At 36.9% G+C, this 72,089-nt stretch overlaps 1 pseudogene; it reads right to left on the bottom strand.

The window, feature by feature from the left end:
• Positions 1-48,847: 48,847 nt before the first annotated feature.
• LOC114699871 lies at positions 48,848-50,520 on the bottom strand (annotated as a pseudogene).
• Between the last annotated feature and the right edge of the window lie 21,569 nt (positions 50,521-72,089).

The following is a 72,089-nucleotide window of genomic DNA, read 5'->3' as shown; positions in this document are numbered from 1 at the left end:
AGAAATTACTTTGGCATAAAAGCAAGATACCAACAAGTGCAACTGTTGTAAATATGTTTCAAAGATTCCTAATTAATAACCTATGGTTACTAGCAATAAATTAACTATCAATGGAGAAAGAAACAGAACAGATAGTAAAATAATAATAATTTGGAAATTTGGTTTCTTTAGAAGGTCAATAATTTTTGACAAACTACCTAAGTCGACAAAGAAAACACAAGAAAAGATTTAAGTGATGAAAAGCAGGACTGTAGAATATGATATCACTATTGTCCTTATAGGAATAAAATGAATAATAAGATAATATTATGGATAAAAACAATAAAACTTTACATAGATTCCATTTTGTGTCCACTTAAGAAAAACTCAGAGAAAAAAAATTAGATTGTAACAGGTATATTCCTCTACTTATTTCGGCAAAAATATAAAGTACTATAATTTATTTGGATAATTTTGGAATTTTCTCCTATTTAAGCATAGAGTTAACCATACAAGTCATTAATTCCTGTCCTCTAAATACTAAACTAATATAAACCCTCATCCATGCAAAGTTTTGCTTAACATTAGTTATAGCACCATTCATCATAGAAAAATTAAGTAAAGGACTCAGGCATCTATTGGCTGATTTATCAGATAAGCTGTCCTGGATCCATCAGAAAATTCCATCGACCATTAAAGAATAAATACTGGCACATGATACAGTTGGATTAAGCTGAAAACATTACAAAGGGAGAGAAAACAGTTGTGAAAGAAAACCTAGTGTATGGTTCCACTGATGTTCAAATTCAGCAACTGTATTTAGAGGAAGTAGAGAGTGGTATCTAGGACTGGCATATGTCTGGAAAATGACTGTAATGGATGAAGTAATTATTTAAGAGTTGTTATCCTTCAGTATTGATGTAACCAACCGTCTTATTAAATAAGAAACACAGAAACAATGTAAAAGAGAAAGCCGAGAGGTCAGAGCTCAGAGCTAAAACCTCACCCTTCCTCCTGCTGTCCCAGCTTCGCGAAAAAGACCTACTTCCTGTCTGTTCTTTTTTTTATAGTATGTTGTTCTGCCTTCTCATTGGTTGTAAACCCAAACACATGACTGCCTCGTCACTGTCTGAATGTACAGCCCCCTAGGTCTTAAAGGCATATGTCTCCAATGCTGGCTATATCCCTGAACACACAGATATCTATGGGATTAAAGGCGTGTGCCACCACCGCCACACTCTTGCTATGGCTCTAATAGCTCTGACCCCCGGACAACTTTATTTATTAGCATACAATCAAAATAATATTTCAGTACAATTAGATTACCACCACATTTCCCCTTTTCTATTTTAATAAAAAGAAAAAAAGCAAAAGGTTATAACTAACAAAGGAAAAACTATATACAAAAGTACAATAACTATATACAATATATACAAGTAATAAATACCTAAACAGGTATTTGACAAATCAGAGAAAATAATTCCATTATCTATCCTATTTTGGTAATTCCAAGATGTATCTAATGTACTTTCTATCCTAATTAATTTTCAACTATAACTAACTAATCTTCAACCATAACTAACTAATCTTCAACTCCCTCAGAGACCCAAGAAGGGAATAATATTAGCTAACAAAAATAAAAACAGGAAGTGCATGTAAGCAACTTCTAAAAAATTTGTGAGTTGACAGAAACAGCCAGCTGCCTGGGCAGTCACCTGAGGTTTCTCCGCAGTGTTGGGGCATCATCTTCAGCCTATAGACTTAGCGTATCTGACAGACTCATTTGTGAAGTAGGATGTACACAAGGTCAACAGTTCAACCTCACATTGGGTGAGAGCAGTCCACGTACCAGAAACACCTGAATTCCACTAGTGTCCTGTCATGATTCAGGATTTTAAATTCTGGAAATTGTTGACAGTTTTTAAATTCAGCTGTCCATTCTTCTTGGCTGTGTATATATGGCTTCATCTCAGCATCCCCTTCTTCTCCACATCCCTCTATTAAATGCCAGTCTACTTTCGAAAGGCATGAGCTTTCAGCTGCTGTTCCATTGTACAGCAGAATCCATCGGCCCTCTGCCTGTTAAGCTGCCTTCGAAGAAAAGGGCACCGTACCTTTTCCGGATGCGAAGGCCACTTCAGGGATGGGACCATATTGTCCTGGCCTCAGAAGATGCCTTTTGATAAAGCCATAACCACACTTGTTTTGGCAAGAATCAGTAGTCACTTGTTTCTTGTTCTGTCTGTCCATTTTGTCCTGTTGATTCGAGGATACTTTGTTGTCAAGTGGCTAACTTTTGCCACAATGAAAGTTGACCCCGTATACAGTTTCTTCAATGCCCATATTTTCTCTGAAGTAGATTGGTACTGCCAGGAGCCGACATGTCTCAAAAAAGAAAATTTTTCTAAGTTATTAAAACATTTTAAATGCCATATTCTATAGATCTCTGAAGGGTTTGAAGATGACCTGTCTAAAACATCTCTGCTCAATTTTTAAAACATATCTAATATGACTACAAGTTCTATTGTAATGTCTAACTACTAACTTTCATTTCTTTATATCCTAGTAGTTGGTAATAATAACATTCAAGGATCAGAAATTTGTATTACATTGTTAAATGAATGGTATAAATACAATTAGAAATATACATATAGCATTTTCTAACAATATCAGTTTCAAATTTTTATACAATATAAAACAATTCAATCCAATGTAAAGTATTAGTAATTGTCTTTTTCTTTTCTTTCTTTCTTTTTTTCTTAAACAAGAACCTTAAATCTAATGTCCTTTGCTTAGCCTTTTTCCTAACCCTTGACAATAACTTGTAACCAACCCCCTAAACACTGAAAATTATCCCAGACCCAAAACCCATTAAAAAGACCAAAAAAACCACCAGCCCCACACCACCTCTTTGGGAATGTGGGCGTCGTATTCTTAAAATTGCTTCCTGCTGGGTATGGGCGAAGTTTTCTTTATCCTGAAAGAAAAATTTTAGGTTAATTGTCAAATTCTAGGAGAGGTAACTATATCCTTCATTATCCAGTCTGTGTATAATGCCAAAGTTCAGGGTTTATCTCAAGTCCTTATTCAAGTAGTCTTTGAGACTGGATCATCTCAGCTAGTCATCTCAAAATTGCTCTGAGCACCTTGTAGTTCAAAGCTGATCTGTGGATGATGTTTGTCAGCTTAATGATATTATTATTGTCCACGTGGAATTGTTGTTGTTGTGGGGCCCCATCTTCTTTCTGGAGACTTCAGTTGATGTTAGGCCTGGCCGTGATTTCCTGCAGAAAACTGATAAGAGACTCAAACACAAAAACATATATATGCAGCTAATTGAAGCCTTTTTTCTAGAATTAGTTAGTACTCTACATGACCATTCATATCTTAACAAAGTTTAAAATGTATATATATATATATTAATCTTGTAAATTTTGATATAAAATTTATAATTTGAGAAAAGTTTAAAGAATCAGAATAGAATCAAAGAGTTGAGATTAGTAATAGAATAGTCCCTTAATTAATTTTGCTTTTGTCCTGTACCATAGCAGAAGATGGCTCTTATTCTGGCATGATACAGGGAGTTTGCATTTTCCTTTTAACAACATGCTTGATTTTAAAGAAGGAGAGAGCCATTCTCCAATTCCAAAGTCAGCTTTAAATTTTAATTGAACGGGGACTATTAGAAAACCAATAGTGTTAAATCTTTAGAGAAAAGCAGAAACAAACATTTAGGAAGACATAAAAAATCTTTTAGATAATATGTACCCATACACCGTTTCACTTGGTTTCTTGGGATAGATGATTTGTCCCTTTTCTTCAGTTGTCTCATTTGTCCAGTGTTCTTCAGATTCCTTAACCTTCATTCTCCTAAAAGACAAAAACAAAAACATTTCCCCAAGACTAATTTTGGGGATGTTCCTTTTTGGCAAGTTATTATCTGATTAAATGAAAAGGCATGTGTTACTGGTACAAGTTAGTTTAAATTGGATGTTCATGCTGGTTGATGAACTATCACCTCCTCAATTAAGAGGTCTCTCTCTTGTTCAAATCGAACCTTTATCAATTTTGATGGTACCCACAGCTTATCTTCTCCTGTAGAAACAAAAGCAAAACCTCGTCCCCAATGTAATACATACCCTGGTTTCCATTCTGAGATCAGCACATCCTTAAAGTATATAGGCTGATTTAATTCTGTAGTTTTTTCTATTATCTAATGTCTCTCTGCAGCTGTTGTTCCTTTCTCATTGGCATTCAGAAAATTCAAAGTTAGAAGAGCATTATCCAGTCTATTTCTGGGGGTTTTTGTTACCCATTTCTGTTTATTTAGCATATCCTTTAGAGTTCTGTTTGATCTTTCTATAACTGCTTGACCTGTAGGATTATGTGGTATGCCTGTAATATGCTTTATATTGTAATAAGCAAAAAACTGTTTCATTTTAACAGAGACATATGATGGAGCATTGTCAGTTTTGATTTGTGCAGGTATAGCCATGATGGCCATAACTTCTAGCAAATGAGTGATTACAGAATCAGCCTTTTCAGAACTCAAAGCAGTTGCCCATTGAAATCCTGAATAAGTATCGATAGTGTGGTGTACATATTTCAATTTTCCAAATTCTGCAAAGTGAAACACGTCCATCTGCCAGATTTCATTTCTCTGAGTACCCTTTGGGTTACATCCTGCTGGTAATGGCGTTTGATTTTAGAAGGAACAAGTAGGACATTTCTTTACTATTTCTTTGGCTTGTTGCCAGGTTATGGAAAAATCCTTTTTTAAACCTTTACTATTAACGTGATGTTTTTTATGAAATTCTGAGGCCTCCAGCACATTTCCTATCAATAATTTATCAATCTCATCATTGCCTTGTGCTAAAGGGCCTGGCAGACCAGTATGGGATCGAATGTGAGTTATATATAAAGGATGACTCCTTTTCCTGATTGTATCTTGTAAGTGAATAAATAGTGAAGTTAATTCTGAAGCATCAGGGATAAATTCTGCAGTCTCAATATGTAACACCACTCTTTCAGCATACTGAGAGTCAGTTACTATGTTGAGAGGTTCTGAAAAATCCATTAATACCAACAGAATAGCATACAATTCTGATTTTTGAACTGAATTATACGAACTTTGAACCACTTTACTTAAATTTTCTGATTTGTAACCTGCCTTTCCTTCTTTGTTGGCATCTGTATAAAATGTACGAACTCCAGATATGGGTTTTTGCCGTACAATTCGAGGCAAGATCCAATCAGCTGTCTTTATAAGATCAATTCTATTGCTTTTGGGATATTTGCTGTTAATTTCTCCCAAAAAATTACTGCAAGCTCTTTGCCAAGGTTCACTTTCTGTCCATAATTTTTCAATGTCCTCCTTAGTTAATGGTACGACAATTTCTGCTGGGTCTATGCCTGCTAATTGACGAAGTCTCAATTTTCCTTTGTAAATCAAGTCAGAGATTTTTTCCACATAAGTTTTTAATTTTTTATTTGGTTTATTTGGTAAAAATATCCATTCCAATATAATATCTTCCCTCTGCATTAATATTCCAGTAGGAGAACGCCTAGAAGGTAAAATAACCAAAATGCAATCCAGCTTTGGATCAATATGATCCACGTGTCCTTCATGCACTTTCTTTTCTACCAAGGCTAATTCTTTCTCAGCTTCAGGTGATAATTCTCTTGGACTATTTAAGTCCTTGTCACCTTCTAAGCTTTTGAACAAATTAGTCAGTTCATCATTTTTTACCCCAACAAAAGTTCATGGATGAGAAATATCTCCAAATAATCTTTGAAAGTCATTAAGAGTCTGTAGTCTATCTCTCCGAATTTGCACCTTTTGGGGCCTAATTTTTTGTAGCTCTATTTTATATCCTAAATAATTAATAGAATCTCCTCTTTGTATCTTTTCAGGAGCAATTTGTAATCCCCAGCAAGGCAAAATTTTCTTTACTTCTTCAAATATTATTTCTAAAGTATCTGCATTTGAGTCAGCTAGTAAAATATCGTCCATATAATGATAAATTATAGATTTAGGAAATTTTTTACGTATCACTTCCAATGGCTGTTGTACAAAGTATTGGCACAGAGTTGGGCTATTCAACATTCCCTGTGGGAGGACCCTCCATTGAAATCTTTTAACCGGTTGAGAATTATTATAAGTAGGTACTGTAAAAGCAAATCTTTCTTTGTCTTTTTCTTGTAAGGGTATTGAAAAGAAACAGTCTTTTAAATCAATAACTATGAAAGGCCATCCTTTTGGTAATAGAGTAGGCAAAGGCATCCCAGATTGTAGAGAGCCCATTGGCTGAATTACTTTGTTAATTGCTCTAAGGTCTGTTACCATTCTCCATTTACCAGAATTCTTTTTAATAACAAATACAGGAGAATTCCAAGGGCTGGTTGATTCTTCAATATGCTGAGCATTTAACTGTTCTTCTACCAGCTCTTCTAAAGCCTGGAGTTTCTCTGTTGTTAAAGGCCATTGTTGGACCCATACAGGCTTGTCTGTTAACCATTTTAAAGGTAGAGCTGTTGGTGTCTTTGGAAGATCATCAGTTATTGTGCCCTGTTCTTGTATAATATGGATGGCTGGTGACCACTCATTAGAACAATATCTTCTAATATTTCTCTCAGTAACTGTGCTAGTTTATGATTTGTTTCTGAGATTGGAGGGATGTTAATCTGAGTATTCCATTGTTGCAACAAGTCTCGACCCCACAGGTTCATAGTTATGTTAGCCACATATGGTTTTAATTTTCCTCTCTGTCCTTCTGGACCTATACATTCGAGCCATCTTGCACTCTGTTTCACCTGAGATAATGTCCCAATTCCTAACAGTTGAACGTTTACCTCCTGAAGAGGCCAAGTTGGATGCCAAAATTCTGGTGCAATTATGGTAACGTCCGCACCTGTGTCTACCAGACCAGACAACAAAACACCATTTATTTTTATCGTTAATTTTGGTCTTTGTTCATTAATAGAAGTTTGCCAAAAAATTTTCTTTATGTTTTCTCCTGAATTTTCTATTCTCTCTGTTTCATCAACCTGACCAGAATGATTTATTCCAATAGGCATTTGATTATTTAATCGCTCTCCAGAGCAGGCATTTCCTCTATGACTGCAGGAAAGGTTTGAACTGGATTTGCACTGGGGCCTGTGCGAGGCCCCTCTGGGAGTTTCCCGAAGACTGAGGCAAAGGATTACCCTGTCTGTCCTTTGTTGATCTACATTCGTTGGTCCAGTGTTTTCCCTTACCACACCTTCTGCATACTCCAGAAGGAAGGGGCATTCTGTTGCCATTGTTCCTTGAAGAAACATTGTTTCTCGGAATGACCTGTCTACAGTCCCTTTTCAAATGTCCTTGTTTTCCACATCCAAAACATCTAACACTCCTCAAACCTTTTGAAATTACTTCTCCTACCCACGTATCATCATGCTCATCAGCTTCAACATTAATTGTTTCTCTAATCCAATCTTCCATAGGTGCAGATCTTGCCCTTAATGGCCTGATTATTCTTTTGCATGCTGCATTTGCATTCTCAAAGGCCAAAGATTCAATTATTGCCTTACCAGCTTCTGAATCCGAGACCATTCTCTTTACTGCTGAAGCCAGTCTTTGTAAAAAATCTGTAAAAGACTCTTTTGGGCCTTGCATCACCTTTGTAAATGACTCAGATTTTTTTCCTGGTTCCTCAACTCTGTCCCATGCATTCAAGGCTGCCGTTCGACATAAAATTAGGGTTTGGACATCATATAAACATTGTATTTGTGCTGAAGCATATTGGCCTTCGCCAATAAGCTGATCCTGGCAAACTTGTATTCCTTTATCCCTCCATTGTTTTTCTATGTTTTTAGCCTCCTCCTTAAACCAAGTCAGAAATTGAAGTCTCTGGCTGGGTTCCAGAACACCTTGTGCAAGGTCCCGCCAGTCCTGTGGTACTATCCTATTATATGTTGACCAAGAGTTTAACATTTGCTTTACATATGGGGAATGCATGCCACAAGAAACTATTGCCTCCTTAAACCTTTTTAAATCCAACATTTCAATTGGAGCCCAATTATTTTGTGTAGCAATTTGATCAGGCATCTGCTGTACGGTTACAGGATAAATTAAGGGTGACTGTGTGAAAACAGGCTTTCTTTCTGCAACCCTATGATCCCGACTTGAAACAACTTCACTGTTCATTTCTTCTGTCTGAGTTTTTACAGGTTTAACAAGTTCTTCTAAAGCTGTTATCCTGGCACTCAAATTGACTATCTTTTTAAATATTAAAATGTGGATTACTATAGTGATAAGCTGCATAATTCCACCAATACTAATATTATATAGTTGTTCCATAATCAGACTGCCTAAAATTTCGAACAAAAACCAACTTTCTTCCAATGTACACATAAAACCCATTTGTTTTTTAATGTGGAAAAAATTCTCTTTTAGATAGTTTCCTTTAAAATATCTGATATGTTATGACTTACCAAATCTGCGTAGAACAGTAGAAATCCGAGGGGATTTTCAAAGCAGCCACCTAGTGTCCCAGGTGTAAATCCAGAGAGAGAGAGAGAGAGAGAGAGAGAGAGAGAGAGAGAGAGAGAGAGAGGAAAGAGAGAATGCACAAGAAAGCGTAGCCGGCTAAAGCTTAAATCCAGCCACGTGTTCCCTCTTGTGCCGAGTCAAGGCTTGGGTCTGGCTTCCTTAAGCTCCGACCACGTGCGTTGGCTTTACAGGCAGGGCCCTGTTCGGCAGGGCAGGTCTGAGTTGTTTGTAGCACTGGCTTTAAGCAAGCTGCTCACAGACCTAGGCCCAGGCTAGAAGCTGCCACCCGGACTAGGAAGCCGGCAGCTCAGACTAGGAAGCCGGCTGCTCGGACTAGGACACTGGCAGCTCGGACTAGGACGCCGGCAGCTCGGACTAGGACGCCGGCCGCTTCTTGCCGCATCCTCCGCCGCCTGCCTCCGCCGCCTGCCACCGCCTGCCGCCCTTTCGGGAAAGCGGACCTGCCGTCAAGCCAAGCGGTTTTTAATGGATTCTTGTCACGTTGGGCGCCAGATATAGATGTAACCAACCGTCTTATTAAATAAGAAACACAGAAGCAATGTAAAAGAGAAAGCCGAGAGGTCAGAGCTCAGAGCTAAAATCTCACCCTTCCTCCTGCTGTCCCAGCTTCGCGAAAAAGACCTACTTCCTGTCTGTTCGTTTTTTTTATAGTATGTTGTTCTGCCTTCTCATTGGTTGTAAACCCAAACACATGACTGCCTCGTCACTGTCTGAATGTACAGCCCCCTAGGTCTTAAAGGCATATGTCTCCAATGCTGGCTATATCCCTGAACACACAGAGATCTATGGGATTAAAGGCGTGTGCCACCACTGCCACACTCTTGCTATGGCTCTAATAGCTCTGACCCCTGGACAACTTTATTTATTAACATACAATCAAAATAATATTTCAGTACAATTAGATTACCACCACACTTCAGATTATTTTTTATTTTTTAATCTCTGAGGTTTTAATATAGTCATCATTTCCCCCTTCTCTTTTCTCCCTCCAAACCCTCCTATTTACCTGTCCTTGCTGTCTTTCAAATTCATGGCCTTTTTTGTTATTACATGCATCTATGTATAGTCCTAAATACATCCTGCTTAGGTCTGTACAATGTTACTTGTATGTATGCTTTCAGGGCTGGCCATTTGATATTGTATAAGCTTGTCCCTGGGGAAGACTATTTCTCCTGCCTACAGTATTTCTTAATTGTCTGTAGTTCTTTGTGTAAAGATTTATTGTTTTAAGCTGGGTTTGCAGTGGGCTGTTCCTGGAAAGTGGTAGAACTTTGAAGAGTTGTGGGAATGCTTTAGGTCGTCAGTGGAAGAATACAAAGATGACTCTACTTTCCTCCCTGGCTTGTGATATCAGCAGTTCTGTTGCATTATGTACTTTTGACAGGATACACAGCCTTGCCATGAGCCCAAAAGCAAGGTGGCCAATTGACCATGGGAAGTGAGAGAAATACATTTTTCTATATGGACTATTTAATGTGTTTGTCATAGTGACAGAAAGCTGAGAAATCTAGGCATGACAAAAGTGTTCTACACTTAAATTGTCCTGCTGGTTGCAAAACTTTGTTACTATATTAAGTTCACTGAATTATTTGATCACTTTGAATGAGTGCAATATTATCATTTGTGGATTCTAGCGTACAAGAAATGTTCTTATATTACAAATTGCTTGACATGCAAATTTTCACTCCTCTTAATCTGAAGAAAATGTTATTGGGGGAAAAATAAATGACTTTACTATGAGAAATTTAAAGGTAGCTACACTTATCTTGCAAAATCTAACTTATTTAGATTGTACATTTTTCTCCAAGCATCTTTATGCCTGATGAATTTTTCAGTTTTGCTAGTTCAGTAGGAGGGATTTGGCAAGGCAAATATATCATGGGTAGGAGTTATGGAAATGACTATTTTGAAATACTGCAAAAAATATTTTTGGGGATGCTATTCAGAACCAAATTCACTTTCCTGTATAAATATCTTCTTGTAGTTCTCACATACAGCTTCGTTTTTGTTGTTCATGCTAGGATATTTGCAGCACACATGCCTGTGTTTTAACAGTATAAGATCACTTAAGGAAAGAGGATTCTTTGACTTGGAATAAAGCTCTCTTTATATGCTGTGATTAATACAGTTATATCAGTGTTGTGGTTTCATTAAAGCATTGAGATAAGAGATTTCCTCCATTCATAAGTGGTACTAATTTGAATACATGGGTTTATTTAAAATGTGGAGATAGAACAAAAAGGTAGGGAGGTCTTATGATAAAATATCAAGTTAAAAGTTTAATATCCCCCATAGAAGTCACAAGTGAAGATACCATGAAAATTAATTTCTACATCTTGGCAAAGAGCACAAAATGACATGGCAAAACATAATAGAAAATTGAGTATTGGAAAATCTATATGACAAGAGAGGGATCAATAACAGTATTAGACTGATAGAAATATATAATTGGATGATTAAATTGTGCAGATGAAAGATGGAAGGTTTCAAACACTGGTTTCATTCAGTTTTGAAAAATGTTGTGAATGAACATATTCAAAAGTGTGTTCATCGCACTTCTTAGCCAATCATCCCCAGTCTACATGACTTGATCTCCACATACTCATCATCTTTCCCCCTTGTATCAACAGCAAGAATGATAGTAACACCATTAGCTACAACACTGCTTGCAGTTACAGATAATTTTCCATGCCCCACAGGCTGTTTAGTAGGCATGCTGGCTAGTTTTATATCAACTTGACAGAAGAGATAGTCATCTAAGAGGAGGGAGATGCCACTGAGAATGCTTCTATAAGACCGGGCTGCAGGAAAGCCTGAAGGACATTTTCTTAATTAGTGATTGATGTGGGAGGGCCCAGTCCATTGTGGGTGAAGTCATCCTGGGCCAGTGGTCCTGGATTAACCAGGCTGAGCAAGCCATAAGAAACAATCCTGTGAGTAGCAACCCTCCATGACTTCTGCATCATCTTGCCTCCAGGTTACTGCTCTGTGTGAGTTCCTGTTATCACTGCTTTTGATGATGAACTCTTACATGGAACTGTGAGAGAAATAAACTCTTTTCTTCCCAAGTTGCTTTTGGTCATGGTGTTTCATCATAGCAATAGCAACCCTAACTAGGGCAGCTGGCAACATTTTATTCATTCCTTATCAAAATGCTGAGGTAACTATCACTGCTACCTTCCTTCACCAAATGAACAAGATGGAAGTGTGGAAAGAATAACTGAACTTTCCCTAAACTAAACTGGAAGTAAACATTGAAGCTAAATTCAAAGCCACCTTCTCTGATCCCAAAGTCCATGACTTCTGAGACTAAGTATTTAGAAGTATTTACAGTTCTGTGAACAAGTCTTATTAATTCATACTTTACACAAACTTTTATTCTGCTTGTTATGCTCTTCTTTTTGCTCCCCTGGTAGATTCTAACACTTTCATTCCATAAGATCAAATCTCCTGTGTATTCTCTCTGTTAAGCATTATCTTAATCAGCCTTGCAGAATTGATGACACAGTCCTTTGTACTCCCTTTGGCCCTGGTCAAAACTGCTAATCTTCCCTTATCCTAATGTGGCGTGATTACTTATGTGCACATCTGTCTGGAATATATTGAACATACAACATATGTTGTTAAATGGATGGGGAAATGAATAAATGAGTGCACCATAAACATAAAATATCATATTATCTTGACTAGAAACACAAGCTTACTATAGAACTCATTAAAACTGATCATTTATTTAAGTTTTTAGAGCAGGTAATAGTTGTTTCACTACAGTAATTACAGAAATATTCTCAGAAAGGATTGATTTACATTGGTGTGGGTTAGCTTCTTAGCATAGTTTTACTGTATTTTATTTTAAGTATTCTCTATATTATTTTGTCTTTATGCTTCCTATTTAACCTACCACCACTTATAAAAAATATGTATTAAAGAAAAGAGCACGTAAATTGATGATACCAAAAGTGAGTGACAACCTTCTATGCATTCTGTATAATGAAAATGAAGTTTTTAGTTAGATTAATCTTTGCCTATTTGGAATTAAAAGTACGTGAGTTTGACTAGGAAAATGTATTGATTGGTCAAAGACAGCTTTCTTTGGGAGAAAAAATCATTTAGAAGAGAAAGTCAACCATGATAACCGGAGGTTAGTTCTCAGAGGGTTCCAGGTAAGCTCCATACTCCTGAGTTGTCTTATATATAAGTTTCAGGAAGAGGAGGAGCAGTAAATACAACCTGAAAGGGCCATTTCAGGTAAGTTATTTTGCCTATGCTTGAATTAGGTTGCAGGCATTTTCTCATAGTAAGATAATACAGGGAGAGGAGGGGAAGGAGGGAAGTTATTATGTTATTTAATGGAAAGATCACACAGATTTTCTTTTGGTTTGGCCTGGTTTGGGATATTTCAAAGGCTCCTGAGGAGATCATATTGGTCAAGAGCATGAACATTTTATCATGAGGGTCCTGCCAACACCTACAACAGATGGGATCAGCAGATCAGAGGGTTCTAGTGAGCATATGCATTGCTTTTCTCATGGCTGTGATGCAATGACCTGGCAGAAACAATGTAAATGAGGAACAGTGGGCATGGCAGAACAAAGTGCCTTACAGTAAGGCAGCCATGGAAGACAGAAAAGGGATTAAGAAGTTGGGGCAGTGATTCCAAAGATATGTTCCCAGTGACTTACTTCATTCATTCCATTAGACCTGGCGGCCTACCTTTTACCACTTTAGTATGTCATGGGAATCAATCTATTCCTTAGGTAAGAGCCTCCATTGTCTAACTTCTGAAAATGCCTTCACAGATGTACCCGAGGCATGCCGTCTAATATCTCCAGTGTTTTTTAAAACAAACCAAGCTGATAAATCAGAATTAAACAGCACAAAGGAGTTTAGTAAATATCAAGGCCATAGTGGGTGTCAAAGTGTCATTACTGATGAACGTTAAAACCAATAGAATACATGAAATTCTAGGGTTTTTATGAGTGACCAGTCTGCTGGACCTTTGAATGCAGAGGGTATCAAAAACACTGAAAAAATGTGGGAGAATTATGCAGTTTTATCATCTTTTCTTGTAAAACACCTCTCAAGAAAATGGCTTAAAAAATGGGTTGCCATGGGGAAGGTGAGCGAGTAATTAATAGGAACAAATGAGCACCAGAGACAATCACCTGATAGTGAAGTAAGGAAAAGAAAACCACAGTTTGTATTATTTAGAGGTTCTTAGTGTAGCCTGTTAACTATTGGTGAGGACATTAATTATAGCAATAATGTAAAGGAAGAAAAAAAAGCACCATTTACACCTCTTTAGTAGTCTGAAAATATTTATTACTTAATTTCAAAAAGAGGTTATATATCTGGATATTTTAGTGCAATCTGCAAAATCAAAATGCCACAATTAGGTTTACTTATTTTTTTATTAAGAAATTTTTTTCATTCATTTTACACACCAATCAAAGATCCCCCTCTTCTCTCCTTCTGCCCCCTAATCCTCCTCCCCCAACCCACTCCCACTATCCCCCATAAGAAGGCAAGGCCTCCCATGGAGAGACTTATCTAGTAGAGGCTGTTCAAGCTCTTCTCCCTGTCTGAAGGCTGCACGAGGTGTCCCATCATAGGTAGTGGGCTCCCAAAGACCCCCTCATGCACCAGGGATGGATTCTGATTCTACCACCAGAAGACCCCCCCAAGCAGATCAAGCCACACAATTGTCTCATCATGCAGAGGGCCTAGTCCAGTCCCATGCAGGATCCACACCCATTGATCCGACTTTCATGAGTTCCTACTAGTTTGCCTTGGCATCTCCGCAGGTTTCCCCATCATGGTCCTGATGCACTTGCTCTTAGAATCCCTCCTCTCTCTTTGATTGGACTCCTGGAGCTCTGCCTGGTGTTTGGGTATGGATCTCCGCATCTGCTTCCATCAGTCATTGGAGAAAAGCTCTATGATGACAGTTAGAGTATTTATTGATCTGATCACTGAGGTAACCCAGTTCTGTTCAGGCACCCTCTTCACTATTTCTAGTAGTCCAAGCTGGGGTCATCCTTGGGAATTCCCGGCAACTTCCCTAGTATCAAGTTTCTCTCTATCCCCATGATATTTCCCTCCGTCATGGTATCTCTCTCATTGCTTTCCCACTCCATCCCTGTTCCAGATTGACCATCCCATTCCCTTATGTTCTCATACCCCATCCCCTACCCTCCAATGCCCACCTCTCACCCCCAGTTCACTCATGGAGATCTCATCTATTTTCTCTTCCCAGGATGATCCAGTGTTTCTCTTTGGATCTTCCTTGTTAGCTAGCTTCTCTAGAGTTGTGGGTTGTTGTCTGGTTATCAAAGGATAACCTTTTCTTTGTTGGAGAGGATGTGGAGTCAGGGGAACACTCCTCCACTGTTGGTGGGAATGCAAACTTGTACAACCACTTTGGAAATCAGTGTGGCAGTTTCTCAGAAAATTGTCAATCCATCTTCCTCAAGACCTAGCTATACCATTCTTGGGCATATAACCAATGAATTCTCAATCATACCACAGTGATACATGCTCAACTATGTTCATTGCATCATTATTTGTAATAGCCAGAACCTGGAAACAACCTAGATGCCCCTCAACTGAAGAAAGGATTAAGATAATGTGGTACATATACACAATGGAGTACTAATCAGCAGAGAAAAACAATGACATAATGAAATTTACAGGCAATGGATAGAACTAGAAAATATCATCCTGAGTGAGGTAATAGACTCAGGAGATTTACTTATAAAGTCAGAGTGACATACATTTGTACAACTAATACATTTTTGCTATTTATTTATATTACTAGCTTCATTTCTTACAATATTTTACCACCCCCTTCCCCTTACACCTAACTTTTCCTGCTTCAATGCATCCTTTTTCTGAAATAAAATGAAGTTTTCAGATTATGTTGTAAGAACTCAACTGCAATAGGTTGAGGTAGTCAGTCAGGTCCTCCCTCCATTCCAGTATCAGAGTTCATCTTTGATGGTACATTAAGCTACAGCAGAAACCTTACCATCTCTTAACACTTCATGATCCAAAGGTGCTCCATTTATTGTTTGCTTGAAGATAATGATAGAAATCAAGTGATAAATACTGATGAGAGGAAGAGCCATGTTAAATTATTTGCCTTCTATCATTTTAGGCAATCAGCTAATAGTAAAACTTGGGTAAAAATAAATAAGTAAATGACATGTCACATTCCTAAGAGACTGTATTTATGACTATGGTGTTTCAACTTATGAAAATCCAATACTCCACTCAATAAGGTTCATTCTGACTTGAAAGCATCCCATGTCTAAGTGCTTTACTCACATTATGGTCTGACTATGTATTCTCTGTATAATGGGGCCAACCTACTTCATCAGCCCCATCTACCCTGGTACTTTCAAATAGAAAGGATACCAGGAGGGACATTCTTCAAATTATAATATTGATTTTCAGTATTAAGAACAATATTTAAGCAATAGTTAGAATTATATTGACAGGAACCATTTAGAAAGTCAAGGATGGTCATCAAGCAGATTGCTTCTCATAGTACCTGGCCTATCTGTGTCTTGATAACTCTTACCTTTTGTTATCTTCCTGTTTCAAATTTTCTATGATAAAATTATTTCTTTGACACATACTATTTTTTATGTCATGTAGAAAATATTTATTGTTTTTAATGTTTACTTTAAATAAACATAAGCCTAACTTTTAAAAATGAATTCTTACAAATTCCCTGAGATGTGAGCTTAAGCTTAGAGAAAAGTTGAATACACTAGAAATATGACATTATTTTCCTATACTACCTGAAAGCTAGTGGCTGATATGGTGTCCTATTCGTCCTCCTGTGCTGAACACATCTCTAAATTGGGGATTCTCTTGAATCTCAATAGAATCAAGTCTGAAAATACTGCTGGTACTCAGGCCTAGTCATGGCTTTTAAAAGTAATAATCTTCCTAGCACACTCACATTCACATGATGAATTTTGCTGTCCAGTCTCCTTTCATCATTTTCAGTCTGGAATGATGCCTCTATCATTGCTTTATTTTTCTTTTCTTCTTCCTAAGGTATATGGTTATTATTTTATTGTTTGTAAAACGTGTATTACTTCCACCTTTGAAACAAACCACTAGAAATTTTAGTGTAAATTGAATATTTTTAATTTTGTTAATTGTTTCTTTAAGAACTATAATCCTTCATTCCTAACCTTATGCTGAGTTCTAGTTCCTTCTTTATATCTTTTCATTTATCTTTTGTGTCTCCTCCCTCATTTATTTTGTTTATTTCATTTGTTTGTTTCATTTATATGTTTATTTTGCACTCCAGTTAATACTTATATTCTGCTGAGTTCACCTTTCTGAAAACATGGTCCCAAACACATGACAGCTGCTTCCAAATGTTAAAGACAAACTAATTTCTGAAGTGATAGCTCAGTATCATGTAGAAGTTCTGGATAATGTGATATAAAATGTAGCAAGCTCTACCACCTTTCATCCTACAATAATCACTGTTTGTGACACTTGGGATTAACTCCACAGAGTAATTCCCGAGACCATTTAATTCTCTTACCAATTAATATAGACACATCATTCCTTGATTTGCATACTGGGCCAATAACTAATATATTGCATACTGGGTCAATAACTAATAACATAATAATTGAGTAGGCAATTATTAAACAGAGAACATTGTGGCTCAAAATGGATAAATAGTATGTGCATATCATATAACATGTAACATTTAATATTTTTCAAGTTCATTAAATTTTTTCTATTTTTCTTCTCTTGAAAATAGACTTTTTTTTATTCAACATATTCTGATTATGGTTTCCCCTCCCCCAACTCCTCCCAGATCTTCCCCACTTTCCCTCCTATCTGAATCCACATGCTTTCTGTCTGTAGTAAAGCAGTCCAAAGAACAACAATAAAATAAGATAAAACAAAACCAAATAAACTAGAATAGGACAAAACAAATAGACAAACATCAAAATGAGTCAAAGAAAAAGCCCAAGAAACACATCTAGACATATACACAGAAATCCCATAAAATGAAATTTAAAGCCATAATACATAGCAAAAGTTTCTCTAAGGTTAAAAAATATTACCTTGACAAAATATTATGAGTCAAAGAATGCCCCTGAGTTCATTTGTGCTGGCCATCTACATCAGGTTTGTATCCCCAGTGAGACGCCTCTGGAGAAGATTATTTTTTTCATTTTGAATGGTTATCATTTGGAGATACTTTCTGGGTTAGAGGTGGAGGCTTGTGTCTCCTCATAGCTCTAGAACCCCATCTGGCACAGACCCACGCAGGCCCTGAAAATGCCATCACATTCTCAGTGAGTACATTTGGGTGTTGGCCCTTCTGTGATTACAGTGCCTTATTTCCTTGCTGTCCCCTATATACTTTGACTCTTACATGTTTTCCACCTCCTCTTTGCAGGATTTTCTGAGCTCTGAATGGAGGGATTTAATGGATACATCCCATTTGTGACTGAGCGATTCGAAGTCTCTGTCTCTACACATTGTCCAGCTGAGGCTTTCTCTGTTTGTTCTCATCTACTGCCTAGCACTAATGCTTTTAAAGATTTTAGATCAGTTATTTAGCAGTGCAACCTTCATTTGGGAATTGTTTTGTGTTATCTCAAGGTTAAGCTCAATATATGTATTTCAGGGCCACTGCATAGCTAATGTGTCCCCTCTGCATTCTATTGTAACAGTTTTTGATATGCTCAGCTATGGACAAAGTGGGATTTTCCAGGCTTTTCTTCCCTCAGCATTTCAAAGCAGATTCTTGAACCTAGATGGGGTGGTTTGAAAGAAAAATGGCTCCCAAAGGGAGTGGCACAATTAGAAGCTAAGGCCTAGGTGTGACCTTTTGTGTCACTGTGGTGGCAGGCTTTGAGGTCTCTTTTGCTTAAGTTTCCCTCGGTGTAACATGAATGAAGACCACTCCTTGTTGCCTACCAGATGTAGGACTCTCAGCTCTTTCTCCAGCACTATGTCCTTCTGCATGCTGCCATACTCCCAGCTGCCATGTTCTTCACCATGATGATAATGGATTAAATCTCTGAAACTGTAAGCTGCCACATCAATTAAATGTTTTCTTTTTTATGAGTTGTTGTGGTCATGGTGTCTCTTCACAACAATAGAGACACTAACTAAGACACTTGATGAATAGTCCCTTGCTCATTCTCTATTTCTTACAGTGCATACTGACAGATTTCTATTTTGTCAGATGAGTGGTAATCCATTAATACATTGATTTCTTCAGTTGTTCAAGATTCCCACATTTCTCTCATGACAAATTCTACTAGATGTCTTCCTTGTCTTTTTGATACTTCTCATCACTCTGAGAACAGTTTGTTATAGTCTGGCTCAGTAATATGTTCTCAGTTCAGTTTATAAGCCAAAGCTAGTCAGCCTTTTAAGCACTCCTCAGTTGCTACAGTAGGTTACCCAGGTTTCTCCCAGGTCATCTAGTTTACTTCCTTCCAGTCAGGATCTGGAATCATATCCTAAGCTGTCCCCATTCTCTACCCTAGAGATTCTTCATTCTGCAGAGGTCACCCTCTCACACACATCCATGTGGCCTCGCTGAATCTATTGCTGGTCTTTGGTGTCAGAACTGAGTTTGCGTGGGTGTCCTTTTCACCATAGGAAGCTGTTAGATTCCACTCAAGGCCACCAGTACCACCCCTATCTTCATTAGACCTCTTTATTCCTTGGGGATGTTGTCATCAGGGCCACCAAGGCCTGGAAGCTCCTATGTGCTACAGAATTCTGAAGTTGATTTGCTTTACCTAGAGAGGTTTAGAATGATTTGAATAAGAGGTTTTTAGACAGATTAAAGTTAAATAAAAAGTTCTAAAATTAGAAATATTAGCTTTATAAATTGCTTATTCAAAACCAGAATTTGTTAATTTCCCACTACAACATAAAATATAGAAGATTGTCTCAAATTCTTTTTTGTATATAGATGTTTCCTTAATGTATCTTAGCAGCCTTAGATCTTCCCGTATAAGTGAAACTCAAGCAATGGCTAACATGTATTGGTGAAAGTATTAGGGCCACTCCACGTAGTTAAAAGGAAGATTTATTTAGTGGATAACTAACAAATGAAGGGATAGGTAGGTCGCGGGGTCTGGGGAAGGTGTATCACAGTCCAGTGGTGTTCTCTGGAGCTCTGTTCCCACTGTCAAGGGTCCAGGAACAGAGAGAGCACTCGCCCATCCCGATCTCGGGTCCCCAGGTGCCTCCCTTGGCCCCGCCTTGTAGGCATGACAGTTGCCAAAGCCTCAATGGGGGTTGGAACTTCCATATCAAAGCTGGAATGGCTACCCACTACAAACATGCAATTTTCTTTCTTGATGCACTAAAAGCTTTAACTTTTTGCTTCCAATCAAACTCTGGTCTGGTCTTTTTCACTGTCCCATATCTTATTCTCTCAGTAAATGGGATAATTTTAGAAGTGAAAATGAAATCCAGAAACTTGTAGATCACCCCCCTCCCAATCATTTCTTTCTGACCTCCCTTATCTTTCTGACATCCCTTATTCAATTGACACAATGCCCCATTTCGTGATTAGTACAGTCCATTCACTGTTGCTTATCTTTTCTGCTACTTCTCTGATTCAAGAGACTTATCTTACGCTTTGATGATGGAAGCGAGCATCTCTAAGTGTTTTTATGAATCTGCTTGTACCTACCACAGCCCATTACTTATACTGGCACAGAAAATTGTTATAAAAATACAGTTATATCATATTAGAGATGTCTGTGCTCCTTCCCTTGATCTTAGGAAGAATGAACATATTTCCAGTCCTCTTTATAGAAATGTATACTGAAACTACTTGGCAAAGCAGGGACTGAAGACTGGCTTCTTGGAACTCTGCATCCTTCTCCTCCATTCCTTCTCAAAGTTCCCCTTCCTGAATTTCTTTCCTGTCACCTCAGTTCCTTGCTAACATTGACACAAGTCATCTGCATATGCACATCTCTCTGCTTATATGTGCTCCCATCATGCACAAACACCACTCATTAATATGTACTCTTTATTCTCACCTCAGTTGTCACTGTGCCAGGAGGCCAATACCTCTGACTGCCTAACAGTGTCCTATGTCTCATTCAGTCTTCCCTCTTATGACAGTCCTCTGATCACAGATACCCATTTAGTATTAATGGGTATCTTGATAGATGATGACCTTACTGCTACCCTAAGATTCCTCACTATAGAAAAATGACTATATTTGTTGTCATTGATTATACTGTATACAATATGTATACATATATATGTATATATTCTATATTGTATATATCATGCATCATCTATATATAGATGGCATAATTTATTGAGCAAAGCACAGTTTCATTATGGATGAACATTCAGGGGAGCTTTTTGCTCCTTTTACTATAGGACTGCACCCCTGAATATTTTTGTTCATTATACTCCTGGTTCATTGCTTGCCAGTACAAAGGCTTCTTAGTGCAGACTCTCTTTTGTAATGTCTTTACAGGACTGGAGCACACTGTCTAATAATCGTTTCAGTTTGTAAAACTAGACAAAGATAAAACCCAAATATAAGAACTAAATATTTTAAATTGCTATTACATACCAATTGCTTATCTTCTGTATCTTACTAGTATGTAAATGATAGAAATAAGGCAAACAATAATATAATCATGACACTGTTCAGCCAACATTTTCTATTCAGCACCAGGAGAGTAAAAAATAACTATAATTTATAAAATGATAGTAACATTTCATTTTTCTTTTCACTTGGTAAGGATGTAGAAAATATAAACAATTCCTCAAATTCCTGATCTGTCACTCTTCAACAGCTAGGAAATAAATGGGATGACTGATACTTTATGAACACCTTAGGATAAAATTTATGAATGTCAGAGTTGGATGGTTATTAACAAGATGCTTATTTTTGCCTGCTTTTTTTCAATAAGTCTATCAGATGAATGCTATGCGATATTTGCTGAGATGTTATGTGGTAGCTCAGCCTGGGCTGGGAGTTACCCTAGCTTGCATTTTGTGTGGGTGGTTGTCATGTTACTTTAGAAGGAGGCTATTATATCTGACAAGATATCTCAGTTCATTTGATCAGATATTCATTTTTCATAATCTCCAAAGGGAAAGGGTATAATTTGATCTCAGTGCGAGAAGCTCTGAGCACAAAGAGCCTTTCCACCCACAGCAAATTAAAGAGCATCGCTCCAAGGTAAGGGCAATCATATCTCAGTGTTTTCAACTGGCTTTGTTTACATTATATGAGAAAATGATACTATCACATTTTATTGTAAAATATTAGGCGAAAACATAATTGATAGAATATAATCATTTGGTACACATACTGTTTCAGCCTGTGTAGCTTGGTGCCATATAAGGAAGATAATAAACTCTTTTATAAATGTCTACTATTAGCACTTATATGAAAAACTAAACATTTTCATTTTGTATCATTTAATCAGTTTATTTTGTATTATTGTTGGCAATTCCTTGAGAAATCACTTGCCTTACTAACATAAGTTCATTTCTCAATATAGTAGTAGTTCTAGACATTCTTTTAATTCCTATAGTATAGAAATGTATGAGAAATAACATTTTACTTGCAAGGTCTTACAAATTCTAAAATCTGATGAAACTCTATAGTTCATTTTTTAAATCTAATTCTTTCCTATGTAAATGATTTAATTTTTTTCTAAGCCTAGTTTCATCTGAAATGGAGATAGTAAAAATGTCTACTCTGAGGGACTTTATTGCATTTACATAAGTCATATCAAGAACTTCCTGTACCCTTAAATATGTTAAGAATCAATAAATATCAGTTTCAATATTGTTGTCATTTTCAAACTTATTTACCACATACAGGCTTGAAAGTATCCTAGTAATTGGGGAGGGGGGTCCCATTTCATCAATAAGTTTTCAGTACTTATGCTAAAGAATGAATTGAAGGAAGACTGGTATTAGTGATAGTAAAAAAGGCATTACTTAAGGTATTCTAGCAAGTCCAAGATGAACCACAAAACTTCACCTAAAATGAAGTAGTCTTCATTGGGTATCACTTTTTACATTCCATGTTACTGGAAATAGTAATGGCTGAGACACATATCACATTATCATAAAAAATTGACATTTTTCTCTTCTTTACATTGAACTAATTTGGAAAGATATGGTGGTCGAGAGGAAGGAATTAAAAAGAAAGTGTTTAAAGGAAATATGAGGAGTAAAGAATATAGGAAAATCTGAGACCAGGGAGAAGTGGTAATTAGAAAGAATCTATGTATACTCCACAGAGTTGTTTAGAAAGAACTCATCTTGATCATCAGTCACTGGCCTCTACTTCCAATCGGTCCATCAGCTGATGTAATTAGGACTACTTGTTTATTACAGATAGTGTTTTAAATGGGTATTTGTTTTTCCCTATGAATGCAAGGAAGCTTAAAGTAATAGAATATTTTTTATGAATTGAATAAGAAATCCATTTAAGCTTTTTTGCTTTATTAAAAGAGCATATTTTAATGAAAAAATACATTTGGAAATTTTTATCAATATGAAGGGCATATGTGACTCCTGATATAAATAAGAACACTAAAATAATGGTCTTTTTTTTTTTTTCAAAAAGTGATCAGTATTTAAGTGAGGAATTTTATTTAACCTCTGATATTTATTCATGCAAGGTCATGATGTTTAATATGACTCACTTCTTAGCTACACCATTAGAATAAATAAGTTCAGTTTCTGACAAGGATTTAGGGAACATCTACAAATTCTGTGTGTGCCGTTAGGCTTTCAGGATACAAAGCTGCATTTCATATGATCCTCCCATGCAAAACTGTTCCTTGCTGTGTATATCTGCTACTTTATTAGTGTGACTTAGTTTTTTCTTCTGGATTCTTTACTGGGTGAGTGGCGAAATGTTCATTACTAAAACCTTCTAAAAAAGACTCAACACTCTCAAAGGGAATCATCTATAGATAACTGGGGTCATAACTCACTGTCTATATGTATGTACATGGGCACAAATATGGGCATGTGTGTGGGGGCCAGATGAAAACTCCAATGTCATTCCTCGGGTGTCATCCACCATTTTGGTTGTTGTTGTTGTTGAGAGAGCCTTTTACTGACCTAGAACTCACCAAGGATGTTACACTGGCTGACCAGCAAGTCCTAAGGGTTTACCCATTTCCCTCTTTCTAGCACAAGGATTTCAACAATATAGTTTTTATTTTAATTAAATTTATTAATTTATTTTACATGGTGATCTTAGTTTCCTCTCCCCTTTCTCCTCCTATTCTCCTTTCCTCCCTTCTATTCCCTTCTCCCCATCCACTCCTCTTCTGTTCAGAAAGAGGAAAGCCTCCCATGAGTGTCAACAAAGCATGGCATATCAAGTTGAGTTAGGACTAAGTTCTTCCCCTCGTATTAAGGCTTGGTTAAGACAACACAGTGTGAGAAATAGGTTCCCAAATGCCTGCCAAAGCATCAGGGATAGGCCCTGTTCCCATTGCTAGGAGCCCCATAAATAGAGCAAGCTATACAACTGTCACACATATGTAGAGGACCTAAGTCAGTCCCATGAGGGCTCCTTCGCATTGGTCCAGTGTCTGTGAGCTCCTATGAGCCCAGGTTACTGTCTCTGTGGGTTCCATGGTGGTGACTTTGATTCCTAGCTCTTACAATCCTTCTTTTGTTTCTTCAACAGAATTCCCAGTACTTGGCTGTGGATCTTTGCAGCAGCTTCCATCAGTTACTGGATGAAGGCTCTCTGATGACAATTAGGGTTGTCACCAATCTGATTACAGGAAATGGCCAGTTCAGGCTACCCTATCCATTATTGCTAGGACTCGTAGCTGTAGTCATCCTTGCATATCCATGGGAGTCTCCTTTGCATCAGGTTTCTACTTGACCCCATCAAGACAGCTCTTCTGTTACTTTCTCCCTCTAGCCCCTCCCCCCAAACCCAGTCCCTCCTGTTTCTATCCCTATGCACCCACAGTTTACCCAGGAGTTCTCTTCTATTTCTTCTTCCTAGGGAAATCCATCTGTCCCTTTTTGGGCTCTCCTTGTTACCTAGCCTCTCTGGAGCTGTGGATTGTAGCATGGTTATCCTTTACTTTACAGCTAATATCCACTTATGAGTGAGTACATACCATGTTTGTCTTTCTGTATCTGGATTACCTCAGTCAAGGTTATTTTTTCTAGTTCCATACATTTGCCTTCAAATTTCCTGATTTCATTGTTGTTAACTACTGAATAATACTCCATTGTATAAATGTACCACATTTTCTTTTTTCATTCTTCAACAGACATCTAGGTTGTTTCCAGGATATGGCTATTATGAATAACACTGCTATGAATATAGTTGAATAAGTGTCCTTGTGGTATGACTGAGCATCCTTTGGGTATATGCCCAAGAATGGTAGAGCTTGGTAGATAGATTTCCAATTTTTTGAGAAACAGCTATATTAAATTTCAAAGTGGTTATACAACTTTGCACTCCCACAGCAGTGGAAGAGTATTTCCCTCACTCCATCTCCTCTCCAACATAAGATGTCATTAGTGTTTTTGGTCTTAGTTAATCTGTAGCATGGAATCTCAGAGTCATTTTGATTTGCATTTTCCAAATGGCTAAGGATTGGACAACACTAAGTGTATTTCAGCAATTTGAGATTCTTCTGTAGAGAATTCTCTGTTTAGATCTGTACTCCATTTTTAATTTGGACTATTTGGTTTTTTGATGTCTAGTTTCTTGAATTCTTTATATATTTTGGATAACAGCCCTGTTTCAGATGTGGAGTTGGTGAAGATCTTTTCCCATTCTGTAGGATGCCATTTTGTCTTATTGACAGTGTCCTTTACCTTACAGAAGCTTTTCAGTTTCATGAGGTGCCATTTATTAATTGTGATTCTCAAGATTTGTGCTACTGTTGTTATATTCAGGAAGTGGTCTCCAGTACCAGTGCATTTGAGGCTACTTCCCACTTTCTCTTCTATCAGGTTCAGTGTTATTGGATTTATGCTGAGGTCTTTGATCCACTTGGACTTAAGTTTTGTGAAAGGCAAAAGATATGGATCTATTTGTATTCTTTTACATGCTGACATCCAGTTATGCCAGTACCATTTGTGAAGATGTTTTCTTTTTTTCCATTGTATAATTTTTGTTTCTTTTTCAAAAATTAGGTGTTTGTAGGTGTGTAGATTTATGATTCAAATACATTGATCCACCTGTCTGTTTTTATGCCAATGCATGCTGTTTTTATTACTATAGATCTGTAGTAGACCTTGAAATCAGAAATGGTGATACCTCCAGAATTTTTTTTTTTTATTGTACAGGATTGTTTTAGCTACCATAGGTGTGGTGATAATTGTGTTCCCCCAAAATACTATGCACACTAATAAACTTATCTGGGGTCAGAGAACAGAACAGCCACTAGATAAACATAGAGGCCAGAAAGTGGTGGTACACACACCTTAATCCTAGCATTCTGGAGGCAGAGATCCATCTGGATCTCTGTGAGTTCAAAGCCACACTGGAAACAGCCAGGCTTGGTGACATACACCTTTAATCCCAGGAAGTGATGGCAGGAAGCAGAAAGGCATATAAGGTGTGAAAACCAGGAACTAGAATCTGTTAAGCCTTTAGGCTTTTAGTAGCAGTTCAGCTGAGATCCATTTGGATGAGGACACAGAAGCTTCCAGTTTGAGGAAATGAGATCAGCAGAGAAGTTGGCAAGGGGAGGTTAATTGTGGCTGGTTCTGTCTCTCTAATCTTTCAGCATTCACCCCAATACCTGGAACCAGGTTTGTTTTTATTAATAAGGCATTCTAACAATTCATGTTACACCTGGGTTTTGTTTTCCATATGAAGTTGAGCATTGTTCTTTCAAGGTCTGAAAGAATTGTGTTGGAATTTTGATTGGGATTGCATTGTATCTATAGATTGCTTTTGGTAAGATGCCATTTTTACTATGTTAATCCTACCAATCCAAGAGCATGGGATATTTTTCCAACTTCAGATATCTTCTCTAATTTCTTTTTTCAGAGACTTAAAGTTCTTGTCATATAAGTCTTTTATTTGCTTGATTAGAGTTACCCCAAGATATTTTATATTATTTGTGGCTATTGTGAAGGGTGTTGTTTCCCTGATTTCCTTCTTAGCCCATTTGCCTTTTGTATAAAGGAGGGCTACTGATTTCGTTTTTAGTTAATCTTGTATCTAGCCACGTCATTGAGGGTGTTTATTAGTTGTAAGAGTTTCCTGGTGGAATTTTTGGGGTTGCTTCTGTGTATTATCATACCATCTGCAAACAGCAATACTTTGACTTCTTCTTTTCTAACTTATATCCCCTTGATCTCCTTTTGTTGTCTTATTACTCTAGATGGAACCTCGAGTACTATATTGAATAGATTTGGAGAAAGTAGACAGTCTTGCCTTGTTCCTGATTTTGGGTCTTGGGATCAAATGCAGGTTTGCCTGCTTGGAAAGTAAGAATTATACAGACTCTGCCATCTTCCCAGTTCTAAAACTTACTTTATAATTGCTCATGATTATTGAGTACAATGTGATTTTTTTCTGTGTGTATATGGGATTGTACTATGAATATTCATGTGTATTTACATGCTCACATATGTGTAGACATGAGTGTGTGTGTAGTAGTGCAATTGTGCCTGTGTGGGTGAAGTAGGTGTGGATATCCAACATTGTTGCTAAGCGTCTTTCTCAGTTGCTCTTGACCTTATGTATTGATATAGAGTTTCTTACTGAAGCTGGAGCTCCCAATTTGAGCAAAACTGATAAACCAGCTTGCTCAAGATATTTTGTTTCTGCCTCTCTGTATGGTGGGATTACAGGAAGGCTGCCACTCCCATCTAGCATTTATATGCTGGAAATGAAAAAAATGGATTCTCATGCTTGTACAGAAATCTCTTTTACACTCTGAGCCATCTCCCCAGCCTCCAATGTGATATTTTGATATACATACCCTTAGTCAAATGTGATATATTCATTGCCTATCATCATTACTGTTTTTATGTGGTGAGGACAAATGGAATCTATTCTTTTAACAAGTTTCTAGAATACACTACAGCATTAAAGCCATGGTTACCATGATATGCAATACTTCTCTTGATCTGACTGCTTGTGAATATAATACTTTATAATACTTTATGCCTTCTTAGACAAACATCATCAGCTTCTCCATACATAACAAACCTCATTTTACCAGTGGCCACTATACTCTCTATTTTGGTGTGTGTGTGTGTGTGTGTGTGAGAGAGAGAGAGAGAGAGAGAGAGAGAGAGAGAGAGAGAGCTATGTCATATAATAGTTACATTTTAATGCGGAGGGAAACTTTATATTATATTTTGGAATGATTAACCAATTTATGTTTGTACCAGTACCAAGCAGTGGTGGTACACACCTTTAATCCCAGCACTCTGGAGGTGGAGACAGGCGATCTCTATTAGTTTCAAGCCAACCTGGTCTATAGAGTGAGTTCCAGGACAACCAGGATGATTGTAGAGGGAAATCTCTCAAACTCCTCCCCCCCCAAAAAAAACTCGCATCAGTAAAGTACAGATCCTCTCTTTAATCCACATACCCAGAAGTACTTCTCTTTCATTTTTTTATAATGCTTATTCATTTTTTCATATTTTTCTTAAATTATTTTAATATAATATATTTTATCATGTCTTTCCCACCCCCAACTCCTCCCAGGTTATCTCCACCCCTTAACACCCAACTTCATGCTATTTCTCTTAATGAAGTGAAATGATATCTCATTCTGATTTTGATTTATATCATCCCAATGATTAGTGATGTTTGAAATTTTCTTCATTCATCTCATGGCCATATAATACCTTTTAAGAAATATTTATCTGGATGTTTTTTGTTCATTTTAAAAATCAGATTACTCATTTACTTACCATCCAGTAGTTTTAATTCTTATATATTTTGGACACTAATTTTATTAAATGTATGGTTTTCAAATAAATTTTTATCAGCTACATTGACTTTTTTGTTTTTCATTCTTTCTTTGCTATGCTGAGGTTTTTCAGCTTGAAGTAATACCACTTTCCTATTTTTGCTTTTGTTGCCTGTGTTTGTGGAGATTATTTTTAAAAGTCATTGCTGAGTGTTCGTGCTCCTTTATCAGACAGTCATTTGATGCAGCTGCTGTGGAGCGGGCACATACTATGGCAAGACAGTTTCATTTAGAAGACTGAAAAATAATTTCCCAATGGGGAATCAGCTGTAAGTAGTTGAGTATAATCACTAGCTGATGGCTAGAAAGATAAACTTCTGAATTCTGAAGGGGCAATTATGGTAACACATCTTAACATGCACTACATTCACTTTGCTAAGCCTGACTAGTTGCTTTCCTTTATGTTTCTGTTTCTAGTTTGACTAGACAAACACTTCGGTTAAATAGGGATTCTGACCCTGTCCTGTAAAACTAACCATCTCTCTGTGTTCAGACAAATGTAAGTATAGGATGCTAAGATTAATGATGATATCCAATCTGAACCTTGAATCGATGTCACTTTCTTTAATCTTCCCTTTCCTAAAATGCCCTACACTAAAGATTGTAGGATACTTGCCAGGAAAGATGCACAAAAAATAATTTGTTTTATGTATAGACAATATTCATGTAGATTCTATGCTCTGTTGGAAAGACTATTGTATATATATCATTTTAAGAGAGCAGGGTGTAATTATATGGTCAAGGTAACAGTAGTTTTCTAATAACTTCATAAAACTCTAGTATTAAAAATTCATGATTTTTAGGTTATGGATGAAGTTCGGTTGGTAGAGTACTGGGTTTGATTCCTAGCAATATATAGGCCAGTAATGATGGTGTGCGCTTGTAACCCCAGCATTTAAGAAATGGAAACAAAAGCATCAGCAGTTCAAGGTCATCCTCCACTACATAGTGAGTTCAAGCCCAGCCTGGGATAAATGAGAGAAAAAAAATAATCATGATTTGTGGAATCCAAGTGCCTGAATGTGCATTTTTGTCTCTTTACTTAATGGTATAAACTCAAAATTAGGTTTATCATTTTTAATGACTATAATATAATAGCTGTTTCTCAGGATAGTTAAGTGTAAAAGAAATTGTCTATGTAAAATGGTTCTTGATACAATTTACTCAGTAAATATTGACTGTCATCTTCTAAATCAATTTGCTATTTCTGTAAATGGTTAAAAATAAGAACAAATGCAATCCCAGTGAATTAAACCCCATCACTTAATTAGCTCATACAGCACTCAGCTGACTGCAGTTCACCAACCCCTTGCACTGTGTTGCCTTGTGTTCACATCTAGCCTTTCAATAGCTCTTCCTGCATGATTTCCTTTAACTGAGACTAATCTTTATCCTAATGAGGGAAATGCTTTTGTGAGCTTTTCAGGTTCTTCCTGGCAACTCACTTGATTGGTGTTTGTACAACATGTTCTTTATGGTGTTTATCTCTCTTTTTAAGATAATCATCCCCTGGCTCAGTCATTTTCTTATGAGTCTGCTTATATATAGCTCATCTCAACACAGCATATCAAAATAGCTTTGTTCCCTGTCAACATCAGAGTTCCAAATCCACTCCCTCAGGTTGTGAATCATTTGACCTTATACTTTCTTGTAGCTCTCTTCTACATCAGTCTATATTCTCACATCTCAGGTTCCTCCTTTGCCTTGTCGAAAGTTTCTTCCTCACATTCTATAAATGTGGACTGGTTAAAAGTTTTGTGCTTAGTATAGAAATCATCAGTCTATCTTCTACATTGGTAGGTAATGTGTTCCCACAGGTTAAATTAATATCCCTAAATGGGGAACCTATAATTCGTATTTTCTGCATTAGCATGTTTTCTAAGATACATTAGGGAACCTTTAACAGCAACCTAAAAGACCTCTCGTCGGTGACCACAACTGATCTGCATCTACTCTAATGAATTCTGTTGTTTTTATTAATATTTTTACCCTCTTAGTTAAATATGTTTCAGTGTTTTTAATTCTTTCTGTTCTAATCTAATTAAACCTTTCTGTACACTTGTGTGTGACAAAAGGGTTAAGGTAGCCTAACACACACCTATCAAGTGCCCACTCAATTCCAATCTTACAAAGCTATATAATAAAATCATGACTATGGGATGATTTCATACTTCAAAGAATTCTATGGGGTGCAGACAACAAACATTTAGTCATAATATACAGAATCAGGGGTGAGTCTATTGACACACATAAAATGCTATGGACACTAAAAAATAAGAAATTGATTCTGATATGGGGACCTATCACAGTATCCTTCAAGAAGAGGTGACATTTGAGCTGTTTCTGAAGATGAGCCAGGCATATAGCATCCTTGACATTTAAAGGTTTACAGTCCACAAAATGCCTCATCTCTGCCAATATTTGTAATAGATGCTTACCTGCCCAAAGGAACATCTGACAAGCTCTAAGACTCCTTACCCAGGATTCCAGTGCCTCAGAAATCATGTCTAGTTATACCATTTATGTATGCATTGAGTTCGTCTTGACATCTACTCTCAAACAAACAGCTTTGGACATTTCTTTTCTTCTTGTGCCTGCTCTCATTAAATGAATTTCAGTTTCCTTTTGCTTGCTGTCTTAAAGTAGCTGAGACAAACTGGGTCCCAGAAATCCAGACTCTTTGAGGATTTGAGACTCATGATCTCCTTGGTTAGATAATAAAATAATTTGAGTAAGACCATAGGGAAACAATGGTAGTCAAAAACAATATGACTGATATCAGTGTTTTTTTTTTCAGAATTAAAGAGATTTAAATTGAAGACTTAGTATTTTGTTTTCCTATTTTGCCAGATCACTCTGAAAAGCCCCATTCTGATTTATGAGGTTTGTTTTGTTTGTTTTTTGTTTTTCTTTTACATAAACTTGTCTTCTTGGATTTGGAAGATGGCTCCAGAGGTATTTTCTGTACAAATGTGAGAACTGAGTACAGATTGCTAAACCTCACATACATGCTGTCTAGGTATGGCAACCCACATGTAATCCAAGCACTTTGAAGGCAGAGACAGGAAATCCATCCATCTTGTCTTTCTTTCTTTCTTTCTTTCTTTCTTTCTTTCTTTCTTTCTTTCTTTCTTTCTTTCTTTCTTTCTTTCTTTCTTTCTTTCTTTTGTTTTTCGAGATAGGGTTTCTCTGTGTAGCTTTGTGCCTTTCCTGGAATGCACTCTGTAGGCCAGGTGGGCCTTGAATTCACAAAGATCCACCTGCCCCTGCCTCCCAAGTGCTAGGATGAAAGGCGTGTGCCACCACTGCCCAGCTGCCATCTTTTTTTTAACAGTCATAGAAATGCCCATATGTATATATTCAGACTGTGTTTCCACTGTGATTCTCTTTTATTTTATCTGTATGGGAGATTTCCAAGCATGTATATCTGTGTACCACATATGAGCTTCATGCTGGTAGAGGTCAGAAGAGGGCATCTGATTCACAATTCCTTGGGACTTGATTTATAGATGGTTGTGAGTTACCATGTGGGTGCTGGGAATTAAGATAATCTAGAGGAGCAGCCAGTGCTCTTAACAGCTGAGCCGTCTATCTAGCACCTTCATAGTAATTCTTTTTTTATCATCAATCATCATCATCATCATCATCATCATCATCATCATCATCATCATAGTGCAGCCTACAGCTTAGGCTTCTTTCTAACTAGTGCTTATAACTTAAATTAACCCATTTAGATTTATCCATGTTCTATTATGTGGCATTACCTCTCTTTCATCTTGTACTTCCTATTTCCTCTCCATGTCTCCTGGCATCTCCTGTGCACCTAGATTCTCCTCCTCTTCTATTTTTCTCTCCAGAAATCCTGCTTATACCCATAGTGATTCTTAACTTTGTAAAGTTGATTATGAAAATAACTCACAATGGATTAGAATTATTGAACCCAGGTCTACTAACTTTGTTGAAATTAGTCCTGGCTTAACTGTAAAAGCTTTAAATATGTATCTCAATATGTTTTGAAAATTTAATAAAGGAGAAAGACAAGAAAGCTTGACTTCAAGGGTATTCCTTCCATTTAGTTTTAAAATATGATGAGCTCTTTAGAGGGAAAAGCATTTTTGTGATATAAATGCAGAACAATATTATGAACAAGGATGTGGCAAAACACAGAATTCACATATGCCAAATATATGAAATGGAGTTCTTCATAATGAAAGCAATATGCTGAAGTAATGGAACCATTTGGAAAAGAAAATTCCTTTGCATGCATTACTATTATCCTTCATACTTATTAGATAATTGAAATGTTAGAGCTCTGTTAAAAATAAATCAACATTTTTTTAATATCTCTGTTTTAGGCATCTGAGAGAGTAGTTAAAAATTTAAATTATGTAAATGGTCAAAAGGTTTACAGAAGAAAACAGATGATGTCATGATGTTATGTTTACTTAACATAAGGCAGCTGGTGTTTTCTAGGACTATGGGGCTTAACTTTGATTTTAGGATGGCAACATATTCTAATTGAATATGAGCAACTTTAGGGTTGAACACAGCTGGATTTGTGAGCCTTTGGCAAATTATAAAATCTGTCTACATCTACAGTTTCTCACCTACAAAATGAAAAGCTAATATCTGTTTTTGGTGTTAAGGTGAGTCCAAATGAAATGTCAAACATTAGGTATCCAGGATACAAGGTCTTTAGGTATCCAGGATACAAGGTCTTCAGTGAATTGCTTTGATTCTTTTCTTCAGTAAATCAGATGAAACATGGTTGAGGGGTAACTTTAGGAATGCTCCTCATACTATTGAGATGAAGTTTGCCTATTTAGTGTCCATTATATAATTAGCACTGGGAGAGATACTTAAACACTCTTGTTAGACATCTACTATGAAACTCATCTTGAGCTGATATAGATATGATAGGATGAAAGGGTATATTATTGAACCTACTTTTAAAGAGCAACTTGTTTACAATGTTTTACATTGCTATAGATTTTAGTTTATTGATACAAATTTAAGGTTAATTTTGTTATACTGTGTTTATATTTCTACTCTTGTTTAAGACATTATGTTTGTGCAGCTCATTTAGATTGTAATGGATAATTAAGAAATACAGATTATTAATTAGTCTTCTATGATAGTCAAACTTATAGCTGTGTTAAGTTTTATAGGTATACATAGATATAATTCAGTTAGGTAGATAATCTTCAAACACTTCAAAGACCTACAGAATATGGCATTTAAAATATTTTAAGAACTTTGACTTTCTGGACATTGAGACATGTCTGCTCCTGGCAGCACCGATTTACTTCAAGGAAGATGATGGTCACTAAAGACACTCCATGTGGAGTTTATCTTCATGGCAAAAGTTAGCTATTTGCGCAAGAAACTGTTCTTGCCTGGACTGTTTAATAAAATGAACTTTGCAAGGCAAGATGGTCCTTCAGGTTCCTGTTTCACAGAAGAAACTGCCAGACATTCTGCAGGACACACACACATACACACACACACACACACACACACACACACACACACACACACACACACACCAAAAAACCCCCAAACAAACAAATAAAAACAAAACAAAAAATGACTGAGAGACTAGACCTATGGGCTGAAGATGGATGCCCCAAAGTTACAGAGGAACTTTTGGTGACTGTCCAAGCAGCCAGCTGTCTCTGTCATTCTAGATTTTTGAAAGTTACTTATAATGTTCTTCCTGTTTACTTAGGTAATAGTGTATCCTTCTGGGGTCTTTGATGTAGTTGAAGAACTATATAGTTATAATTTTCCTTGGTTATGATAAAAGATAAATCAGATAAAAAACTTTAGACTCACAAATATAGGATAGAATATTTTCTTTAAGTTTGCCAAGTACAAATAGACTAGATATTGTAACTGTAATTCTTGCTTGATAACTGTTTGTTATATGTAATTTTACTATGTTAAAGTTAAAACCTTCCTTTTTAATTAAACAGAAAAGGGGAAATGCTGTGGGATAATGCTTTTGTACACTGTTTTAATAAAATGCTGATTGGCCAGTAGGCAGGCAGGAAGTATAGGTGGGGTAAGCAGACAAGGGGAATTGTGTGACAAGGAATGCTGAGTCAGGAGATGCCAGCCTGCCGTTCAGAGAGCAGCATGTAACAGCACACAGGTAAAGCCACAGAACTTGTGGCAACATATAGATTAACAGAAATGGGCTGAGTTTAAGTGTAAGAGCTAGTCAGTAGGAAGCCTGAGTTAGTGGCTGAGTAGTTTTAATTAATACAGGCCTCTGTGTGTTTACTTGGGTCTGAGCAGCTACAGACCCGGTGGGACACAAGAAAACTTCCAGCGACATTGAGCTAACTAGGAACAGTATACCATCTTCTCTATAGCTATAACTTTAAGAACATTTTGAAACAATTCAAATAATAAGTTCCTATTAGCTAGAAATGCATTGTAGTCCCTATTCTAAAAGTCATAAATGTTATAGAACGTCAGAAACTTTCTCATTTCTAGTATCTTGTTTAATTGTTTTACTGGATTTGGAATATCAAAATGGAAAAATAAGAATTATTTTATGAAAATAGACAACACAGCAAAATGGTTAGAGAAAGATGTGATGAGAATAGGTGGAATAATACATTGTTTTTCCCAGATTATTAATTAAGAGATCATCCATCATGTGCTTGCTAAATCCCCAAAACTTTTCTCCATATGTGCATTACCTAATTTCAAGTAACCTTGCAGCCCACAAAACACACACACACACACACACACACACACACACACACACACACACACACACAAACATACCCTTTTATTAAATATGAAATTCTTATACAATTGCTGAATTTTTTATTTCTAATTTTTTATACTGTTTAATCATATTCTTTCCACTCCCCCAACTTCTTCCAGATACTCTTCAACCTCATACTCACAAAACTCTCTGTTCTCATTCTCTCACATCTATCATAAAGGAAAACAAAAAAATCATGCATACAACTAATGTTATATGGACTGAGCAGAAATATGTATGTGTGTGTATATATATATATACACACACACATGCGTGTGTGTGTATAAATTCGAAAACAGTTAGTGGAAAAGGAGGCCATGGATTTGAAGGATAATAGAGAGGGGTTATATAGCAGGGTTTGGTGGGGAAAAGGAAGGGAGAAATGTTGTATCTGTATTATAATCTCAAAAATAAGATTAAGAAATGAAAATCAAAGAAAACAAACAACCCAGTAAGGCAAAATTGCTGAAGCAAAACAAAACATAAAGTGTACAAAATCCTGGAGTTCATTTTGTGACGGCCAATTATTTTTCAGCATGTGGTCTGCCTTAGAGTGCTGTTGATATACCCAAAGAACTTTCATCGGAGAAAACTGATTTCTTTCCTTTTCCCAAAAGGTATCAACTGCTAAGAGCTTATTCTTAGGGGTAGTTTAGAGTGTAAGCCCATGTCCAATTCCCCTTCTTAGTGCTGGAATTTCATCTGGTTTGAACCTGTGAAGGTCTTGTCCAAGCTGGGAATCAACCCTATTGTGTCTGAAAGATGCTGCTTCCTTTTAGTCACTTATCACTTCTGAATTAAAAAAATCTTTCTGCCTCCTCTTCTGCATAGATTCCCTGAGCCTTGAGGAGAGGGGTTTCATAAAGATATCCTACTTAAGGCTGATGGTTCTCAAGTCTCTCTCATTCTTCCTATATTTTCCACTCATGAGGCTTTGTGTTTATTACCATCTGTTGTAAGAAGATTGTCTAAAGAAGATTGAACAAGGCACTGATCTATTATTAATATAAAATATGTCACTAGGAGTCATTGTATTGTTGTATTTCTTTAGCAGAATAATTGTAGTAGGTTTTTCCTTAGGACCCATGACCTATTCACAGGGTCTTGGCAAATTTGACAGTGTCAGGTATGGGTTCCATCTCATGGAGTGAGCCTTAAATCTAATTGAAAAGTAGTTAGTTACTCAAATAGCATTTGAGCTACTACTGCACTAGTATATCCTTAGTCTGGTGACTGCTATAGGTCACAAAGTATGTAGCTGCATGATATTGATGGCAAGTTTTCTCCTCCAGCTGTGTGCAAAATACTTTCCAGCACAATAAATTCTAAGGAGCCAACTCACTTTCTCTGTGTTTGATAACAGAAGTAAGCTTTGTCTTAAGCAATGGGCTTTGGAAAGTAATGAACAGCCTTGTCAATAGCCTGTGATATTTGGGGGAGTCTATGGAACTCTTTGGGCAATGGCTCAGCGAGCTGCAACAAGCTGGAACTAGAGGTTTTAGTTGGTTGCATAAGTAGTAAGTGCACCACATCAGGTTCTAGATTGGTGAAGATAGCTCAGTACTCAAATACTGATAATACTGCTATCTGATAAAGAGATGATTACATTAGTAGGAAAGGTGGGAGGAAATAAATTGGAATGTTCAGTTAGTTTATTGAGCTTGCCAAATCTGACATAAAGTAAACCTTCATGCATATATCTGAATAGGCAGAACTTGGTCACTTTGTTACTCTTTTCAATCTAGTCAGGTCTGAATTTTATTTAGCTTTTTGGCATGTAATGCTTGGTAAATGAACTGGTTAGCACTGGCGGGTGAAAGAGAATAGGCGGTTCTGTCAATGTCACTGTTAGGTTGTCCTGTCATCTACATCCTGTGGACTGAAGCTAACAAGTTTGTAAAAGAGATGTCAGTATAGTATAGCTGTTACACTCGTGGTACCTTGTTTTCCCTATGGAATAATTTTCAACTTTGGCCTCCTTTAAGTGTGTCTCTTAAATATTTCTTATATTGATCAATTCATTTGAAAGATACTATTTGTAGTTTGTAGAGGACTGTGAGCATTCTAAAGATTTTTGTTTCATTATATAGGAAAGTTTCTACTTACTGGTATGACGGAATATTTAAAATAATAATGGGAGACTACAACATGTTAAGATGAATATTTTTACTAGGAAATTTTTTTTAATGTTGAGTTTTGTTCAGATGACCTTTTATTCCCTTTATATGTCTATTTCTAAGCTCCATCTTCCCATTGGAGGGGATGCTTACATCCTTTAGTCAATACTGTCTCTGAAGGTTTGCTTATAATTAAGAATAGATGCTCTTGGTAATGGTTCTATCTAGGGGTTTTTGGAGCTTAATATGATTTTAAAATGTCTTTTCTACTGTTAATATAAAATATTCATAGATTCTTCATCCCTCCTTTTCAAACCTGGTAAAAGTCCTGCCAGACACCTCATGATTGTCTCATTAGACATGAAAATACAAATACCTTGTCATTTTTACTGGTTTTCCCCTATAATAACTAATTTTCTCTCTATGATTCCAATTACTTTCTTTTGTTATATTGTTCTATTGAGCTAAATATGTACCTATAATCATGTCATGCTTATTGCTTCTGCTGTATATGTTTTAATTTTATTTTTGTTGAGTGTTTATATGAAGGTCACCATGACCTTGTCTTATATAACTTTGAACCTAGGCATCTATTAGCATTTTAGCTACCAATCACTAATAGACCTCAGTTTATTAAATGGTATCAAGATTTTCTAAGTTACCCAGAGATAGTTAGATGACTATCTAGTGAGTCTCCCAGATGACATAATGACTTTAGTACAAGCCATTCTCAATTTGCCTATTCAATTTTTTACTCAAATCATAACTAGGGACTCATAGATCCCTTAGAAGTAGTTTATTATATCTTGTTTTAAAAATGCATTTTTTCCCTGTTAGACAAAATTATTTTTAAGAATTATAATTAATTAACAGAGTTTCCATCATTCAAATATTAGGTATCCTGTGGTGTCTTACAGAAATCATATGTCTGCATCACATGGTATTGTACCTGTCATAAAAATAAAAGCAATGCAGTTCTCACTATGTTTGTGTCTGCAGAGTGAACATAGCTAGGAAACCTGCACTTTAAGTGATGTACTCAAATGCAGAACAAAGAAATATTACCCTGTAAGCCTGTTGGAGTGCAATTCCATTTTCCTAATTTACACTGCTAGTCTATACTTTGCATGGAATTGATGGGTTATGCTTCAAAACATAGATAAAACAGCATTCCCTTTCTCTCCAGAGTAACAATTTGATCTAGATTTTTCAGTGGTATTGTTTTAGAAAGTCTGTTTTGAGGAACTGTGACTAATCTGGGGATTTTCTCTAGTTGTAGACTAAGAAGGCTTACTGTGTTGTCATGATTGGTGGCAGAAGACAGCAGACTGTTCAGTCGGGACTCTGTGCACATAGTAATGTCAATAATAGGGAATCAGTCTTTCCTTTACAAAATTCTGGAGTCCAAGTTTCCTGAAGATGTGAAGAAAGCCAGGTGATAACTGTACATGCCATATTTTGTGCTGTAGGAGAGAAATTCTGTCCTCAGGGCACCTGAATATCTCTTGATAGGCATCAAGTATTCCTATCTGCTGAGAGGACAGATATACTTTGTATCCTATAAGGCTTTTTTTCATATATAGGTCATTGAAAAAGTCTGGGACAAACAACTTAGGGTTGTTGCTTTTAGGAACCATAACAAGAGAATCTTGGGACACTGGCATCACTAGAGGCAAGGCTAGAAATCCTTGACCAAAAGAGGAACTACTTCTTGCCTAAGCATGCTGGTCAAATTCCAGTAAGTTGTCTGTAAAAATTGCCTTTTTCTCAAAAGTACCTGATTAGGAAATCACCCTCATTTCTGCAGCCCCACTTGTCTCCTTCATCTATTTCTATCTGGCTTATATCTAAATACTCGTGGATCTGACTTAATAGAAATTTTTCTTGCCAGGTTGGTATACATGTTTTTGATAATTTAGCAGAAATAATACTTATTATTTTCCCCACACGTTTTTTTGTCTTCTTTCTTTTCCTCCTTTATTTTTCCTTCCTTCCTTCCTTCCTTTCTTTTCCTTCCTTCCTTCCTTCCTTCTTTCCTTCCTTCCTTCCTTCCTTCCTTCCTTCCTTCCTTCCTTCCTTTCTTTTCCTTCCTTCCTTCCTTCCTTCCTTCCTTCCTTCCTTCCTTCCTTCCTTCCTTCCTTCCTTCCTGCAGTGTTGAAAATTGAATACAACAAGGCCTTGATCATACTGAGCAACCACTCTACCACTAGCTTATGCCTTCAGTCCTTATTATTGCTTTTTTAAAAAGGGACTCTACTTGGCTTCTGAAAAACTGTAATGGGACAATGCTATCCCTAATAGTCACCACAGTGTAACAAATAAAATGCCCAGTGCCAGAAGCAGGTTACTTCTTTAGGAAGTCTTGGCCACTGAGGTCCCATAGCCTCCCAATACATAAGAAGCTATAGGAAATGCATTTGATTACCCACCAGAAATAAATGGTAAGACCTTGTTGTTTAAAATACCACTATTCAAGTCACAAAACATGGAGAAATCAACTGGTATTGACTTGGATGCAGCATCCCTTTTGGCTAGATGTCCTAGTTTTAAGCATTGATATGCATACTACTGGAGGAAAGAAGTAATCATCAGTCTTAACCAACTATGAACCCTCTGTGTTACAATAAAATCCAGCCCAACAAGACATGCCCTCAGAATCAATAATGCCATATATGTCATGGGATTAACTCATCATTTTCCAATTGGATTTGAGGCCCATTCCACAAGATGAACCCTGTCCCTGCACTATTATTAGTCCAAGAACCTGTGGCTAGATAGGTTCTAGGTCCTAGGAGATAACCCAGTGTGATTACTCAGTTAAACAAGTAATTTATTAAAATGACTCCTATTGACTTATTCTATATGCATACATTAGTATATCTCTCAGCTCCCACCAGAGAGCTTCTTTTTTGTAGCAGTTGACAATAAATACAAAGACCCACAACTGATCAAGGTGCAGAAAATGAGAGACTGCTGAATGCTCAGCCTTAATTCAGATATCTGTATCACAACTCTTCTTTGAAAGGTTCAGGGATCAATGAAGAAAAGAATATGAGAATAAAAGGTGGTCAATGATTACAAGAAAACAGTGCTTTCTGTACATATTGGGGCAGTTGAACATGAACTGGTAGCATTTGTGACAGCATGCAAAAAACCTGCACAAACTGAAGACTGACCAAGCCGGGTGGTGGTGGTGTATGCCTTTAATCCCAGCACTGGGGAGGCAGAGGCAGGCGGATCCTTGTGAGTTCGAGGCCAGCCTGGGCTACAGAGTGAGTTCCAGGAAAGGCACAAAGCTACATTGGGGGGGGGGACTGGCCAAGTCCCAGTAAGGAGAGGGAAAGTAGGCATGAAATCCCACCCCTAGCTAAACAAACTACTTCATATATTGTTAAGAATATGAAATTTAAATAAAGAGGAACCAAGGTTCAATGGGTAGGGAAGGGAGATGGATCTGGGGGGAACTGGAGGAAGGGTGGGTTGTAGATGATAAAAATGCATTGTTTGATATTCTCAGAGATACCTAGTTCACACAGGCGTCTTTTAGACTCATCTCCACCGTGTCTGTGTTGTCATAAAACCTTCACTGTCTGTGTTTTTGCTCCCAAGAACAGCACCTTCTGGTTTAAATTATCATGAGTTCTATGCATGATTACCCTCATTAAAACAGAGGGTGCATTTGTCCTTGTATATTGTTATTTTCTCAGCCCAAATGATGCTCTGAACTTACCTAATGGTCTCGGAAATATTTTTGAGTGTATAGATGAATGGATGAATGAATGAATGAAAATAAGATTTAGGTTTTTTTTTCAGTGAATTTTATAATTTTCTTGAAAGCCATAGATAGGACTATTTTTAATATAAAAGAATAATAGTATCATTTTATATAATAATAATTATGCTTTTCTAATAAAAGAATTTTTTCTCACAGAGTTCTGTATTTTATATGTACATATTTTACTCAGGGCTGAACAATAGAAGTAATAGGTTTTAGATTTTGGCATATGTAAGATTTAATAAATGTTACAATTTCTAATAAATGAATGAAAATGAGCACCAGTTTTTGTCACCATGAATTTTCCCTTTTATATAACAGGCCCAATTTTTTCTATTTCATAACAGAATGTGGTAATGATAGCATTTCTATAATAGGAACTGCATATATCTGACAATGGAACTATTTCCCCACAGTGTTTTGTATGTATGTGCTGGGGCTTCCCTCAGAGCAGTACAAAGCAGTATTAGAATTAGGACTCATGTAGGAAGGGAATTGGAGAATATCCATTGTGTACAGTGCTGAAAGCATGAAACTATGTTCTCTTTGCCAATACTCACGTATTTACTCAGGGGAGATTTGTTTTTTTCAGGCTATGGCTCTGCTGGGGTACCTGCGCATCTAAGTACAAGCCCGTTTCCTCTTTGAGTATTCCCTGACTTCTTGCAGAAAGGATGATAGGTTACTGCAGCTAGGGGTCTTGTTTTGTCTATGCTGCTGCCACATTTTCTCTCTGATAAACCTGTTGCACTTGCAGCCATGTGATGGAAAGCCAAGAAAGAAGAGACGAGATGGTGAGCCTTGGTTGAAACTGTTTAACACCCATCCTGCTCTTATTGGTAGAAAGCAGCAAGCCACAGTAGGAAATGCAATGGAGAGGAGGTAACTGGGACAGCATGACCTGTGGGGAAGAGTTCCCCCAAAAGGCAGCCTTTTAAGCTCCAAGAAATTGTATTATGCTAAATGAAACGCTAAATGATATGCAAGTTATCATTGCATCACAGGCCAGTGTAACTCTTTCAGATGCTATCAGTTAGGTGGGCGTTTAGCCATCCTTAGTAATTGGAACACATATGATCATTTTGCTGCATTTTCTTTTCTGTTGTATGTTTGAATGCTGCCTGCTTCTTGGGAAGTATGACTTGCAGTTTGCAAGGATTTGTTGATTTGTTTGGTCTTGTTCCACAGCACACGCTGTGCTTTCCACTTAGATAGTGGCGCTGCTGGTTAGATTTTATTATTATTGCTTTGTTGATATGTTTGATTCAGGCTCTAAAAAAATATACACTATTACTGCCTTCCAAGTTTATTTTTAGCTCCCTTAGCAATGTGCCAGCATCCTGCCTAAAGCTTCCTTTCAGTGCACAAGCTTACATAACGTTAAAAGGGAGGGAAAGCCAGAAGCTTCTTGTAATACTCTGCGAGCAATGAACCTCTAATTTGTGTCAACTGAGGTTTAAAAACCAAAGTGTCCTTTGATAATGTGTATACTGGAGAGAATTGATTCCCTGAGGAAACTATCACATGTTAGATGTCCTATCCCTATGCAAATTGGTAGACATTCCCTAAATAAAAAGCACCTTGATCTTTAGAATGTTTCTAGATCATTTAGTTTAAAAAATGAGTATTTTCTTAAAGATCTCTCTACTAACTGCATCTCAATTTTTGTAATGTAAATTCTTTCTTTAATCCAGGCTCACTTTATATATTGGTCTTACTTCCCAATATCTTTATAGGTCAGAAATTGTATGTTTTGTCTTTATAACTTGGATTAAAATACGTCTAAGAATGGATTCTGTCTGTCCATACCTGCATCAAACAATTAATTATTTCTGCAGATTGACTTTTTTGAGGGTGCAGGTGGATAATATTGATTCGAATTTTGATGTCTTTCCAAGTGCCAGGAGGTACCACAAAATTCATGAGGAAGATATTTTTCACTAATTTTGTATTTTTCTCTGCATTTAATGGGAATTTATAAGGAACTTTTTTGTCTGAAGATCTGGTTTATAATTGTGGACATTGAGTATGATGCCCTCCAAAGGACGAGAGAGTGGCTAGGCTGCTCTTCCCTGAGAATCTGTGACAAACCTAGTAATGAAATAGTAAATAAAGCAGAAGAGAAAATGGGGAGTTTCTAATCAATGGTCATTATAATTCAATAAGACGATTCCAGAGATTTTCAGGATAGTCTTGAACCTATACACAAAAATAAAGTGTCAACTTAAATTGGTTCTTGTGCTAAGAACTCTTATTGCAATAAAAATGAATCTCATAAACAAATAGTGGCATTCTTCATAGTAATACTTACCTATACAGAATCCTCTTGGTAACATATATTACCTCAGACTTGAAGAGGTGAGTCTTCCCTTCACTTCATAGATGAGGACACTGAGGTGACGTGGAGTTATCTGAAGTAAGCATACAGAGTTTTGAGTGTTGTTAGTGGTTAAAAAAAAAAGCTAAAATATTGAACTGTTTCATGTACCAGGAAGTCTCCTCCTTAGGTTAATAATACTCTAGTACATGCCTGGGAGGAGGAAATGACAAATTAACTTTATTAAAAAGGATATTTAACAGCAAAGCTTTAAATTGATTAGAGAATACTAATGAGTGTGATTTAGTTATCGCTAGAATCGAATTTAGCAAAATATCTGAATGATGGAGACGCAGCTAAGGAATGAAGCATCCTTTAACATTGGTGTTTTAGAGAAGCTTAAAGTTTTAATGAAGCATATTGACATTTATAGAAAGCTTAAAGTATATTTCAGTTTACTGTAAGCATTTAATATGAGTTCAATATTTAATACTCACACACTTGATTTATTGACAGTCATCTTCATTCATTCACATTTTATCCTTATTCCTTATTCCTCTTATCATACTCTTATTCCTCTATTCACCTTTATCCTTCAGTATTCCCTCATAAGTTTCATTATTTTTTTGTAGGAAAGAGCATACTGCATAAACAATGCCTGATATCCTGATTCTATCATTTACTCTGTCTTTTAAGAATCACAGAATAACTTTGATCTGAAACATGCACAGAATATAAAAAAAGGCAGTTTGGATACCATTTTAAATAACATCCCAGTGGCACTTGTCTTATGAAGTGAAAACATCTATACTAACAAAATAAGAAGAGCTATTGGAAATAACCTTATAAAATTTGGCTTTTGAAATAGCTAGGGAAAGTGGGGATTAGAAAGCAAGATTGCTGTTTCAATGGGGAAAACATATATCTAAAGTATTAGGATGACTGGCTAAGTCAACTTTGACAATGAGAGATTCCAATCAACAGTGCTTAATTAAAAAGACTATGTAATTGCATTCAGTTGAACAAACAGATTAATTTTCAGGAGACACAATGGGATGGTTAATGTGTCCTGACAGCTATAGAGTTACCTGGGAAGTGAGCCTCTGGGTATGCCAGTAAGGGATTATCTTGATTAGGTTAATGCTTATGGGAAGATCCATCTTAATGGTGGTTGGGGCCTTCCTCTGAGCAGGAATCTTGGATTATATATTATGGAGAAAACCAGTTGTGCATTAGGTTCATTACTTTCTGTTCCTGAATGCAATATGACCAGCTGCTTCAAGGTCCAGGATTTCTCAACCATGATGAACTATGACCTGGAACTGTGAGAAAAGCAAACTGTTAATCCCTTATAACCTGAAGAGAAACTAGAATATACAATTAAGTTATAGAAAGATAAAAATAATTCATCTAATCTTGCATATTATATATTATGTTGGTCACACCTACATGACAAACACTTGAGAATAGGAATTACAAAACTTCCGTACCATTCAAAATTCACATTGGATTCTCTCAATGTATTTGTATTGACTAAGTGACTTCATGAACTTAGGCAGAAAATCTTCAACTTCAAAGCTCTTACAATAGCATTATTGTTCTTCGACCATCCCCTTTTCCGAAGACTTAATAAATTATCAGTAAACAGCAGTCATAACACTAGGCACAAACAGGCTTTTGCATTGATTAAGTTGAATATCGTATTGATGCTATAAAGAAAGCTTTATTAACATGTAGACACTAGAACACTATGGCTCAGGTAAGTTAAATGAAATTCCCAGGGCCTGTGGCTATTTAAAAGGAGGAAGAGCTGAAAAATTTCCACAGGTCTTTGACTCCACAGCTTTTCCCTTAAAGTTATATCATTTTTGAGTACAGAGAATTTACCAACTATTGCCACTTAGAGGAGTGTGTGTGTGTGTGTGTGTGTGTGTGTGTGTGTGTGTGTGTGTGTGTGTGTTTATAAATGCTAACAACAAATTCACTTTGGCAGGTCAACAAAATCCAATTTAGTAGAATCAATCAAGTATTATTCTCACTTGCTAATTAACAGCTCCTTTGCTCTTTCGACAGCATAGCCAAACTAGTGACTAGAAAGTTATTGGTCTAGGATAGACCAGGGCATGGCTGTCAGCACCCTCCACTTTGAACACAGAAGACAATTATAGTGAATTTGTCCCTGCCCAATTAATGAAGTTTTAGAAAATAGATCCTTCAGTATTGAAGCCTCAAACAATTAGTTTATAGGGATGAGAATGTTTCAAGTTCACTGGAAAAATCCTGAGTAAGTAAACCATGTTTTATTTTAAGTTCTGTTTGGGGTCTTCAATAATTGTTGTATATACATTCACTCACCATTGTATTTTAGAAGCTAGTATCTAGATTTAGCATTTTCTAAATATGTACTTAGGTAACTATACATTTCTTTAGATAGTGGAATAGATAGAAATTAAATGTTAATAAAGTACGTTTGTGAGACAGATGCAATAAAACTTGCTCCCTAGAAAGGACAAGAATATTTGATGAGAACTGTTACTTCTGTAATGGACTTTGAGAAGCCCATGTAGGCACCAGTTCTCTCATGATTTTAATTTGTTCTTTCTGAGTTCATTGCTACTTGTAAGACACACACATATCCCCTGACAAGTTCACATGACATATGTTTACAATATCTGGTTTTTAGATAATACTGAAATATACAGATCTGAACGGGACTGCCACTGAGGGTCACCTATTCTACCTTAGTTGAATCTTTTGATGGTCATTGAAGCTTAATGGTAATTCTTGAAGAAAAGAATGGTAATATCAATCTAAACAAAAAAAAAAGATATGTTATTAGGAATGTAAGACCTTCATTAAAAGTCTCACTCTCTTATTGTCATGAGTAGCTTCTGTGTTCTTTAAAAAGAGCTTGGGAAATCATGTTCCCAGTTCAACTTCTTCCCTGTGTCACTTCACAGAAACAATAGGCAATGACACCTTGTCCACAGAAAGATTTATTTTTCACACAAAAAATATTGTTGGCCATCTAAATTTCTGAATAATAAGATGCTTTTGGAAGCTGTTGAAGAGATAGTAGTACTTTAGTCACTTACATCTTTAGGAAATAATAAATATATTAACTAAAATCATGATATATGAACAACATAACAATTATGCATTAAAGAAGCCTTATCAAGATTTGAAATTAATGCAAAGTTAGACTTGGGATTCTGAATATAGTGTCTCTAGATTTTTTTTTAATTGACATGCCCTGGATATAAACTTGCTAAAGCTAGAATTTTTACAAGACTGGGTATGTCAGTATTCCATCAGAGATGGGGAAGGGACCTATAAGGCTCCAGACTTCCCAGAAGAGCTATAACTAGTTAAAATTTGAAGGTGTAGGAAAGTCATGTGCTTCAGTGGTGTAGTACTGGTACCCCACTCCTGCTCAGGCAAAAAGTCCCCACCCTGCTTATGAAGAAAACTTTGATTAAATGAATTGGGTCACACACACACCAAACAAAACATGGAAATAAGAGGGTCCTTGGGAAGAAGAAGGGATTTGGTAGGAGGATGAAGGAGAAAATAGAGGATAATGGTGGACCTTTAATCAAATAACATTATATATATGCATGTGTGTGTGTGTGTGTGTGTGTGTGTGTGTGTGTGTGTGTGTAATTATAAAAGAATAAATAAAAGTATTGCAAATAAGATAGGTCAATTTTGTATAATACAAATTTGAAACTTCATGGTTTTGTACCTACTTCCACGTCTACAAAAATAAACTGTGAATGCCATTACCAGTGGATGAAGCTGTTTCCTGTCACAATCCTCCTTTCTTTTGGACTGTCACATTACTGATATTTAAGCACACCCTTTCCCACCTTTTTATTCATCACTCCATCCTGAATCCATTAAAGATGTCTGCATACATGTCCTTCCTCCCTCCCTTTCTATCATCCCCATTAGATCTCTAGGACCTCTTCCCGTATGGTACTACCCTTCCTGTTGTCTTTAGGATCCATGGTTCAATCAATTCCTTGTTTTCTTCTTTTTTAAAAATTTTATTTTATAATTTAATTTAATTTTACATATCAGCCATGGATTCCCTTGTTCTCCCCCCTCCGGCCCCTGCTCTGCCTTCCCCGAGCCCAATCCCCATTCCCATATCCTCCAGGGCAAAGACTCCCCTGAGGATTGAGTTCAACTTGGTAGATTCTTCAAGTGTAATTACCATGCCTGTGTTAGAGTGGTCTTAGTGACCCCTGGAAGGGAATTACATCTCAGTTTATAATACAGCTGGTGTTTGCCAGCCTCAGAATATTACCATGGACAATTTATATTATGAATTAAATAGCAAACCCAGTGAGGAGCAGATATGAAGACATTTCTCATGTCTTCCTTTTTCCCATCGCTTGTCTAAAGTAAGTAGAAGACAAGCAACATCAGTACCTCTCTCTCATGGCTAACGTTAATATTAACTTTTTCCTCAGAGGAAGCCCTTGGGTGTGTTTCTTTCCCAATGCCTTTTCTGCCCTTTTATATTCTCTTTGCACTAACTACTGTTGGCTCTTGGGTATTTCTCTCACTTCTCTCATTCCCAGTATGTATTATTCATGGAATACATCAATCACTGATGCAGACATCCTGATAGAGCTAAGAGGAACATCCTAAGCTAGTGACCAAGCTGGGAAAGAGTACTAACAGCAGTGAATGCTCCGAAGTAAAAGCAGTTAGAGGAAGTCAGAATGCCTCATTTGGATCCACAAAGGAGTTGGCATACAACACTTCCTGAAAGCTTTATGGAAATAAGCAATAGAAGCTAAGCAGGCCATGTTTTATGACCATAATCCAATACAAGTTGGGATTAATGAATGTTAACTTAGAACTACTTAAATCATAAACATTTTTAAAATACATGCTTATGTAAAAGCTTGTGATTAGATACATAATAAACATTAAAATGAAAAGAATTTGTCTTCAGTCAAAACAGAGCTAAATGTAAACCATTTTTTCTTAAGATTATAATTTAATTACATCATTTCTCCCTTCTCTTTCCTCCCTCCGAGCCCTCCCATATGCTCCTCACAACACTCCTAATTCATGGCCGTTTTTTAAACTGTTGATCATAGACTTCTTTTTACATGGAAAATAAAATCTTTTTTTTTTTTTTTGCCTTAAAGCTTTTGCTTTAAGACATTATGGGGAAACCTGACAGGCATACATGGAAAAGATAGACATGATCACAGAATGAAAATAACATAATAGGAACATTCATGCCTGTCAGCTAATGTTGAAGCTGAAATTCTGAGAGTTTGATGTGCTATGGGGCTGAAAGCAATGGATTAATATTCATCTCCTTCTTTCTCACTCTCTCCTTCAAAAGACTCCATAACAACCTCTCCATAATCCTTCTCTAAGGCAGCCATGTCCTCATGGACCTCAGAGAACTCCCCTTCCTCCATGTTGTCACACACATACCAATGCAGTGAGGCACACTTGGCATACATCAGGTCAAACCGGTCTAGGTGCAACCAGACCTCAGTAATGGCTATAGTGTTGCTCAGCATGCACAATGTTGTTTGTACCTTAGCCAGGACTCTAGCAAGTACCACAGTCGGAGGCTGGTAATTAATGCCAATCTTGAAGTGGGGCACCAGTCCACAAACTGGATGCTGCGTTTGGTCTTTATGGTGACAATGGCAGCATTGACATCTATGGGATTACATCACCACATGACAACAGGCAACAAGCAGTGCATGTATTTACCTTGGCTGGGATCACATTTCATCATCTGGTTAGCGGGTTCAAAGCAGGTACTTGTGGTATCTGCTACAGAAAACTGCTCATGGTAGGCTTTCTCAGCAGCGACAGCAGGGCCATATGTGGCCACAAGGAAGTGGATGTGCAGGTAGGGTACCAGGTTGGACATGAATTAGGTCAGATCCACATTCAGGGTCCCATCAAATCTGAGAGAAGCATGATAGATGACACAGTCTGGCAAATAAAGCTGTTGAGGTAAGTAGGTCAGGAGCTCAATATCAGGGTTCCTCTGCTGGGTGTTGTGGTAGTTTGAATGTAAATGGCCCCATAACATCATAGAGAGTGGCACTATTAGGAGGTGTGGCCTTGTTGGAGTAGATGTAGTCTTGTTGGAGGAAGTTTGCCACTGTTAGGGGCAGGCTTTGAGGTCTCTTTTTGCTCCAAATTTGCTCAATGTGATACTCTGTCCACTTCCTTTTGCCTTCTGATCAAGACGTAGCCAGCACCATGTCTGCCTGCATACTGCCATGCTCCTCACCCTGATGATATTGGACTAAACCTCTGACACTATAAGCTGCCACCTCAATTAAACGTTTTCTTTATAAGAGTGGCCGTGGTCATGGTATCTCTTCACAGCAATAAAAACACTAAGACAGATGTCATAGATTGGTCTTATTGTCTATGATGAAGGTACAATCAGAGTGCTTTAGGATGGTGTGGATGGTAAGGATGGTATTATAGGACTCTATGACAGCAGTTAAAACCTGGGGGACTGGGTAAATTGGGAAGTCCAGCTTGGACTTCTTTCCATCAGAAAGAAGAGAGCCACTACATCAGCAGGGAGATGAACTCAGAGCCAGTTTTCCCACCAAAGCTGTGGAAAACTAAGAAGCCATGAAGATCTATTCACTGGTCAACTAGCTTGTGAATTTGTTCCAAGACAAGGTCAATGATCTCCTTGCCGGTGGTGTAGTGGCCATGGGTATAGTTGTGGGCAGCTGGTGAGCTACTCAGGGTGCAAGAACTGGTGTTAGGTACCAGTGAAAATTTTGTCAATAACTGTGGGTTCCAGGTATATGAACATTGCCTTGGACCCATGCTTGCCAATCTTATTGAAGAAGGTGTTGAAGGAATCATCTCTTCTCTGGATGGTCTTGTTGTTGGGCATCCAGCCTGGAGGCCGAAGAGCTCCCCTATGGGCATTGCTGATCTGGACACTAGCCTGGTCAACATAGATGGAGATGTACTCATACATAGTAGCTACAGGTTCAGAGGTGCGGGTGACAAGCACACACTGGGATACAGTTACCATCCCCAACAACCCAAGAGACAAGGTAAGTAAGAAAATTCTTAAACTTGATTTTAAAATCAAGGACTTGAAAAAGCAGTAACCACAGTAGTCAGAAAGAAATGAAGATAAGACTGTGGCATCAAAGGTGAAACAAATGAACAGGAGGAAAGAAGAAAATATATTTTCACTTAGTTCCTCAACCTGTAACTCCCAATTCTCTGTCCTCTGCCTCTTCAGTGCTGAGATTGCAGGCATGCATTATCACAGCTAGCACAGGAAACATCTTAAGGTGATTTATATTACATTATAATACCTACTTTAGTTTTATAACAATGAAAACTTATGTAAAATGGTATACCTACAGAATGAATGGGGTGGAGAGTCGTCTCAGTGGTTAAGATCACATCCTGTTCTTCCAGATGACAGAGGTACAGAGGGCTCACAACTGCTTGGAATTCCAGCTCCAAGGCATCTGATGCCCTTATTGTGTACCACCAGCACACCTGTGGCATGTATTCACACACACACACACACACACACACACACACACACACACACTCACACTCACACACACTCACTCTCACGAAAATTTAAAGAAAACAAATATACTGAGTAAATTTTGGTGATGGCATTAAAACTATGCATATAGACAAATTTAACAATCTGAAAAATGTATTTGTAGGTAAAATGTAGAAAATTAAACAGTATGATTTTGAGTATGTTTTTTAGTCTTAAAGTCATATGGAAAATTTGATTGGTTCCAAACCAATAATGATTTTAATTTTTCTGTTATTGCATTTTTTTTTCATTGAGAACAGCTGACTGTTTTGTTATGGGAAGTTAATAGTCAATTGAAAGATCTGGGGATGTAGTCAGCTGATAAAATGCTTGCTTCATATATATGCAGGGAGCCCTGATTTTGCAGTACCACATGAACCAGGCTCTTTGATGTAGACTTATAATTTTAACACTGAGAAGGTAGAGCCAAGAGGATCAGGAGGTCAAAACCATCTTTGGTTACACAGTGAGCTCAAAGCTAGACTGAGATACCTCTTCCTTATGGTTCCCTGAGCTTCCCTGTGCTCTGAAGAGAGGGTTTGGATGGAAACACCTTGTTTAGAGCTGTTCCAAGATATCTCTCTCTCTCTCTCTCTCTCTCTCTCTCTCTCTCTCTCTCTCTCTCTCTCTCTCTCTCTCTCTCTGTGTGTGTGTGTGTGTGTATAATGCCTGCCTGTGCCTGTAGGTTTCTGTATTTGTTTTCATCGGCTACAGGAGGAATGCTCTCTGATAATTGTTAAATGAGGATTCATTCAATCTATGAGTATAGCAGAATATCATTAGGAGTTATTTCATGTTACTTTAATTTTTTTTACCAGTGCTATTTAGTTTTACTCTAGGTCTCTTGTTCTTGTTCATCCAAGAAGTGTCAGGTATGTGTTCTCATCTCATGAGACCACATGGAAGAAGACCCTACACTGAACGTTACCTTTTTAAAATCATTATTATTGTTGATTGTTTATAATTAGTAACTTGATCAATTGCTTTCTTTTATTGCTGATCTTTTTATCTGAACTTTAGTGATTCTTTTGAAATAATGTGCATGTTCCATATTCCTCATGAATACGCTTGAAATTCTTATGCTCTATCTCTTCTACTTATACCTGTGAAACTGGCAAAAATTATGAAAGTATCAGATGGGCTTGAATATTCATTCACAGGAGTTTTGGCCTTGTCTTGAATTAAGATAGCTTCTCCGTATTGATCTGAGTACTAACATGACTGTCCTTGATACAACTACATCCATTCCTGAGCAGCTACTTATTTGTGTGAGTGTTAGTTCTACAGTCAGCAAAACTTCATGTCCTGCACAAAGTCCCTTTCTGCTGCTAAGTACATGATTATGTGGGAACAAACACTTCCTAACTCATGGATTAATGCTAGTACTAGGGCTTTGATTTCCAGGGATCATCTAAAAATGTCAAGTCCTCAATAAGAGAGTAAGAGCTGAAGGACATATAAAAAAAAAACTCTTTAGATATTGAAATTCCTGATTCTTTGTAAAATAACAACTCATATGCCACAAAAATCTGTACAGAACTGTCTTATGAGAAGTTGTTTTGTCTGTTTACTGTAATTTTGGGATGTGTGTGTGTTTGCTACACCAGCTGGAAATCCTCTGAACTATGATCAGGAGACAGTTAGAACATGGTGTTTATATATCACAGGTGTAGTGACTGAGGCTGGATGACTCACTTCCATGAATCCCATGCTACATATAAGGAATTATTAGGTGCAAGGAAAACTAATTAACAGAATAAATGAGCTCTGGAATGCCAATGTTTGTGCTGTGGCTGGCATTTTATTTAGTCTTTTGTTCCTACTTCAGATACTGGCTGCTCAAGAGCTCATTGGCCAGCAGAAATGGTCAGCCGAAGCTCTTACAGGAGCCATATCTTACTTGATAACTTCTTTTTTTTTTAAACTCAACTTTCTTAAGCTCTGCATGGAAATAAGGCCCCACGACATTATATTATTTGGTAGCCACACAGCTACCAAATGAATCATACACAGAAGGCTTATTCTTAATTATGAATGCCCAGCCTTAGCTTGGCTTAGTTTCTAGCCAGCTTTCCTTAACTTAACTCATCCCACCTACCTTTTGCCTCTTGGCTTTTCCTTACTTCAGTATCTTACTCCATGGCCTGCTGTGTGTGTAGCTGGGTAGCTGGCCTCTGGGTTCCTCCTCCTTCTCTGGCTGTTAGCCCTTAGCTCACCCCCCAGATTTCTCCTTCTATATATGCTCCCTGCCTACCAGCCCCACCTATCCTTTCTCCTGCTTTGCTATTGGCCAGTTCTTTATTAGACCGTCAGGTGTGTTACACAAGCACAGTAACAGCTTCACAGAGGTAAACAAATGTAACATAAACAAGAGTAACACACCTTAAAATATTCTACTACACTGAACAGTGCCCAATATTCTGGGAAGATGGTCCTAATTAGTTTCATGAGTAAGAGTACTGTTGGGGATTAATAAATACCTTAAGGCAGATTAAAGACAAAACAAGAAAAAAAAAGAAGTGAGCAGACAAATAGGGTATTCACTGGCAGGATACAAGGAGAAGGGGAGACTTTTTCATATACGTGATATTTATGAATACAAAGAGAAAAGTGATGGAAAAGAAAATACATTTCTCTTTTAGTCACATGGTTGTTTTTTACATAGAAAGTATCGGGTGATACTAATGCTAACTCAGCTTAACTAAAAGAAAATACATCCATGTAGTATAGCATGTTTTCCAATATCTATGAAGACTTAAAGTCATAGAATGGAGGAAATGTAACTGACTAATCCTACATTTGAGACACAGCTTCTACTGACAAACTTGTGCTCATCTTTCTTTTTCTCTATGAATGTGTATAAACATTTATTTTATGTGTATACATAGGTAGTAGCATCATACCAATAGAATTTTAAAAAGTGAGTCTGTTCTATGTTTTGCCTTTTTTATTTACCTTTTGTGTGCTGTTCCTTATTGGTCATGCAGATTTGAATTTTTATCCACAGTATTAATATTCAATACTATGGATAGTCTTCATTTAATCATTTCTCTAATAAGAGGCATTTCTGAGCAAGCGCTTCCATTGATTTAAGCATACTTTCCTGTTACCTTTTCTATCATAAAATTATTTTTTCTCAAATCCAGAACCTATCTAAAAGCTCTAAACATGAGGGAGCTATTTTGAATAGTAATTTTGAAGGCATTTTTCCTCTTCTGCCATTGTCATTACTTAAATTTTTTTAAAAAAGTATTAAAACAAATTATATTCATTTTCCATCACAAGAACTCCATAGCTATTTAAGTGGTAAGTCTTCTTATAAATTATTTCCTAGGCAATTACATTTCAATTTTTCATTATTCTCATCCTAGGAATTTCCTGAATAGGTTACTTTTTTACTCTTGTATCCTTATGAACACAGGTACATTAACTATAGTGATGAGGGATCCTCTCATTGGAAGAAGCCATAATAGTAGGAGAATGAGAATAGAGCCATACTCTAGGGAAATGGCAGTAGCTTAGTGAAGTTTGGTTGGATATACCTTTCTTCTTCAACATACCATTTTTTTCTCTAGTTACCTTCAAAGCAAGAAAAGTACAAGGACTTTTTTGGCTTTGCTTGGTCAGCACTGAAGACAAGAGCAGAAGCCCTCATGCAAGGCCGTGGAGTACTTGCTGGTACACATTTCCTGGAGAGAAGAGGCTGCAAGTTGTATGAACATGCCCTAAGCTTTTCCTTGATAGGAGTTTCTTCTGATGAAAGTTCCAAGTGATATGCTTGCAACAGACTAGCTTAGACAAGGAGACAATGAAGGTGAATTTGGTATAAGGAAAAGGAAACTCAGACCTTGTCACTTATTTCCTATAATGCACAGAGAAGAGTGGACTCAAACTTGTCATCCTTCTGCCTCAGCATCATGAGTATGAGGAAGAAAGGAGTTTCCTGCCAACACCACACACTCTGCTCCATTCCCCCTGTCCTCCCTCCCACCCATGCCCCTCATTTCTTTGTGACAGGCTTTCTTTTGGGCCACTAACCAGCTCCCAAGTCATGACATGGAGACTTCTTATTAGTCATGAATGCTCAGCCTTATCTTACACTTGTCGAACTAGCTCTCATAAATTAACCCGTTTCTCTTCATCTATTTTTTTTTGTCTCAGGGCTTTTTACCTTTCTTTCTGTATATCTTACTTTCACTGTGTCTCCTGTCTGTCTGTCTGGCAGAAGCCTGGCTTCTGGCCCCAGGTGTGTCCCTCTCTTTCTTCCTCATTCTTCTCTCCGATTCTTTCTCAAGCCTAGAATTATCCTCCTTCTTATCTCTCTGCTTGCCAACCCTATCTATCCCTCTCCTGCCTAGCTATTGACTGTTTAGCTTTTTATTAGACCAATCAGGTGCCTTAGGTAGGCAAGGTGAAACAAATGCAACATATCTTTACATAATTAAACAAATGCAGCACAAACAAATGTAACACATCTCTAAAATGTTAAATAAATGAAGCATAAACAAATGTAATACACTTTTACACAGTTAAAATAATAATCCATAACATTTCCTTATTACCACTTAGGTTCATTCTAGTTCTGCTGTTCAGGCTGTTCTTAAACTTCTGCATTTGAGTAATCCTCCTGTCTCAGCCCTTTAATTAGACCTATGGTTTGTGCCTTTGATCTGGTCCTCTCGGATTTCTGATTGATATTATGATTTACTACATTCAAAAGTAATCTTGAAGGCCAGACATGATGGTGTATGCTTTTAATATGAGTACCTGGGAGATAAAGTCAGGTGGATCTACATGAGTTCTAGTCCTGTCTGGCATACATAGTGAATTCCAGGCCAGGCACAGATACAGAGTGAGATCTTGTCTCAGCAAAACATCTTGAAATTTCACCTCTGAAGACTACCATGTCAGATTCTTTGAGCTCACATTCCTTGTCCCAGTTAGTAGCCACAATGTTCTTTACTCATTTAGTCAACTCTCTTGAGAACCCTGGTTTTCCTACACAGTCTCAAATAATTGTGGATATTCAATTAGGTTATTTATTTTAAAGGAACTATTTACTCTACTTTACAAAGTGTAGTTGCTGTTGTTTCCTGGCAGGTAAGCTTTTCACAAGCCCAGATTTTTTTTTTAATGGAACCTTCCTAGGAGTTTTAATTGGATTAAAAATGTAATTTTATTACATGTTTTCAGTTATCTATTGAGATTGTTATTAATGTGTTTACTATATAGAAGGAAGTGCTGTGGGATAATGCTTTTGTACACTGGTTTAATAAAATGCTGATTGGCCAGTAGCCAGGCAGGAAATATAGGTGGGATAAGCAGACAAGGAGAATTCTGGGAAAAGGAAGGCTGAGTCAGGAGTTGCCAGCTGTACACAGAAAAAGCAAGATGTGAAGACAGAATTGAGAAAAGGTACCAAGCCATGTGGCTAAACAAAAATAAGAATTATGGGTTAATGTAAGTATAAGAGCTACTCAGTAATAAGCTTGAGCTAATGGCCATACAGTTTGTAAATAATATAAGTCTCTGTGTGTTTACTTGGTTCCAAGCTGCTGTGGGATTAGTGGGCGAGAGAGATTTGTCCTGACCTTGGGCCAGGTGAGACACAGGAAAACTTTCAGCTACAAGGAATCTTTATTTTATTTTTGAATGCAATCTAGTTAGGGATAATCTGTTTACTTATTTCTGGATTCTGTATGGTGATATTATTTAGGTTTTGTTTCTCTATAAATATTTATTAGATTCTGTTTTATCATTATTACTACCACAGCAGCTACTTTAAAATACTAACCTATTGCAGCTGCCATTTTCATGATTCTTTGGAATTAAACAGGAATCCTATAAACTCTTTTTTTCTTTTCTTTTCTTTTCTCTTTTTTTTGAGGCAGGGTTTCTCTGTGCAGCACTGGCTATCCTGAAACTCAGTCTGTAGACTAGGCTGGCCTCAAACTCACAAAGATCTGCCTGCTTCTGTTTCCTGAGTAGAGTGCTGGGATTAAAGGTGTGCACCACCACTACCCTGATGGAATCCATAAACTTTTATAACACACTAATAAAGGCAATTCAGTTCCTAAATTCCCTGAAATTTTGTAGAATACATCTAGATATTTGGGGAATAGATTTTATCTTTTCAATATCTTCTGTTGCTACAAATTCATTGAAGTATTTCATCTTGTGTCAGTTTTGGTGTTTTTCCTAAAGATTATCCATGAGGCTTATGTTCCCATATTTATGCAAATCAAGTGAGCTAGACAACTTCTCCCAAGTGCACCCTGTTCCTTTTTGTCTATTTTAGTCATTATTGTCTATTTTGTTTCCTGTTAATTTTCTTCCTCTGCCTACCAGAATGCCCCTCCCCCTTTTCCTTTCTAGATGGATCATTTTCAATTTTTCCTATACAAGCTATTCTAGGGTGCATATTGGCACCTATGTGCTGTGGGATGGTCTGTATGGCAAATGTGTTGCTCTGATTGGTCAATAAATAAAATACTGATTGGCCAGTGGCTAGGCAGGAAGTATAGGCGGGACTAACAGGGAGGAGAAAAGAAAGAACAGGAAGGTGGGGGAAGTCACTGCCAGCCACTGCCACCACCAGGACAAGCAGCATGTGAAGATGCTGGTAAGCCACGAGCCACGTGGCAAGGTATAGATTTATAGAAATGGATTAATTTAAGCTATAAGAACAGTTAGCAAGAAGCCTGCCATGGCCATACAGTTTGTAAGCAATATAAATCTCTGTGTTTACTTGGTTGGGTCTGAGAGGCTGTGGGACTGGTGGGTGACAGAGATTTGTCCTGACTGTGGCCAAGGCAGAAAAACTCTAGCTACACATATGTGTTTTTTAAAAAATAAAAGTAGTCATTCAACACATGTGCACATTGTCCTTTGCTGTTTCACCTAATGTATTAGGAATGCTTTGATTTTACTTTTAATGATCTCCTTTTCTGTAGTTTGGGAGGTGGACAGTGAAGAATAAAACCAGAAGCCCCCTTGCTGTCCTGAAGCCCAAACTCTGCTTCAGTCTCATCCAGGTTTTTTATTATTATGCAACAGCACATCTCCCAAGAACCATCAAAAGTTGCTAAGTGCATTCATAAAGATCTGCAAAAAAGCCTACAGTATGAAAATTAAAGTAACCTATTGAAATTTAAAAACTGAAGATTGTGTTTCACATGTCTGGGAATTCTCTAACATAAAAGTTCAAAACTACATACTCTGATAGTTTTGGGTTTTTTTGATGAACTTGTCCATAAGAATCCTTCTAGACAGTATAAATAAGAATAATCTAGGGATTTTTTTTTTAACTCAAGGGCATATATGTATTTGCCTTTACTTTTTTATCTTGTTTAGTCTTTGTCTTTAATATGAAACAGAGTTAAATGAATTGGAGTATTTGTTTCCTAATTTCCAGAACATTTCACAAAACCTAAACATTATTTTTTGTTGTTGTTTTGTTTTAGATTGTGAAAAGATAGGTTTTAAACTTGCCCAGGCTCTTTTTGAACCTGAGAGATTGCTGATTTTTATGTCTGTATGTTTCTTAGTCATTTACTTGTTTAAGTGCATGTGTGTGTATATGCTGTTGGATGCAAACATGTATGCATATGGAGGCAAGAAGTATATTCTTCAATTGCTATCCCCACATTTTTTGAGACAAGGTCTCTCACTAAACCTGGAGCTCACTAATCTGCAAGACTGACAAGCAGGAGGCCACAGCATCTCCACTGCCAGGATTTTAGGAGTGTGTTGCTGAGTCTGTTTTTAATTGTGGATGCTGGAGATACAAATTCAGGACTGCATGCTTGCACAACAGTGTCTTTACACTCCAAGATATCCCCTAATCCCTGCTTAGTTTTTTTTTTAATACATGGTTATCCCTCCATCTCTAATATACTTTCAGATTTTATCAGAAAAAAATGTTTAAAGCACTTAAAATTTAAGACGTTCCCTCATATCCAGGATTTCTGTCTGTCCCATTGTCTTTGGTGATACTGTTTACCCTTTACTTCTTCATTAATCATACCTAATGTTTGACTTTTTTTCCTTTAGAAAAGAAAGAGACTGGGGGCTTTGATACAATAGCTTTACTATTTCTTGAAGTTTACATTTTAGTGATTTAAAATAATTCTTAATGAAGAATCCTCATTTTATATTAATCTTACGTCTTTTTTTCAGCTTTTTGAGCATAATACTTGGATCTTTTCTTTCCTTTTTTTGTGGTACATGGTCTCACTTTTCAGGTTTGAGTTGTCTGAAACTTGCTGTATTGACCAGACTAACATAGAATTTGCTATTTAGACTAGGGTAGTCCAGAACTCAAAGAAATCCACCTTCTTATGTCTCCTAAATGCTGGGGCTAAAAGTGTGCCTCAATATGCCTCACTTAGACATGTTTTTTAATATTAAAATAATCTCATTTGATATATAACTTTTACTCTTCAGTTAACTTTTGTCTTTTAAAACAAACATTATTTTTAATCTCACTGATTTTTGTAATTTCATTAATTCTTTTTTCTTTTATCTTTGAGATTATGATATAATTACATTAATACTTATTTAACTCATATTTAATTTAAAAGTATATTTTCACTTCAAAATGCAATGCATTGTTTCCTTTTAGCTGTATTGTTATTATTGTCACTCATTAGTTTAATCTTATTAGCTGTTGTGTTTACTGCTCAGAGACCATTCAATTTGTTGAGCCTAGATTTTTGCATTATTAACACATGGGCCATTTAAAAAATATTTTCATATTTTTTTGTTTTTACTTGTTAGAAATTTTACTGTTTAATTATTAAATTGATATAATCTCAACACATTTTGTGTAAAGTTTTAGTCTTTTAATGATCTGTAAATTTTAATATGTCCCATGGTGACTGCAATCTCTCTCCATATTTGTGTATCAGCTTTCTATACAATTTGAACACTGATTAGGTACAAAGTCAGGAATTTAATTTTTCATTATTAATTACAGTAAAAGGATGTTGAAAGACTGTTTGAGAAGCAGTTCTGGAACACTGGGCATTCCTCATCTGTCTGTAGGATCTGGAGTCTAGAGCTGAGGAAGTGCTTATCAGAGACTTTTTAAGATGCCTTGGACTCTTCTCCTTGCTCTGATGTTGCTGTGGGAAGTGTGGAGGGTTTTATCTGTTTTCTCATGTCAGATGAAGGGCCTTTCATGCTAATTTTGGAACTCATTTTCAGCTGTCGAGTGATAGCAAAGAAAGCTCAACGGACCATGTGCTGTAATCCATTGCTAGATTCACAGATGAGGCACCTACAACAATAGAAAGCCATTCTACCCTTTTTACTTCCCCCTTTTTGGAGTTGATGAAGAGACAGCATTCATGTAGACATAACTGATATAATTAGATGATAGGTTATGATATACGGTAATAAATTGGAGGGACTCTCCAGGTCTGTCTGTTCTCTGTGCCTTGTGTCTGCAGAGATAAGGGCATTGTTTTCGTCCCTGAACAGGGAGAGTACTTCTGTATTCAGGTCTTTATAGCTTACATCTGATGAAGAGAATTCTTTGAATGGCCTGATGCAGGGGACTGGAGCAGAAGACAATCAGAATAGTAGTTCTGCTTCTGATATTTCTACAAGTACTAATGTACCACATTTTGGGTAGTATTTTCAAATTCCCATCAGTGGTAGAAGCTTAAGTTTCAAGGTAAGGGCAGTAATTGCTCCAGGAGATTCCAAGAAGATTGATTGAGGACCAATATTGCAAGGTGAAAAGGGTCCTGAGTGAGGGAAGGAAAGTATCTCTACTAGTTCCAATAGGTACAATGCCAGAAACCTGGGTACCAGAGTGTCAAGCATCCAGGTGAGGACTTTCCCTTGCCCCTAGATCACTTCATTAGGCCTTTGGATTTTAGCTTTTGTTTCATGAAATACCAGCTGTTAGAGAAAAAGAAAAAACACTAAATTAAAAACAGTGACAAGTAAAAACAAGCATGGAACAGATTACGCAATGTAGATGTATTTATTTGCAAGGTCATATAGTATCAAGATTGGTAGGTCAACAGATATCTAATTATATTCCTTTAAACCTAACCATGCCAAAGAGTGTTATGGCCATCCTTTCATTGTGTGTTCAGCTTTATTGTCCCCAATATGATAGGAAGCAGACTGGAGCTTGAAACACTGGTAATATCAGCAACTTGTCTAAAAATCAAATTAAAATTTTTTAATTGTAAAAATTGTTGGTAAAAATTGTTGGTGAAATAACTTTCACAACACAGCAATTACTGTGAAATAGCTCAGGGATATGCAGCAGGGTAGAAAAGAGCAAAGGAAAAACATATGCAGAGAATTAATGGAAATTTACCATGCTTATCTGAGCAAGGATCAAAAGGAGCACCGAGAGGAAGTGTTCTGCTTTTAATTTCTACTCTTACTTTACCAGAGGTGCAAAATTAACATAGATGTCAATCTGCGCCTTGACACTGTAGCAAACCAATTCTCTCTGCATGAACTGATCTATTTGTTCGGTTTAATTTCCTCCTTTCGTGTTCAAGTCCTGACCCCTTCACTCCCTACTCAATAGGCATCACTGTTAGGTTTTAAGATAGGTATTCGTGTCTGATCTAGCTGCGGACTTAAAATATATTTATACAGACCTCTGCTTCCTGCCATTTTAGTCCGTCGTAATGTGAAGCCTTACCCGTGTTGCTTCACCAGGAATATCTCAATCAGTGTTGAGTGGTACCTAGAAATTTACATCTCCATCATATTTTTATCTCCATCTGACAAGTGATCGACAACTAGAGTGCTTTAACCCCCTTTTATCAACTCCCTTATGTTCCCTGAAAAGATTCTCTGGAATACCCGTGCACCAACAATGAGATCTTTAATTAGCCACGGTCCACAGGTTAGAAGTCAGTGTGGTCATGCAGTGGATTTAACTAAACCCTTCCAGATTTTCCTGTAAGATTGCTGTAATAATTTATGCCCCAACACACCGATTTTGAGCATTCCAGTTTTTCTACTTAACCGCACTTTATAATACCCAAATTTCTAATTTTTTTAAAAGATGATAATGTAAAGTTTTAATTCATCATCCTCAATAGCAATGCTCAACTTTTATTATATTCTCATTTCTTCCTCCAAAAATATTCTAATCATGTTTCCACTCACTTGTATAAATGTTTTCTTTGTCTTGATTATGAAAAATGCTTTGTGAGTTTCAATAGTAACTAGAGCAAAGAAACTTTAAGTTCAGCTTCCACATCTCTCCTCTAAGGGAATTGAAAGTGACACCAGTCTCTTTCTGTGTTGTTCTGTGATGATGCTATTGCACATTTCACATTTCTGTCTACTTTCTAAAGTTTAACTTTCACTCACAGTAGTTCATGATAGTTTTCTTTCTGACAACCATCTTTTCCCAGATGTGCCAGGGGACTGTGCATTCGTGTGTGTGTGTGCGCGCGCGCACGTGCGTGCGTGCATGTGCTCTCATGTTCCTGCACACCCATCATCCCACACCACACACACACACACACACACACACACACACACACACACACACACACCACATACCTGTTTTTCTTGAGTGTGATCAAATTTGGCACTGTAAATCCAATGTCAAAGTCTCTTCAGTTGTGAAATAAACCTTCCTATAATATTATTTCAGGGAACAAATGTGAAAGATGAGGATCAGTGTTTCACAGTTCTGATGTTTTACCATTTTTATCTTACTTTATACCACTCCACCCCTCCCTCTCTCCTTCTCTCCCTCTCTGTTTCAAGCTTTGCCTCAGAATACTTTTTTTCTTGTAAATGCACTTTAGCCTTTCTCAAAGAATCCATTTTGCAAATACATTAGGATACATTTCTCCTGGCTTTGCTGGGTCCTTGGCATGTGTGGTCTCTTGTTTACCTGCTGGTGTCAGAGGCAATGTTCTAGGCATGGCTGTGTAGCTAGGGGTCAATGTCAGCAGGATGCTCTAAGGATGGGCTGTGCAGCTGGGGGTCCAGATCTGCAGGCTGCTCTAGGGATACTCTGTGCAGCTGGGGGTCCATGTCTGCAGGATGCTTTAGGGATAGGCTATGAAGCTGAAGCTCCAGGTCATCTGAAGCCTTGGTGTAGGTTTTACACTATTTTTCTTCAGATGACTTGAAAAGTAAATTCACAAATTCTATTTCTTGTAAGTCTTTAAAAGGAACAATCACTTGATTCTAGTACTCCTATTTGAAAACGAGAATCAACTTTTTAGTAAATTTCAAAGTGTGATTTTTTTTGCCTGAGATTTTATATAGTATGCTTAATATATTACTATCCTATAAAATGTATATGAAGAACTGAAATAAAATATTGAATCTATATTTTTACAATTGACAAATATAAATTATACAAATTATAGTTAAGTAACTTTCACATACTATGAGAACCATGTGAAATTGTTGTGTTTGAGGTCAAGTATATTCAAATGTATTTAATTTACCATATACTTATACTTAATATGCAAAATGAAATGCATTTAGCTAGAATAAACATACAGAGCAAGGTGACCTTAGTGAACTATTTGCCTGGGTCTGTTTCATAAATAATAAGCCTGTGCTTTGATACCAAGCTTCTAGCTGAAATTCAGACCTGGAATTCTTCAGCCTATCTTTAATTAGAATTACCAACTAGAATTATTGAAAAATGATTAAATGTAGTTTGTAACTATAAACCTTTGATTTTGAGGTGCCTCACTTTGTATAATTATTAATTTATGCCATTTTGAGGTAAATAACATATGACATATAAATACATGAATAAATACAAATTTAATTCAGAAATTGTATTTTAAATTATTCTCTTCTTTGGAGGAGCTTTTCCCATAAAGATAACTCAGTTTAATTAGTGTTTGTAAAATGTCCATATCAATGCCTGGCATTCCAGATATAAGAAAGCACAATGGGGGGGATTAATTCCAAGTTAATGAGCTCATTTTCTTTCCCTAACTTGAGAAAAAAAGGGCAATAAATTATAGCTCAACCTTTTAAGTGGAGAAATTAGATTTGTCCATGTAAGTTTAGAGTTGAAAAGGCGTTTCACAGCTTGTCGAGGTCACTTCTCCCATCTCTCAGATGCTAAGAGTGAGGTGTAATTAGTTGCTAAGGCTGGCTTAGGAAATCCACTGTTCCCAGTGTTCCTGGTATGAATGAGGATAACTGATCCTATTACAGATTATGTTCATTAAATGCTTTGTTTTTTAATGAGAAACCTGGTCTGGAAGCTGCTGACTACAAACTCTTTATTTTAGCCATCGCTGTTTGCCAACTCATTTCTTCACTTCCAGTCTTGCCCCTCTTTAACACACATGTTCTCATTACCAAAAGAATAGGCTTATAAAAACGTATTTCACACACTACTTTTTGATTTAATATCTTTATGTCATCTGTAGCCATAACGTCTTGAATATGCCTGATCTTGGCTGATTTCAGGAGCTAAGCAGGGTTGGGATGGTTGGGATTCAGATGGGAAACAGCACACACTCCTTCTTGTAGCACCCAGGATTTTTCTGAATTGATTTCTGATTACTTCCATAATCCCCACAGGCATTTTCAAACCTTTGACAAGTGTACAACACACACGCACACGCACATGCACACACACACATACACACACACACCTCTAAAAACTCACATTGTTTTAAGTAAGCTAATGATCTTCGTGTTAGGTCACATTCATAGCTTTTGTTGACTGTTGAGGACTCTGTGTAGGACACTCCCGGTGAACCAAGTACTGAGGTTTTGCAAATGTATCAACTTCTCTGTCTTCAGATTTCTCTAAATGCTTTTACCCTTTCCTTACAAATTGTTCCCATTCAATTTTTGTCACTCTCCATCCTTTTTCTCTTTCCTAGGACAAGCACTAGTGGAACTGCAGCTCTGCATCACAGTGTTGCCTCTCCCACAATGCCTTCCTGGAGTGGCGTTATCTACTTGTCTCTTGTGGGGGCCCCCAGAGGTCCCAAGTGAGGCCTTACTCAAAGTCAGAGAATCTGAGCTTGCTTTACCCAGCGGGCCTGCCTAATGGGTTGATTTGGCCAGGGGCATGGTTACCAGGTGTTTTGAAGGGTCTACACTTGTTGGTACTTTATACCTCGATCTTGGAATGGGGATGTTTTTGCCCCTCCCCTTGCTGATGTTTAAAGGCCCATCATGAATAAAGTCTGGGTGACTGGGTATTGACCCAGGGCTCTCCTGAGGCTATCCTGTGTCTCTGTTTTTCTCATTGTCTCTGTCTATATTTCTATCTAATACTTCCTTATTCCTCATTCTTCCCCCTAAGAACTCTTCGACAGGTCAGAGTTCAACTCCTAAAATCTCTCAAGACTATGTCTTCTGTGACAAATTCCAGTGGCCACAATAACATTTTGTGGGCTTTCCCAGTATCATTTACCATCAACTATGTTCAACTGTTTTAGAGGCTCTTATTAGCTCTATCCAAAGTCCTTGGAAAAGCCCAATTCATGTTTATATGATTATGCATACATTTTAGGAAAGTTTTAAAAAGGAGTATTTTTGTGTGTGTCTTGAGTATACACACACACACAACATATACACACACACCACACACATATGGGATGAGTGTGGTACTAAAATTCCTCTGGAAAGAATTGTATTCAAATCCCAGTTTAAGAAGTGATTGGCATTAGAATGTGACTTCAGTGTCTCCTTGTAGTTCCTCTGTCTACTCCTTTGGCATTATATAGAACAGTAGAGAAGACAGAAAACAGGCTGGATGCATTTGTTCATGAGCTCATTTGTTTTACATCTCTGTTTTCCATATACTATATTTTAATAATTAGGGACTGACCTATAGTGCAATATATTCTTTCAGCCTGAATTGAGTTGGGAAAAGAAAAACATTCAGTTAAATAAATGGTCTAAAATTGAGGAATTAGATAAAGTGAGAAATAAGTAGAGATGAGATCATTTGGACTACTGAAGGTCATCACCTAGAGATCATTACATTCAGCTTACAATTAGAAAGACATTGGAAAATTTCAGTCAGAGTATGTGTTCTGACTAAAAATAAAATATGTGTAAATGAAAATTTAACACAGAGGCTTGAAGAGATGATGCAGTGGTTAAGAGCATTGCTTGCTCTTCAAGAAGGACCAGGGTTCTTTTCCCAGACCCCACATGATGGCTCACAATCACCTTTAACTACAGTTTCAGGGTATCTAATGCCTTTTCCAGCCTCTGTGGGCACTTCATTCATGTGCTGTGCAGACATACATGGAGGCAAGCGCACACACATAAAATAAAAATAACTGAATTTTTAATATTAACAAAATAAATTTGATGGTGAAAAAGAAAAGTCTGCTTTTTCTGATAAAGTCTTCTTTTTCTTGATGTAGATAAGAATTGAGCACAAAATACTCATTACCAGCTAGTATTGCTGCTGAGATCATGAGCACATGGACTGTGGGAGGGATTGGTTGTGCAGATGGAGAACAGAAAATAGGTTTGAGTATATAGATTGTATAATATAATTTGAAGTTCAAGTGACACTTTAGTAGTGTGTCAGCTATGAAGGCTGACAGGAAGAAATCAATAGGGACTTTAGTTTTCTAAATTGAGCACCGATAACTTTGAGGAAGTAGCAAACAGGGAAAATACTTAGAGTCTTGTAAGAGTGAAGTAGGCAATGACTTCTCTCAAGACTACCCAAGAATTCAGTGTCAGTATTACAAAACCCACTAAATTGATGATGGCTCTTTCACTTTTCTCCTCAATCAAATCTACTTCCCATATACCAGATGCGGCGTTTAGAATGGTATCGTTGCGGGATTCTCTCACACCTACTTCACTGTCCTTTTTAAAGTGTAGTGATGTTTGGTGCCACAATTCCACTGCAGTGGTCAGTCATCCCTGGTTTCTTGCAGATCACATGCTGTAAATTACATCCAACATTGTGTCTTACTGATTTCAAGTTGCCTATAATTTATGTGCAAGATAAGTGAAATTGAATTCCCATAACGAGGCAGGAATACTATTGATAGGGAAAACTGCAGATACATTCTAAAGCAATTAGCTGGATACAATGGAAAGCCATTACGAAAAAGGCCAAGATCTATATCTTTGGGTTACAGCTAATTCTCGATACTAAACATTAGCACATAGAGAGGTGAAAATGCTCTGTCCTTTACTTTGATTATTGAAATTCTTATCACAGCATATACATATATCTTCAGCTTTATGTCATGTAATGCACTATAATATGTGACTCAGATATTGCAAAGTTAAACATTTTATATGTTTTACAAAAATTAAAAGTTGTTATATGTTGTAAAGTGGTGTGATAATGATAATGACAAAGTTACTGTGGTGTTACCATAGTGACATAATCTTTCCATTGCCAATTCAACACAAAGACCCTACCTATCCTTCCTCTCACTTTTCTACTAAAGCTTTAGCACTCTTAAGAAAGTTCCTGTGCTGTCAATATCATTGATGCTGCTCCAGAGAAAACAGACAAAGAAAAGGGGAGAAAGAAGAAAGAAGTGATTCACCTGAGACTTTTAAGCATGGAGGGACAGTGTGACAGATTAGCACCCTCTGGACGGTGTCAGGTCATTTTCTTACTTCAGGTTCCCACGTTTTCTCCTCCATAAGGTTCTGTTTCTCCATTCCCTTCATTCACTCGTAAGACATGTAAATATTCATACAGGGTGTTATAGGAAGCTGAGGTTAGAAACTAAGTCAAAGTGGAACATAGGTTATTTCACTATCACCTGCTGGGCTCACTGCTTACATTTGGCTTTGACGCTGGCCATAACTTAACTGAAAAGCTCCACTTTGTCCCCTCTTGTCTATCAGTCTACCACCTTGTTATTTCCTAGCAATCATTTAGGGTCATATTAATTTAAAAGACAAGGTAATGGTATCCTTGAAAAGTTGTCTGAAGTTTTTGTCTGTGGATTTATGCTTGACCTAAAGCTGAATGAAGCTATGCTTTCAGGAACCTTAAATCCCATTTTATTTGATTTTGGAGCAGCAGAGTCACAGGGAATACAGTCATCTTTAGAAATCTTGAATGTTTCTCTCTCTCTCTCTCTCTCTCTTTATTTTTAAGTAAAATGCACCACAACTGTTAGTATATTTTTTGTATTTGCTTTAGGAAGGCTTTACAAAATACATCATGCTGGATTTGAATTACACTTTTGATTTCTACCTTTCTTAATATATAGGAAAATAACCTACATATTTGAACTGTGATGTTTAGTTTCATAAATTAGCTCTTGGGTATATAAGGGAAGAGTGTATTTTTAAAATTCAAATCTAAAAATGCTTTCCCATTTAGAGAGCACACATGTATTCAACTCTCTCAGGCTTTCTCTGCAGTGCCTTGTGTCCATCATCTTGATTTTCCCCTCCTGTACTCTGGCAGTGTATCCTGAGGTCCAGCTTTTTCTGGCTAGGAGAGTCAGAACTGAAACCAAAGGGCCAGGTCCCATCACTCCTGTGTTTGTTTTTGTACAAACGTTCTGTGCCTTAAAGGTAAGCCATCCACTTATGATTCATTCTTTTATGGAGATCCAACCTTAACAATTTCTTTATCTAATGAAACAGATGCAATTTTGGTGCTGATTGCCAAACCACTCTTAAGAGGGTAAAAATAGAACATGTCCTCCAAAGCAAGTGGTTGTATAATTATAGGACCATGTTCCTATTTGTAAAACTTAATTCTAAGGAATATTATTTAACTATATATTTAAATGGGAAACTCTGTCTCATGCTATTATTATATATCTATATGCATGCTCTATATTTTATTCTATTTTATATATATCAGAATGGAACACAGTAGTATTTCTGAAGGCTGCTCCTTTTGTGTAGAACTCAGTGAGCTCTATGATGCTGATAATGATGGGAGCTCTTATCAGTTGTTAGTAACAAGGCCATCAACTGACCTCAAAAACACCCCAGAATAGGCAAATAATGTTGCATTTTTTTCAGTTACAGACAAAACATTAAATTAATGTTTCCCTTTAAAAAGCTTTCCAACTCCTAACTCTCATTCTTTGACATCTGATTTTAAGAGTCATGAAATCACAAAACAGAATCCATATTTCTTTGTGTGCTTCATTTTTATTTCTTATATTTTGTATATTAATTTACATTTCTTACTCAGTTTTGATATTTGTCTTTGTGTGGTTTTTTTGAGAGAGAAAACATGAATGAATGAAATTGGATGGATAGAGAGGTAGAGAGGATTCAGTAGGAGTTGGGGCAAGGAGAATATTATCAAGATTTATTGCACAAAAAATGTAAATAAAAATGGGGAAAAATAAAGAAGAAATCTTTTTAGAAACCAGTTGTCCCATATGTGATCATACTATGGAAACAAGCTGTTAAGGCTAATTTGTTCATTTTACAGTTCACATTTTTGGTTTTGAATGTTAAAGCATTTGTAGCTTCTTATTCTTTCACTGTCCAAATGTTTTTGTAAATTTCTACTTAACTTTTTGTTGTTATTGTTTTGAAATTAACTAAATATGAATGAGACAATTAAATCTCTGAGTTCCTGAATTACCTGCCATAGCTCACTTTAAGAGGAAAAGTCAGTATAGACTGAAACAAATGAGGAAAATGTTATATATGTCAGATGGAATGTTTCATGATCACCAGCTGTTATGCAGATCAGGCTGGTGGGTAGAAGAAAGATTGTGTGACTTGAGCCCCAGTTAGCCATAGTATCATGTATCATGAGCTTAATGACAGCCCCAAGTGCATAGAAGATGAGTGATAACAAACACACACACACACACACACACACACACACACACACACACGGATCACGGATTCAGGAAATGGATCAATGTTTTCTGTTTGTTTCCTTTTTCTGGTGCTCAATTTTACTTTCTATCACGAATCTCTAGTGTTGTCATCATGCTTGGAATTGTTCTTTCTTGTGAAATGTAGAAAGGAAACCTGTGGATCAATGAAGTACAAGACAGGACAAGAAATAAACCCACAGAGGCACCTCATCTTCACCAAAGGCGTCCAAAATAAACATTGGCTAGAAGATGGCCTCTTCAATGAATGGTTGTGGGAAAACTAGATTTTCTCTATATTTCTTACCTTGCAGAAAAATAAAATAGATCAAATACCTTAATGTAAGATGTGAAACTTTGAAACACCTCAAGATACAGGCATAGGCAAAGATTTTTTGTAAAGATCTCCAATAAAACATGAAATAATAAAAAAAATGACCAATGGGATTACATGATATTAAAAAGCTTCTGCACAGTAATGGAAATAAACATCAGAGTGAACAGTGCCCTACAGAGAGGGTGTATATCAGACAAGGAATTGACATCTATAACACATAGGACACTGTAAAAATTAGACACCAAAAAATCAAATTGTCCAATCAATAAATGGGCTAAAGAATTCAATGAACATGTCTCAAAAGAAGAAATACTAACAATCAATAAATATTTGAAAAAGTATTCAGCATTTTAGCCATTAGGGAAATGAAAATGAAAATTGCTTTGAGATTCCACCTCACCCCAGTCAGACTGATTCATGAAAATAGATGACAAAATGCTGACAGGGCTGAGGAGAAAGAAGAGCTTTATATACTACTTCTGGGAATGGACAGAAGGACAGCTACTGTGAAAATCAGTACATTGTGTCCTTATGAAACTGAAAACACACCACTATGTGAACCAGTGACACCACTCCTGGGTATATCTTTGAGGGACTCTAAATATGCATACCACAGCAATTCCTTGAACATGTGTACTTCTGTACAGTTTACAGTAGCTAAGAAATGGAAGCAGCCTAGGTGTTCATCAACAGATAAGTGTATGATAAAAATGTGGGGCATGTACATGACTGATTTTTTTTTTCAGGTAGAAAGTAAAATAAAACTATGGTATTGGCACCAAAATAGTTGAAGCTGTAGATTATTATATTATACAAACTAAGCAGATTTGGGAAGACAAATACAGTATGTTTTCTTATATGCGGAGTCTATTATTTAAACTCTCTCTGTCTCTGTCTCTGTCTCTCTCTCTCTCGTGCGCGCGCGCGTGTGTTTGTGTGTGTGTGTGTGTGTGTGTGTGTGTGTGTGTGTGTGTGTGTGTAATGAAATTAGAAAATAGACCATGAGAAGAGAGGAAGAAAGGTTATGGGAATGAGGAAGAGGTGAAAAAGAAAAGGTAACTGAATTCATGTGACATGAAAACAGATCTACTATCTGGGGGAAAAGAGGACCAGTAAGAGGAAATGAGATATGGCCTGGGATTCTGATGCAAAAGAGAGAATAAGAACAAACAATAATGGCATGTATGTGTGACAATAACATGATGAAATCCATCATTACATATGGTAACTAAAGTAAATAATTAACAAGCCACATTTTATCATTTTCTAAACTATATTACACATACAGGAAAAATTCCATTCTCTGTTAAAAATGATTTAAAAACATGTTTAAAATAGCAGGCATTATTATTTTGGTGAGGATGGCAAGGTATTGAGAAATTATTTTTGGCTTGCTTCTAATTGAGAAGACAAATAGCAGATTTAGTTTTGATTCCAGATACTGCTTAATTCCATGACTGTCAGTTCTTCTCTAAGACCCCCAAAGCTGTCATCATTATTTGGCAATTTTTATACTAATTTATATCATTGTTCAAATGCTGGGAGAAGATATTTTCCACCTTCCATGCCTCTTCTCCTCTCCTCTCTTCTACTTAGTGCTTTGTGGTCTGGATGAATCCTAGACTACCTTAAAGACCATGGCGAGTTTATCCTCTAGGGTAGAGAGACAATAGCTGAATGTCCTCTCCAAGTTATTGTCTTCATGTGAACAGAATGACACAGAACCTTGACAGCTAAGGGTGTTATCAGCACAATAAAGCAAAACAAATTAGAGCTGAATTTTCTCTTCTTTCAAGCCCTTTACATTGTTATAAGAAAAAGAGTTTCTTCCTGTAAGTCTGTAAGTTGAA

Source organism: Peromyscus leucopus, chromosome 9 (assembly GCF_004664715.2).
Source record: "Peromyscus leucopus breed LL Stock chromosome 9, UCI_PerLeu_2.1, whole genome shotgun sequence".
NCBI lineage: Eukaryota > Metazoa > Chordata > Mammalia > Rodentia > Cricetidae > Peromyscus > Peromyscus leucopus.
Note: the sequence above shows the minus strand (reverse complement) of the source record. Positions and strands in the feature narration are given on the sequence as shown.